Source organism: Miscanthus floridulus, chromosome 17 (genome assembly GCF_019320115.1).
Source record: "Miscanthus floridulus cultivar M001 chromosome 17, ASM1932011v1, whole genome shotgun sequence".
NCBI classification, from domain to species: domain Eukaryota; kingdom Viridiplantae; phylum Streptophyta; class Magnoliopsida; order Poales; family Poaceae; genus Miscanthus; species Miscanthus floridulus.
The window spans coordinates 9,143,695-9,214,711 of record NC_089596.1 but is presented as its reverse complement, the minus strand read 5'-3'; the positions used below and the strand labels follow the sequence as shown (position 1 = coordinate 9,214,711).

Sequence of the window (71,017 nt, the reverse complement as noted above, 5' to 3'; positions counted from 1 at the left end):
CAACACGGACAAGCTTGAGGAAGCTGGCACGCCGTATGTACGGCATGTAACCCTCGTCCCACTGGTGCGCCCCAGTGTGCGTGCGGGGCCTCAAAGGGGGCAAGGGCACCTCTGCGTCGGTGTCAGTTAAGAAGTGTGCTCGGTGGGGGTCGTCGTACTCCACCTCAAGAAGGGGTACAACTAGTGCTGCGTGGGAGGGACCATCCTGTTACAAATTGATAAACAAAGGGTTAGAGTATTCAAATTAACAATATTCAAATTAACATTATGTATGGTTGTAAAATTTGAACTACTTGTTATGCAATAGGAACACAATATGAAAGCACATGTATATATTCAAAGTAACATTAACAGACATATTAAACAACTTCACTAGAAAAATAAGCAACTTCTATGTATGGACCTGCTGCCCTCGTCTTCTATGCCTGCTAGCTTTGTAACCAGGTTCTTTGCAAATGGAGCAAAGATTCCTACCACAGCGCTCGTCCTCGCGGTGGCAGCGGGTGGACACATGATAGAGAGAAGAGCGTGCGGCAGTTGGGAGCGGTGTACAACACGACAGTGAGGGCGGTGGCGGGCGCAGCGGGCAGCAGCCGTGCGTGGTCAGAGGACGCGGCGGGCGGCCGGAGGGGGGGTGGCGCGCCGGCGTTCGCGGCGGGAGTGGCGCGCCGTCGTGCGTGGCGCGGCGGGCAGCGTGTGGCCACGGCAAGGCACGGCAGCTGGTAGGCTCGCGCGGGCGCGGCTCGGCCGCGTGCGGGCAGGCGGGCAGGCGCGGGCGTGTGTGCGGTGGGCAGGGCATGGCGCGGCGGGACTGGGCCGCGGGCCTTTAGCCGGCTCTGCCGTGCCCTGGGCGGTGCCGCGTCAATGCCACGCCATGATGCGTGGCGCGTCACCGCCGCGCCAAGATTGGTGGCGCGGCAGACCCTGCCACGTCACCGGTCAGCGCCTCGGTCGTCGCCACGTCATCCCTCTCGCCGCGCCACCATGCATGGCGCGACATAGGCGTTTCGCCGCGCCAGGGAAATAGGCGCGGGCAAAAATGTTAGTTTTGGAAAAAAAAAATTAAAACAGTGTTAGATTTAAAATTAGTTTATAAGAAGTGTTAAAAATAAAAAAAATGGCAAGAGCACATATAAGCATGCCATGGCCTGTGCACATGAAGCAGTATGATGGGTCAGATGCACCTGTTTCACTCCATGTAGCAAGCAAGAAGCGTGGTCCAACAGATAGATCGATCGATAGCGTGTTCCTTTCCGAAACAGAAACATGTCGATAATCCTCTGGTGGCCTGCAACTGCAATGCACACAGACATCCTAGAAGCCACAACCTCAGATGTGTGCCATGTTGAGCTAGCAGAGACAGGAACCACTAGCCTGTAACGTAAAGGACTCGAGACCACTGACAAACATAGCTCATCCATCCATCAGGGTCGCGGACTTGCGGTTGTTGGTTCCACGTACAGTGGTGTTCCTTCAGCTCAGCTCAGTTCAGTTCAAGCTTCAGAGTCCAGACCTGAGCGAGATGCACGCATGCGTTTCTTTCTCTGAATAGGTTGGCCGGTTGCCCGGTTCAGACTTGAGAGTCACAGAGACTGAGATTCCCTCCTCTCTGGCTCTCTCTCTGAACTTTGCGGCCAAACAACAAGCATCTGCATGCTCTCGATCTCTGCACCCGGCAATCCGGCATGCATGCTTGGAAGCAAAGTCTGGGATTCAGAGATAAACGGAAGCTTCAAGCCTTGGCATCATTCAGGAAACACTCATTGGTTGTGTGTTGCCGGTCGCCCACATTTCCCATTCCCCTTTTAGGCTTTTACCCACGACACCATGCCTTGGCTTTGCTTCCAAGCGATCGACTGACTCCGCAATGCACCACCTGACCTGCAGAATGATGAGTATATATAGACGTGCATTGTTTCGTCGATCTGCAAACAGCAACCTCGATCTCTGCCTCTCCTTCCTACTCCTGAGCAATGGCTCCGTCTTGTGTTCTTCCGGTTAACGTTGCTGCCGTGCTCCTGCTGTGCCTGTGCGGCGGCGCGTGGCTGCAGGCGGCGGAGGCGCGCCCCCACCAGATGGACAGCGACAGCGACGACTTCTTCTCCATCGTGGGGTACTCGCCGGAGGACCTGGTTCACCACGACCGCCTCATCAAGCTGTTCGAGGAGTGGGTGGCCAAGTACCGCAAGGCGTACGCGAGCTTCGAGGAGAAGCTGCACCGCTTCGAGGTGTTCAAGGACAACCTGCACCACATCGACGAGGCCAACAAGAAAGTCACCAGTTACTGGCTCGGCCTCAACGCCTTCGCCGACCTCACGCACGACGAGTTCAGGGCCACCTACCTAGGCCTGACGCCGCCGGCGAAGACGACGACGACCAGCGGTAATGGTCCTTTCAGGTACGGCGGCGTGTCCGACGACGAGGTGCCCACGTCGGTGGACTGGCGGAAGAAGGGCGCGGTGACGGACGTGAAGAACCAGGGGCAGTGCGGCAGCTGCTGGGCCTTCTCGACGGTGGCGGCGGTGGAAGGGATCAACCAGATCGTGACGGGCAACCTCACGTCGCTGTCGGAGCAGGAGCTGGTGGACTGCAGCACCGACGGCAACAACGGCTGCAACGGCGGCGTCATGGACTACGCCTTCTCGTACATCGCGTCCAGCGGCGGCCTCCGCACCGAGGAGGCGTACCCGTACCTCATGGAGGAAGGGGACTGCGACAACAAGGCACGCGACGGCGAGCAGGTGGTCACCATCTCCGGGTACGAGGACGTGCCGGCCAACGACGAGCAGGCCCTGGTTAAGGCCCTCGCGCACCAGCCCGTCAGCGTCGCCATTGAGGCGTCCGGCAGGCACTTCCAGTTCTACAGCGGGGTACGTAACCATTGCTCCATTATCCATCCAATCCGCCATTGTTGCAAATGCTGCAACTCGATCCATGGATGATCCATGATCCACGAATGCAGGGCGTGTTCGATGGCCCGTGCGGGGCGGAGCTGGACCATGGCGTGGCGGCGGTCGGGTACGGCAGCAGCAAGGGGCAGGACTACATCATCGTGAAGAACTCGTGGGGCAGCCACTGGGGGGAGAAGGGCTACATCCGGATGAAGAGGGGCACCGGCAAGCCGGAGGGTCTCTGCGGCATCAACAAGATGGCATCCTACCCAACCAAGGACCAGTAGTGATCTACTGATCGATCGATGACATGGCAATGCATGCCATGCCATGCCATGCATGGTGGATGGATCATATGTTCCCTTCCCTCTCATCTGACTGTTTCGATTTCGATTGTTTCCTCTTTTCCTGAATGTTTTTTATATTAAGTAATTTCTCGATCGACCATGGACCGATCGAGGAAGAACGACAAACATGCACTCAAGCACGAGCAATGTTTGTTTGTGTTTCGCTTCATTTGTTGCGTTGAAATGAAGGATGGAATAAAGTGGTTTTTGTCTTGCAGCGTAAATACATATGAAATTTATTACGGAGTATTTTCGTATGCCTTTTTCTAGTTTAAGTTTACATCTTACTTTTTGCATGTGAGTTTATATATGAGTGCACTAATATAGATGTACCAAGTTTTACTTTTTTTGAATTACTAGAACATGTTTTTTATTAATATAATTTGTATGTTTGCGCCTAAGACTGTCTCCAACAAGAGACACATATGGGCACCTAAACCCAAAATGGGTAATAGAGACCTAAAATCAGCCTCTAACAGACTACCTATACGGGAGACACATTTTGTGTTGTCTGATAGACACAACCCAAATATGAGCATCCTCTCTTCTGGAAACCCATTTGCAGAAATAATTCTCTTTTGAGTTATGTTGTTGAAGAAGATGTCGAATGTGTATTGAATTCTTTAACTGTAGTGCTACCCAAAGGTCAAATGGATCTTGTATTTTGAGTGTTATCGTTGGAGATAGTCTAAGATGTACTAGTTTACACTACTTTCTCAGGGGACCTGAGAGATCAAGAGAACCCCATGCTGGACGGACCATCCAGTAATCCCAATGTATTTTTATTAATTAATTAAGGAAGCTTCACTATAAATTTCTGGCCTTTTTGCATTAAGCCAACCTTTAGTATTGAATGGAAAAGCAAACAAGAAAGGAAAAGGTAGCCCCCAATTTGTAGCTAGCATATATAAGAACTACTCCCTCCATCCTTTGCAAAAAAAAAAAAAAAAAACTACTCCCTCCATCGCAATCTATAAATTGCCCTAACTTTTTTAGGTGTATAATTTTTTCTATGCATCTAAATATACAATATGCCAAAGCGACATATAATTTCAAACGGAGGGAGTAGTACTCTCCTTGAGAAATTATATGTAGAATAAAATTGGGTCATACTTTTCAAATTTTGATTGTTGATAACACTTATTTTTTTTTGTGTAGAAGTATAAAAACCATATGAGATTAGATTTGTCTTGTCGTCTTGAGCATCACTTTCATAATCACTCACACTCGATAGTTGATACATATACCACGGCCCTATTTATTTCCACCTATAAACTGACTCGCTCATAATCGTTGTACAATGGGGAATTTTCCCATTCCATATGAGATTAGATTTGTCTTGTCGTCTTGAGCATCACTTTCATAACACTTACTTGATAGTGCATACATATATATACCACGGCCCTTGCGAACACAATTAAGGTTGATACGTGCCCTTGTGGCTCGGTTGTGATGAGTGGTTGTCAACGAGATTAGCGTATTGGGTTGTGTTGATGCCGGATTGATCCCGGATCACACACCAGCTAGGGCTAGATCGCTCGGGTCGTCATGGACCGAAAAACGCAGCAGATAACCAACACACTTTCACGGTGAAGAGCGGCGAGGTTTACAAGCAAACCAGCAAAGGGTAACCAATCATGCTTGCATGACGAAGAACAGCTAGTTTCCGAGCAAACTAGCAAATAAGACGTCGAAGCTCTCGCTCAGAAGGGAGCCTGTCAGGACAAGGACATCGCCGGGTTGCCCTAGGTCAGCCGGCGAGCCTAGGGTGCCATCTTTATTTGTCGGATCAAGAGATGAATAACATGGGGTTGGAAAAGATAGGACAAAGAGAGGATTTATGTTATATTTTGACGATTATATAGTTGGAACACCTGTCGTCACCCTTATATTTATAGGGCGGCCGGACTTTCCAGTACAGGAATTAGAATAGCCAACCGGCAAGGCACCTGTAAATGCAAATACGTTTCTACCTTGCCGGCATGTATACGAAGTGGACACCGCCTAGCTGGCCACATGCATGCACGTTACATTTGAATCTCCTAAACTGCCTCTGAACCTTTCACGTACGTGTAGGCAATCAGGCAAGTGACGTGATGCACCTTGCTGTGTCGTCCCTTGCCAAATACTTGGATGTAATCTTTCCTGTATGACAAACGGAGCTTGATTTGTCATCTGAACTCATATAACGATTGGACTCAGATCCTTTTCCCGTTTCCTTCGGCGGCTGCGAGTTGTATTCAGATCCTTGAACTGTTTGCTTTGGCTGCTGCCCGAAATACGACACGTACACACGCAACAAAAACACCGCTTCACATCGGACTTCCAGCATGTATACGTGATGCTAGCCGATTCTCCGTTGCGGGTTCGATGGCTTAACATGGCTTACTGGACAGCCCGCACAAACCAAACCTCATCATGAATATTGCTGTTGAGTCCGAGCCAAATTTGAGTGCGAACAGGTTGAGTTGTTGAACTAACCATGACATGAGTTGGATTGTGCAACATGTCTCTTTGGCTTGTGGTGCGCGCAGGTGTGGAGCTCGGAGACGGTTGTTGGCGGCGAAGGTGAAGGTCAAGCGGGTCCGTGCCGATGGACTGGGAGCGATGAAGGACGTATGCCGCGGCTTGGACTAAGGGACCGAAGAAGCCGGGTGACCGACCGTGGGTGTCTGACACCTGGGGTCATTGACAAGTGCAAGTGTACAATATGGGAGATGGACCGTGTTGACCAAGTCAAGACGGCGGTCGAGCAAGTCAAACGGAGGCTTTGGAAGACTTGGTGGCCGGGCGGTCGAGGACGACAGTGACATGTGTCGAGCAGTTCGGTGGTTTGGGCCTAAAAACCACTGGAGGACGGTTTTTTGGTTTGTGCCTCAAAACCCGGTGCGGTTCCAGCGCGAATCGGAGACGGCACGTGGCGTCATCGCGAGGTTTGCGTTGAGATGAAGCTAAGTCAGGAAGGACGTGTGGCTATCGGATCAATGGACATCTGAGTTGGGCCATAATATACCTTGAGTTAGGTGGTTCGGGGCAATTGGGATTGTGTAATAGCCTCGATAAATAAGATGGAGCTGTCACAAATAGACCCCACCTCTTGAGCTTTATTTTCTTCTCCTTAGGTTTTCCCCCTCCCCTTAGCCTGTTGAGAGGTCCACAGATGAACTAGGTCTTTGTCTGTGTAATCCGAGATTGTGGACATGTGATTCTCGTGGGAATGAGGAGCAGCCTGTCCCATGTGAGCGGCCTGTCCTGCGTAGGCTCTTTATTTGACATGGAAGACTTCTAGATGATGATTAAGGCCTAAGTAAAAGCTGGGAGCGCACGGGTGACCTTTTTATCTATTTTTTTGGTGCGGTGATGACCTGCTCAGATATGCATGTACGTACTCAATGTGCCATAGAGACTCCAGTGTTCCATATATACAGACTCGAGGTGGCATGAAGTGGAATCCATTCATTGCAAGCAGCTGCAGTATGTACTCATCAATAGCCTCTTCGGTTAGGTGGTTCGCTTTAATTACTTAGGGGCAATTTGGGATTGTTTAATAGTCTCGATAAATAAGAGGGGGCTGCCCAAACAACCTCACCTCTTGAGCATTTCATTTCTTCTCCTTAGATTTCCCCCTTCCCTTAACCTGCTGAGAGGACCACAGATGAAAGCTCTTGTCTATGTAATCCGAGATTGTGAACATGTAATCCTCGTCCCCGCCCCCCCCCCCCCCCCCCCCCCCCCCCCCCCCCCCCCCCCCCCCCCCCCCCCCCCCCCCCACACACACACACACACACACACCCCAAATGAAAAATAGATCTGATTTATATATGCATGCGTGCACTCCGCATGTGAGCGACTGTGAGCCGCTCCCATGTGTGCGGCCTGTCCTGCGTAGGCTCTTTATATGACACAGAAGACTTCTAGATGGATGATTAAGGCCTAAGTAAAAGCTGGGAGCGCGCGGGTGGTCTTTTATCTATTTTTTGGCTGTGGTGATGACCTGCTCAGATATGCATGTACGTACTTAATGTGCCGTAGAGCCTCCAGTGTTCCATATATACAGACTCGAGATGGCATGAAGTGCAATCCATTCATTGCAAGCAGCTGCAGTATGTACTTATCAATAGCCTGTGGTCAGGCTTATGTATTTACCTTTGTATATATATATATATGATCGATTTCTGCGTGACAACTGAATGTGTTTCGTTTACGTAAACATGGGCACTTTTTAAGTATTTAATTATTATATCTCGATGATATTTGATTCATAGTTACTACTGCACTTCTTTCTTCAACCAAAAGAGTTTGGTTGCTCTATTTAAACCATGTAACCTATCTCTCTGTGGTAGAATAGGCTACGGCCGTTCGGCTGACATGAAATGCAGCTGGAAAAACACTGTTCACCCCGAAAACGCTGTTCACTCTCTCACAAATTCCTCCAGGTTCATTCAGATTCCTTCAAACATGGCCCTGTTCGTTTGGAGGAATCTGGAGGAATTTGTGAGAGAGTGAACAGTATTTTCAGGGTGAACAATGTTTTCAGCTGCATTTCATGTGTTTATCCATGTCTACTTTCATTTGATACTATTTGATCTCCATGTTACTTAATTAGGTGTTTCACAATATTTCACTTTTACCATAAATCATATTTATACAAGAAAATTTACTTATTAGTATCACTATCAGCATGCAGTTACTATTCCTCGGTACCCTTTTATTGGCAACAATGGTTACATCAACAACAACGAAGTGTCATGGCTGGATCAGATTCTGTTCTCACGTTGCAGTTTCCTATGACTACTATAGCAAAATATTATGTTTGTTCCTGTCTTTAGATTTAGACCAAGCATGCTCTTTAACTTATCCTGTTGATTCCTCATTTTTGTAAAACCTCTCAGATGACATGTAAGGCACGCTGCTATGGTGTAATAACTTACTATGGTGGAATCAAGGGACCTCAAACACTCCATATAGACTACGCCAAATCTTTTTTTTGCTTTGCCTTGTAATTTTTTTATGCCAAGACTGTTGTGTACCTACAACATGATTGTTATTGTAATTAATAACGTGGCACTTTCACTTTCAATTTCTTTAATCTCATTTATTGGGCACGAAACCTTTTTGGACAAGTCATTGTTGCACTGTTATATTTAATTTAGCGTCAGGGGATCCACTAGACATAACTTCCTCTGCTCTTCTGGTCCATCCATATCTTAAGACTTATCCTCTACTTTTTGGTCCATCGATCTCTAAGACTCGCGTGGCAGTATATGGAGTATGTAAGAAAGTGGCGGTATATAGAGTATGTAAGAAAAAAAATAGATCGAAGCACATATTAGAAACAGGTGAAGCGAAGCGCGCTGAACATCCTAGTTAAAATTGGTCGCCCTCTTAAAGAACAACTCTAGTCTACGCCACGTAAATACAGAGAGAGTACTTATAGAAAAATAAAAATTGGAGCCTTCATGAATAACAATCACTATGTAGAAAAGTATTTTTATGGGCGGTTGGTAACCCTCTGTAGGGGCGGTTTTGCCAGCCGCCCCTATGAAAGGGTGGCTACAAATCGCTGATTTGTAGGGGCGGTTGGTACTGTAGCCGCCCCTACAAATCGATTTATAGGGGCGGTTTGGGAACACCAGCCGCCCCTACAAATCGATTTGTAGGGGCGGCTACAGTACCAACCGCTCCTACAAATCATTTTCCCGCTAAAAAAATTTAAATTTACAATTCAAATTCGACCAGAACATTAAACGACGTAAGAATTTAAACATTGGTACAAGAGGAGAGGGGTGAGGTCAACAGGCAGCAACTTGCATGCTTTCAGTTTATAGGCAGGAGGAAGAGGAATGGTAGGTAAGTTGAAGAATTCTAATGATATACTTGTCACCCAAAGAATCTCAGCTCAAGTCTTCACAGTTGTGGGTTCCCAAATAATTGTTTTACTCCACTGTCATCATTGTAGAAGTAATAGTCCTGGCACACAAAAGATTATCAGTTAGTGGTTTATACTTTATATAGGAGCAACCACAGTATTCTAGCAATCAAAATTCTTGAAGAACCTATACATTTACCCATAGTGGACAAATACTATGAATAGAAACTTGAAAGTTAATGAATCTTTCCTTAGTAGGTTTATTGCCATTGTCACACTACTTTCTTCCCACATTCTGTCGGTAGAGCCCATATTACCTAAAAGCAAAGTCATATTCCAAAATAGCAAAGTTATATTCACTGTGAAAGCTATAGAATAGGAATCAAACAAGGAAGCCAATACATAGATAAAGTTCAAAATTTTAAAAAGAAGTAAATCAAAATACCCTGATATTGAAGTGAGTCCATGTAATAGATTACCTTGCTAGCAAGCCCTGCTCTACTACCTTTGCTGCTCTGCAGGTACTGAGGTACATATAGTAGTTTCTGAGAGACAATTTTGAACTTTACAGTATTAGTGTATACATGATTATGCATAATCATGTATACACTTTTTTCGCAAAAAAAAGTGTATACATGATTATGCAACTTGAAACTACCTCTAAGGGGAAAAACACACCTGTGTCCTCCTAAGGGCAAGCATGATTGTTCTTTGATGCAGGATACTGAATCATGTGTTTGAGCTTTGGTTGTCTGAAGTTCATGTCAATTAGAAGAAGAATAGTCCCATTTGATGAAAGGTCATGCTTCTGTCGTCAATACAACATAATAAGGACTAAAAAAGAATCCAAACCTGCATAACAAGGTCGAATTCTACAACATTTGCTCTATATCCATTGCTAGTCTTCTCATTTTTTTTCTGAAATCTTTTATTGACAGTCATCATCAATATGGCAAAGGCAATTTTACCCAACATATGGCAAAGGCAACTGATTCAAACATAGAGAATTCCCAAATAGTTATTCCAGTAGAGACTTACCGGCACTGATGACAGGTTTGGCCCCTCACTTGATCATAGATGGGCTTTCCATCCTTGCCATAGCCATCGACAAAGAGAGCCCAAGGAGTGTTGCATGTACCCAAGAGCTTGTCGTGCTCTTCAGTATATATTTCTTCCTTGGCTCCTCTCTCTATTACTGCTGTTTTGCCATCTTCAGAGTGTTTCTCTTTCTTTGGCTCAGTTTCACAATAGCTTACTGGTTCCACGTCCTTCAACCTTAAAAAACAAAAAAAGGTTTTAAGAAGATTACTGCTAAGATCCAATGAGATACGATTGCAGGACATCTACATCCAGTGTTTATTAAACCTATTTTATTTATTTAACATGTGGCAAACAAATTTGGAGCAGAAAACATAACTGACAATTTTGTACTGCCTCGTGGAAAGGCGTTAGGAGTTAACGCCATTAGGACAAGATTGCGCACATGTTATTGACATGACAGTATCGTTATGGGAAAAAAGAAAGGACAGCCACATCCATTCAGATCCATACACACTGAAACTACAATACAAGCACGAGATGAAATAGACAGCGATACTTATACTGAAACGTGTTGAGCTAAGGTGTAAAGGGGTGGAAAGAATAGTAAAACATTCCACAAACAGGAACTGCAGGTAGATCCGTTCAGATGACGAAAAATAAACGACTGTCAATCATTGCTATACTAGATTCATGAAGACACAGGACGCGCTGAATAAAAAGAACAGATGTTTGCACATAACACAGACTCGCGACCCCAGCGTTCCGGAGGCAAGAACCCGCAGGCATCCCAAGAAAGTAATAATCAGGACACGCATCCACCACCGCAAAGAAGATGATTCGGTCCATACCTGAGCGACCTCCGCGGGGGCGGCGGCGGCGCGGGCTTCACCCTGGCCGTGTCAACGGACCCTGGCTCCACGGCTTCCAGCGCCACCGCCCACTGCCCGAGGCGGCGGCAGACTGGCTGAGGGTGTGCGTGAGGTCGAGGATGCCGAGCCACTGCATCCGCTCCATGCGCAAGGGTGAACGCAGATGCGCGGGGTCTACGTCGGGGATTTGGGGATTAGGGTTTAGACGACTTGGGAGAAGACCGCCGATGGGGGAGAGGATGCGCTGGGCAGGGGCAGTCAGCAGGAGGGTATAGGCCGGCTTGGACTTGACGAGGAACGGAGTGGAGGCCGGCCCCAGGAACGGGACTTGGTCTGAGACGACCGAGGCCGGCCATGGCGACTCGCAGCCTCCGCAAGCCGGCGGCGATAGGAGATGGCCTGATCTACAACCATGAGGGGCGCACGAACGAGGAGCACCAGATCCTTCGCTGGATCTGTCCCGTGGGGGAGATGAGGAAGACGAGAGGGGAGGGGACGGGAGGTGGCTGCTGAGAGGAGTGGCTGAGGGGTGTCTGGGAGATCGAGGCGTCGGTTAGGGTTTGGGTGTTATTTTATAGATCGGAGGATTTGTAGGGGCAGCCGGTGATTGAGCCGCCCCTATAAATAGTAACACCGGGGGCGGCTAGTGAGTGAGCCGCCCCTACAAATCAGACTCATTTGTAGGGGCGGCTCGTATCACCAGCCGCCCCTGCTGTTCTATTTCTAGGGGCGGCTGGTCTCTGGGCTCCCGAGCACGCCACTGTAGGGGCGGCTCCATCACCAACTGCCCCTACAAAAAATTGTCCCGTTGCTACAAACCGTTTTTCACATAGTGAATTGTAATTAAAAAATAATGGTTTGCTAGATGTCACATGGATGTGTTCATCAAAAAATTAAAATTGGTAGCCCATGCAAGAGCTAAAGCATCATATACTAAAAATCATCAAAACTATTATATCATTTGCTAGAAATTAAATGGGTTTATAGACACCAACCTTTTGGTAGATGGACTCACCACAATTTGAATGCCTTCCTCAAGATCTAATTGAAAATTGAAATAGCTAGCATGAAAATCAATGAATCTAGCCATCAAAGCAATTGAACAAGCTACAAATTCAAAGGACTGGATGCTTGTTACTAACCTTAAAGCAAGAAGATCATACCCATCCTTAAAATCCAAGACATTCCATTAGCATTTTGGTGAAAAATGACCGTAACAATGGAGGGAGAGGTGGGCAAAGGCGCCTCCTTGGATGTTTCTTCTCAGGATGAGAGGGAGAAGGGGGTAGGAAGGAGAGGGTTTTGTACTTTACACATATCACTACCGGGTCACTAGGACCCCAATCATATTTTGGATTCTCAGCTGACGACCCAACAATGAAGGTTCATCACTACTAGCTCGTTAGAAACCGGCAGTGATGGTCCTACAGTGATTGCCAGTTCTGTAGTTGTGATATACTCCATCATAAAAAAATTGCAATTTTAGGGCACTAATAGGTCAAATCCCTCTCGAGTTTGACTACGTTTATAGAGAAAATAGTATCAATTATATGTCTCTAAATTAAATAGGTTAGTTATGAAATTATATTCTATAATTAAGCTAATGATATTTATTCGTTATCACAAATAAATATATATTGATATTTGTTTATACATGTTTAGACAAATTTGAGATGGAGTGACTTATGGAAAAGATAGTAGATTTATATTTTTTTGGGGACGAAAGGAATAGGCTTCGGTTTGTTATAATTCTGTGCAGTAGAAATAAAGTGAGGGTGTTATATAATAGCTAGTTTGACTATCAAGAATGTGTATGTAAAAATGTGGAGAACAAATTTAGAGAGGAAGGAAATGAGATGCTCTCTTTTCTCTTATCTTATTTCCAATACATAAGCCCTCCTATATATAGCCATACATGTGAGATGGAGTTACAAGAATTGATGCTAGGAGAGTTACACCATTGATGAAGTAGAAGGTTATAGCTTTGATGGTATAGAGGTTATGGACATCCACATTAATATTTCATAACACTCCCCCTTGGATGTCCATTAATAGGTGAATTGCATGCCTCGTTAAAAATCTTGCCAAGGAAAAATCCAGTGGAAAAAAAACATGACCAAGGAAAAAAGAGTACACACATATTCACTCCCCTTGATGACAACATCACTTGATGTCTTTCAACCATCACAATTCAATACCATGTGCCAATTTCTTGAATACTAAAGTAGGGAGTGCCTTTGTGAACAAGTCTGCTAGATTCTTGAACGAATTTGTTGGACTGTTATAATGCCATCCTTTTGAAGATCATAAGTGAAGAAAAACTTTGATGAGATGCGTTTCACTCTATCTCCTTTTATGTACCCATCTTTCAATTGAGTTATGCAAGCTGCATTGTCTTCATGTATAACCGTTGGTGCTTCCTTTTCTGAAAATAAATTGCATACCTTGCGAATATGATGTGTCATGTTTCTCAACCAAACACATTCTCTGCTAGCTTCATGGATAGCCAAAATTTATGCATGGTTAGATGAAGTTGCTACTATAGTTTGCTTCATTGAACGTCATGAAATAGATGCACCAGCACACATAAATACATATCCCATTTGTGAACGACCATTGTGTGGATCAGATAGATATCCTGCATCTATAAAATCAACTAATCCCTCCATGCATTTGTTAGAAAAATATAGACCCATGTCCTTCGTACCTTGCAAATAACAAAGTATATGTTTTATCCCATTCCAATGTCTTCTAGTAGGACAGGAGCTATATCTTGCTAAAAAATTAATAGCAAATGCAATATCAGGTCGTGTATGAGTAGATAGATATATTAGTGCTCCTATAGCACTTAGATATGGCACCTCAGGACCAAGAATTTCACTATCACATTTCGAAGGTCGAAAAGGATCTTTGGTTACATCAAGTGATCTAGCAACCATTGTGGTACTCAATGGATGCGCTTTATCCATGTAAAATTGCTTTAGTATTTTCTCTGTGTAAGTCGCTTGATGCAAAAGAACTCCATCTTTAAGATGTTCTATTTGCAAACCAAGGCAAAACTTTATTTTCCCCAGATCCTTCATTTCAAATTCTTTCTTCAAACAATCTTTCGCCTCAGTGATTTCTTAAGGAGTACCAATTAAGTTTAGATCATCAACATATACAGCTATGATCACAAATTTAGATCTAGATCTTTTTATGAATATACATGGATAAATAGAGTCATTCTTATACCCTTCTTTTATCAAATATTCACTAAGACGATTGTACCACATTCTCCCTAATTGTTTTAATCCATATAGAGATTTGTTCAATTTAATTGAGTATTGTTCTCGAGAACCTGCTCTGGGCAGTTTAAATCCATCTGGTAGTTTCATATATATGTCACTATCAAGTGACCCATATAAATATGATGTAACAACATCCATTAGACGCAAATCAAGATTTTCTTTCATTACCAGACTTATAATGTATCTAAAAGTTGTTGCATCCATCACGGGAGAGTATATTTCTTCATAATCAATTCTCGCTCTTTGGAAGAATCCTTGGGCAACCAATTGTGCCTTATATCTTGTGATTTCTCCTTTTTCATTTTGTTTTCTAACAAATACCCATTTATAACCAACGGGTTTGACACCATTTGGTATACAGGTTGCAGGTCCAAAAACTTCTCGTTTTCTAAGAGAATTCAATTCTACTTGAATTGCGTCATTTCATTTTGGCCAATATTTTCTTTCTTTGCATTCCTCGACTAAGTGAGGTTCTTGATCCTCATTTTTATCCATAACTTCTAGCACTAGATTATATGCGAACGCATCATCGATGATGACTTTGTCACGGTTCCAAATTTTTCCCGACATGACATAGTTTAATGAGATCTCATCTTCTTAAGAATTAGGTACCTTTGTCTCCTCTTGAGTCATGTCTTCATTTCCTTCAAGAGATTTTCCTGAATTATTATTTCCTTAATTTGACCATCTTGATTCTTTGCTCCCTTTCGTTTTCGAGGATTTTTATCTTTGGAACCCAATGGTATACCACGTTTTATAGTAGCCTTTGACTCATTAGCAGTAGATGGTTGTCCCTCTTGGACATTAATTTTTTTAGGAGCATTAGCAGCTGGAATATATGACTTAGTCACTCTTTTTAAGTCTGTAAATGCATTTGGCAAATTATTTGCTAAACTTTGTAAATGAATTATCCTTTGAACTTCTTGCTCACATTGTTTTGTACGAGGATCAAAATGCGATAACGATAATTTATTCCAGCTTATTTCTCTATTCAACTGTTTATTTTCTCCCCCTGTTGTTGGGAAATTTGATTCATCAAAATAACAATCAACAAATCTTGTTGTAAATATGTCTCCCGTTGATGGTTCAAGATACTTTATTATAGATGGGGATTCATACCCAATATATATTCCCAAGCTTCTTTGAGGTCCCATCTTTATGCATTTTGGTGGAGCAATTAGGACAAACATCGCACATCCAAAAATTCTTAGATGGGAAATATCTGGCTCTTTGCCAAAAACCAATTGTAGAGGGGAAAAACTATGATAACTTGTTGGCCTGATGTGAATTAATGTCTTTGCATGCAAAATAGCATGTCCCCATGCAGACATTGGGAGTTTTGACTTCATAAGTAACGGTCTCACTATTAATTGGAGACATTTAATAAATGACTATAAGACCATTCTGTGTATGAACATGTGCAACTAGATGTTCAACACTTATTCCAATCGACATATAATATTCATTGAAACTATTTGATTTAAATTCACCAGCATTATCCAAGCGTATAGTTTTGATAGGATTATCCAGAAACTGAGCTCTTAACTTGATTATTTGAGCCAACAGCCACGCAACGCTACATTGCAGGTTGATAGTAAGGAGACATGTGACCATCTAGTTGATGCATCAATTAAAACCATAAAATATCTAAATGGCCCACTTGGTGGATGAATTGGTCCACATTTATCTCCTTGTATGCGCTCCAGAAAAGTGAGGGACTGATGTCCAATTTTAGTCGGTGATGGCGGCACAATCAGTTTCCCTTGAGAGCATGTGAAGTATGGGAAGTCATTCGATTGGAGAATCTTTTCATTCTTTAGTTTGTGCCCGCATGAACTATTAATAACTTTTTGCATCATTACTGATCCGGGATGGCCTAGCCGGTCATGCCATATAATAAAATTGTTATGGTTGTTGAACTTCTGTTCCACCACCATATATGACTCATTCTTTTTGAGACTTGTGTAGTATAAAAAAATAAGGTAATTCTAGTAATTTCTCCAACACATACTTTTTCCTCGATGATATCTTTGTAATGTGTTGAGGTACTCCACATTACCCTCACACATTTTCTCTATATGATAGCCATTTCGGCGTATATCTTTAAAGCTCAACAAATTTCTTTGATACTTTGGGTAATAAAGTGCTTTGTTTATGTCTACCTTTGTCCCACAAGGTAGCATTATTGTGGCTCTTCCTGAGCCCTCTATCAATTTAGCACTTCTAGATATAGTATGAACAACTGCATCTTGTAATGTAAGATAGGAAAAATGCATTTTACTCTTCAAGATAGTATGTGTTGTTCCACTATCTACAATATATATATATTTTATTCACTTGCAAGCTCTTGAGACAATGGTTCATCCATTCTCTTCAAAATAAAACATACTAATAAACAGTACTATCTATTGAAAAACAATTATTATGTAGTGAAACATACGAAAATGAATACTAATTAAATACAAGCATAATGCAAATTTATTCATTACTTTATAAGATGAAACATGCTTCATTAATACTACTATTACATTGCATTTATTCATGCATGAAGAAGAATTAACGACGAGATCAATTATTCTTGGATGAAGAAATCAGAAACATCAAGATAAGTTGCGGTGTTGTGCTCATATTCTCCAATATCTGTCGCACTAAATATATTATCATCAAAAATATTATCACCACTACCACTTGCAAAGTTTGTCTCCATCTTTTTGTTCTTTTTCTCGGGTGATTCTTGATAGAGATCAACAAGATATTTTGGTGTGCGACAGTTGCGTGTCCAATGAGATCTTCCACCGCAACGATGGTATGCATTTTTTGTTTCATCAATTTCGCCTTTATCTTTATCCCCCTTTCTCGCCTCTTATGGGAATTTTTCGTGTTCTTAAATTGAACACCATAATTTCCTCTACCATGACCATGTCCATATCCACGACCACGTCCGTGTCCACGTCCGCGGCCACGACCACGCCCACGTTCACTCCCACTATTTTGATTATCATATCTAGCTGTATTTACTTCAGGGGGTGGATTTGAACCACTTGGACATGTCTCATGGTTTTTCATCAAAAGCTCATTGTTTTGTTCAGCCACAAGCAAACAAGAAATGAGTTTAGAATATTTCTTGAATCCTTTCTCACGGTATTGCTGCTGAAGCAGCACATTTGATGCATAGAATGTAGAGAATATTTTCTCTAGCATCTTGTCATCCGTTACTTTTTTTCCACACAACAGTAATAGTGATGTGATTCTAAACATGGCTGAATTGTATTCAAAAATACTTTTATAGTCATGCAACCTTAGGTGCAACCACTCATAACGAGCTTTAGAGAGGATCACTGTTTTCTGATGATCAAATCTTTCTTTTAGTTTGTTCCAAAGAACAAGGAGATCCTTATCAATAAGGTATTCAACATTTAGACCTTCATGGAGGTGGCGGAGAATTAAAATTAAAGCCTTAGCTTTATCTTGACTAGATGTATTATTTTTTCTTTGATCGCATCACCAAGCCCATTGGCATTCAGGTGAGTTTCAGCATCTAGCACCCATGACAAGTAATTCTTGCCCGAAATATCCAGAGCCGTGAAATCAAGCTCGGTGTAACACTCTAAATTTTGCATATTTTGAAATAGGAGAAAATTGGTTAATTATGCATTTTGTGGGAATTTGAATTTAGGAAAATAATAAATTTTATCAAATAAAAATCAAAAGTAGGTTCACAGTCATGTGTTTGCATCCATGCTGCTGCATGTTTTTTTGTATTGCTTGATTTGAAATCAGATTCCAAGTTGAATTGAATTTGCATTCGAAAGTGATTTTGAAATTTGTTTTGCAAAAATTGGAAACTGGATTCTCCCTCCTCCTTTCTCCTTTCGGCCCAGTTGGTCATCTGGTTTTTCCCTCGCTCGGGACGCATCCAGCAAGTCGGCCTGCCTCGCTCGCGGCTGTTTCTGCACCCGCTCCGCAAGGGCCATCAGCGTGCCGCACCGGCCCAGCGAGGCGCTGGCCCAGCTCCTCTCGCCCGTAGACCCGCGCGCCCTCCTCTCCAGCCGCTGACCGCCTGGGCCCAGCCGTCAGGTCTTCCCCTTCCTTTCGCCGTGGCCGGCTCGGACTCCGTCCCACGCCATTGTCGAGTCCACCTCCATCACGAGCCGCGGGAGCCGTGCCACCCAAGAACCCGGCCCAATAAATAGCGGCCGCGTCTCCTCCGCCTTTCTATCCCATCTGCCGCACCATTTTTCGCCCAAGCAAGACACAGCCGCGCTTCGCCCTAGCACCACCGCAACCGTCGCCATCCACCGAGCGTCGCGCCGCCATCGTTGCTTCCTTGTCCTCCGTTTCGGCTCCGGTGAGATCCCCACCCCCTCCTCTTTCCCCCGGGTTTCTCCGTTTGAAAAAATGAGCACTGTGGAGCCTCAACCGCGAGCTCCGGCGAGTCACTCATGGCGCCGCCGTGGTCAAGCCACCGTCGGCACTGTTCCGGCGCATCTTCTTTCTCTCTCTTCCGCCAAGTCCAATCTAGGCCGTTCAGATCTAATCCAATGGCCCAAAACCGAAGATACCCCTTCGCCACCGGTTTTACAAAAAACCCCTTACAATTATTTCAGATTCAACCCGCAGTCAAAGCGTGTTTTCAAGATTCTGTTTTTGCCTTTTAAAAGCGTATTTTGGTTCGGTAATATTGAAATACGTTTTCAGCTATTTACAGTTTTGCCATTCAACTTGTTTTAGCCATAAAATCTCCGTTTTAACTCCGATTTGATCTGTTCAAGTTGCGTTAGGTTCGTAATTGAGTAATCTACATGTTTATGTTACTGTAAAGTAGATTTCCAACTTTTAAAATTCGAGGTTAGATTTAATCTATTATTTTGCTGTAAGAAAACTAGTTTAATTCATAACTTTTCCGTTTTAGCTCCGATTTTTGTGATCTTCACGTCTGTGTGTTCGTAGCGAGACGTAGATTCGTTTTCCAAACTTTTCATCTTGATTCTTTGCTGTTGGTGTACTGTTCTAATCTATAGCTTTATTTACTTTGCATGATTGCTCCTGGATGTTTGTGTGTTGCTGTGGTTATCGAGTATAGACGGTGAGCAATTCGTTCGAGATCAAAGGTACAACTTTGACGAGCAGGACTAGCAGGAGTACTTTGCTCAAGGCAAATATAGTATGGGATCATCCTGGTTTCCTATTCACTTTAATGTGTATGTAAGAATGTGGAGAACAAATTTAGAGAGAAAGGAAATGAGATGTTCTCTTTGAGTCTGTTCTCTTATCTTATTTCCAATACATAAGCCCTCCTGTATATAGCCATACATGTGAGATGGAGTTACAAGAATTGATACTAGGAGAGTTACATCATTGATGAAGTAGAAGGTTATAACTTTGACAGTATAGGGGTTATGGACATCCACATTAATATTTCATAACAGAGGGGAGGCCCCATTCGCTTGGAGAAATTCTGGAGGAATTTGGATAAATCTAGAGGAATTTGTGAGAGAAAAACACTGTTTTGGATAAAAAAAACGGATCAAGCCGAATTTAAGGGCACGCGAATGGGACCTAAAGCTGGATCACGTGTAAACATGTGTGTAAAGATAGCTGAAGTTGTCAACTCTAAGTACCGATGGAATGGAGGTCAACTGTGGCAGCCGTGCAGTGCGAAATGTTAGTTGGTCGACCATGAGCAAGAATAAAGAAGCACACAAATCCGGGGGCGCACCGCGCATGGCAGCCACCAGCACTAGCAGCTTCATTCTTCTGTTTCGACGGCAAGTCAATCGCCGCCAAAATGTACTACTCCAACGTACATGTTGCCCAACCACCGTGCATCTACTACCGGTCCTCGCTCTAGAAGCTTCTTCTATATACTATTCAGCAGCATTTTGCACAACAAAGAAGACTGAAACTACACACTAGAGATGCATGCATGGAACATATATAACACCGTCTCTCTTTTAAGTTTGGTGGTGTATATATATATGTACAGTAAGAGCACACAGCATATATGACTTTTATGAGATGATTTTTTTTACCACATTCCACGAGCAACGTTAACGCACGTCTTTATAATAAAATGGCAGTGCGGCCACGTTATCTTCTATCGTATTTAGGGGGTGTTTGGTTTTTTAGTCGCTCCTAAAATTTATGTCACATCGAATATTTAGATACTAATAAAGAGCATTAAATATAGATTAATTATAAAATCAATTACATAGATGGAGGCTAATTTGCGAGACGATTTTTTAAGCCTAATCAATCTGTCATTAGCGCATGTTACTGTAGCACCACGTTGTCAAATCATAGACTAATTAGGCTTAAAATATTCGTCTCGCAAATTAGTCGTAAATTATGCAATTAATTTTGTAATTAGTCTATATTTAATACTCTATGCATGTATCAAAACATTCGATATGACAGAAATTTTAGTACCGCATAGAGAACCAAACAGGGCCTTATTCATTGTGTCGACCCAAGATCTGGATCTGAGAAAGGACGAGGATCCACATATGGGAAAATATTTTTTTTAATTCGGATTTTGAAATAAAAATAAAAAATGGCAAATCATATTGCTATGTCCACTCGGCCATGAATCCAGTCTTACACTTATAGCAATTTACTAGTACGTGCATTGCAAATGGAACGTGTATATATATATATATATATATATATATATATATATATATATATATATATATATATATATATATATATATATACCTTGCATAGTTTATTTTAATATGTTTCGGAATTAAACTATATATCGTGGTTGGACACACCTATTCTAACTTGTAGCATAGGTCATAACTCATAAATTTGGATCACGGACGAGACAATAAACCAAACTTAACTCTTTCTCTAATTTATCATGTAGTATTACTTTTAGTAAAATCGGTCATGACTTTTATGCTCAGAAAACTAGAGAAATAAATAAATAATTATCATTTTAATATTAAATCAAGGTATATTAACCCGTGGCGAATGTCAAGGCAGCTGCTTCCAACCAAGCACTATCAATCTTTAATGTCCGCTATAGTACATTACTTGTAGAATCCCAATGAAGTTAGACGTACTATCATGGACTCTGCTTACCAGTACAACGCACTCTTGAATTGATACGGTCCTACTCCCTCTATCTCTAAATAACTGTCGCCGTTGGTGTGTGTGCCGCAAGTTTGACTCAATTTATAAAAAATATGTACAATATTTGTATCTCTAAATAGATTTATTAAAAAACTAGATTAAAAGATCTTTCCAATAATACTAATTATATACCATAAATATTAATATTTTTAATATATATTTAGTCAAAGTTTTTTCTCAAGAAACAAAAACGACATATATTTAAGGATAAAGGAACGATAGCTAATTGTATTTGTAATGATTGATCGATGAGGATGAAAGCAAAACGGTCTGGCTGGATTCAAAGCTTTTGAACATATGGTTTCATAGAAAAATCGTAAAAAGAAGAGGAACCAAAATATGAACCCAATGTGACACGGGGTGTGTGTGTATAGGAACAGAAAAACAGAACAAAAAAAACCAAGGCCAGGCATGCTGCACTCGATCTCTGACAGTGGGTCCGGCGAGGGAGGGGGTTTGGTGTGTTGCGGGGGTTAGGTGGCGAGAGTCGGAGCAGACGAAATTGGGTAGTCGGATCGGAGTGAAGAGAAGAGAAGGCATCGGCGGATTTGTGGCTGGCGGAGGTGGACTCGATTGCGTTCCTGCCGCCGCGGTTTTAAAAGGAAATCCCCCTTCCGTCTCCCCCACCTGGCACAACCAACCACCTCGCTCGATTCGCCATCGACCTCGATCCAGCCAGCCGCCGCCGCAGCAGCAGCAGCAGCCATGTCCAAGGTCTTCACCCTCGAGGACGTCGCCAAGCACAACTCCAAGGAGGATTGCTGGCTCATCATCGGCGGCAAGGTATACATCTCCCTCTACCCTTCCCCTTTGCCCCTTCCCCTTCCCTATGGTGGATGGATGGTCGATGTCTCTTCTTGTCTTCCTCGCCCAGCCAACCATGGCTCCCTTGGTTGATCGGATCCCCCGAGTCCCGATCCAAAGATTAGATTTTGCGTCTCCTACTCACGCCGACTGGCTGCCCGCCGGCCGGCCCTGCTTAGTTATTTTGGTGCTATATAGGTAGTCTTGTTTTGTCCAAGATGGATTCTTGATTCTGCGTATGCAGGCGACGAGCCCGCAGATCCGGCGGAGGCCATCGCGGTTGGTTGGTCCGGCGCTTGTTTCCCGCGTAGACTCTTGCGCTAGCGCTAGTATCTGCTCTCGGGGCGGCCGATTCAGAGTCAGACAGCCCCCTAGTTTGTCAGCTGATGAATCGCGCTGCTCTGTGGGTGTTTCGTATCTGCAAGCAGACCCCCACGTTTAGTTGGTATATACTTGGCAATTGCCTGCGCCTTTGTACTTGTGATGTCATCTTTTATCCTCATGTCTCGTTGTAACGTGGAAATTCCTTTTATGAAAAGTGCCATAGTGCGGTCAGCACGTCATTTAATCTTGTTTCTTTTTTGCGACAGGTATTTCAGCATGCCCTGTGTCGCTCCATCTTGTTTGCTAGAGGCCATTGAAACATCAGTAACAGCTCCTTGATAGAAATGCATACTACCATTCTGGATGTTTTGCCTGCCCCCCAACAATTCAGTAGCCAGTAATGTTATCAGCGTCACATTAAATGTCCACGATTCTGCTAAGTGGGTTCGTAGACTTGCAGTACAATTAGTTCCGAAAGACATTATCTTCCCTCTTGAATGTATTAACCTTTGCAGATGTTTTGCCCCCAACAATTCAGTAGGTGATAATGTTGTCAACATCGGATTGTCCATAATTCTTCTAAGTGGGTTCACAGACTTGTATACGTTACTTTTGAAAGTCATTCTCTTCGCTCTAATATATTCTGCCCCTTCCAGAAGCTCATTGTAAATTGTGAATTCTGTTCATCAAGGTGCCACAGCTGTGTACTGCTAGGGAAAGCAAGTGCCTTAAACATTGTTGAACTAGCGAGTCTGCATTATTTTATCTTCACATTGATGTAAGCATGTAAATCGATGGAGTACAATTTTAATTCATGGAGTAGATTTTTTTTAAAGACTGCTAAAGTACAAGTTTAGTACCTCGGTTGCTGACCAATCATATAGAGCACATAGATGTTTCCTATTGCCTTTTTCCAAGATTGATGGTTTTCTTATCTTAGATGAGACATGCTACTTAACCTTAATGAAACTTGTTATGTCTTCTTAGCCTTCCTTGGAAACCTGAAGGTTTCTTTTGCATAACATTATTTCACATTGACATGTTGATCATTGCTGGTGGCATTGCACCAGCTATTTCATTAATGTTGCTACAATCTTATCCTTTTCTCTGTAAGAACCTCACCAGCTGTGTGCTTTGCTGTGGAATAGGTATATGATGTGACAAAGTTTTTGGAAGACCACCCAGGAGGTGATGATGTTTTGCTGTCCTCAACTGGTATGCCATCTTGTCTTTATGTACCAGCAGTACCACTAACCAGTGCCTGACCAAGGTTGTGAAAGATACGCTGTAACAACAATCCATTTCAACCTTATACAGGCAAGGATGCAACTGATGATTTCGAGGATGTCGGGCACAGCAACACTGCCCGTGCGATGATGGATGAGTATTTAGTGGGTGAAATCGATGCATCGACGATCCCTTCTAGGACGAAGTATGTCCCCCCCAAGCAACCGCACTACAACCAGGACAAGACCCCCGAGTTTGTTATCAAGATCCTCCAGTTTTTGGTTCCCCTGGCAATCCTGGGCTTGGCTGTTGCCATTAGGATGTACACCAAGTCGGAGTCTGCTTAGCTTTGTTGCCCTTGCCCCCCTCGGGATTGTAAGAGTCGAACTTGTCGAATAAGCTAGCAAGAGTTTTGTGAGGTTTTATTACATGTGTAACTTGTGATGAAATTCATCGAATGTTCTGAGCTGCTGTGGATTCTGTGGTCCTTGGGTGTCCATTTTGTGCTTAAAAGTGTGATCGAAGTGCATCGTACTTAACTAGATGTCCTTGTGTAACTAGATTCAGATATTTCAAAATTCTATAAGGTCGCTGATTGTTTCAAACCAGCAGCTATCAACTGTTTGCCTCTTGGTTTTGTTGAGTTGGCTGCTGTCAGTTACACAAGCCAATATTGTACTGTCATTTCTGATTATCTAAGTTTATTTATCTGACAATAATATGACTAGCGGGTTATAATAGTACTAGTTGCACTATATTTGCAAGCTACCCTTCTGATTTGTTAGGCAACACTTACTATCAGCATCTCGGAAGCAGGGCTAGTTAAGATGAACTCATTATCATGTGAAATAGTTTACAGAACTCCTCGTCAGCATGCATCTGAATGGCCCCGTTCGCTTGAGGAGTCTGGAGGAATTTGTGAGAGGAAAACACCATTCTGGATGTAAAAAGAAGCGGATCAAGTCGGGTTTAAGGGCACGTGAACGGGGCCAATTTAATATCCGTCAGAATCTAATATCCGAATGTAGTTCATGAAGGACAGCATGTTTTTTCCCCTAAAATAAAAATATGAAATCCTGCTGCATCCTTGTAGAATTGAATAACACCAATAAATGGAAATTTGATATCCAGATCGGCGATACACGCAAATTGCCAACTTTCAGATGTTTGTGTTTTCTAAGGACCAGAGTAGGGCTATACACTATCAATCGATAGATACATATTTCTTGTAAATTATCTACTGCAAGGTTTGAAATCATGTCTTCTTGATACGAGGCTCTATTTATGTACTATCACCTAATTAATAGGCACTAAAATGTTGTTTTAGTTGACACGATGACTGCTATAATATTGGTATGATCAACTGTGCATTTTGCTTAATTAAATCACTCCGAGCTCCTGTCCTTCCATTTTTTATATAAAAAGAGTAAAATCTTACTACAACTTCAAAATACTAACCCCACTGCCCGGTGAATAAAAAAATACTTGTGGATGATTTATAATCTACTCCTTCTGTCCTGTATTATATTATATTGTAGAGATTTTAGGACAGATTAAGAGAACACAAAAAATACACGTTTTCTTACTTAATTTCCTAATCAGACGCTATCATCAACGTAATTAATAGTGATCGGTTGATAAACGGGAAGTAACAATCTATATAATACCTACCAAATTTGTATGATTGTCTATAATGCAAAGCTCTGTTGTCGCCCCCCCTTAGAATCCCTTATATTTGAGGACAAATTTTGATGTTTGAGTACGCTATATTACAGGACGAAGGAAGTATCACCTAATATTAGACACTAAATTATTGTTTTAGCTGATGCGATGACCGACTGGAGTATCATCTTCAACCGCATGACCGGATCCAAGAGCTCCTGTTTCTTGTTGTTCTCAACACAAATATGGCAAAAAAAAAAAAAAAAAAAATCCTAGGGAGGACTTGGGGGCTCCAAGGGCTCGAGCCCCCCCTCCCCCACTACTTAGTGCCCCTTCCAATCTTCATGTTCTTCTCGAAGCCTCTTACCCTTCACCCTTGACAGGGTCACTTTTTTATTCGCAGTTATTATGTTTAGCCACCGATTGTTTTGGGGCTGTTTGTTGTGGCCTCCGTGTTGTCCTTCGCCACGGGGCATTTCACCCCCTTGTGAGGCTGTTTAGGTAGGTGAACCTTCAGCGGTGCATGCACGTAGTCGGAAAGTGGGTTCTCAGCCGCGTCGCTGACGGTGGCGCGATACGGTTGACAACTTGGCTGCCACTGTTACCGTTGCTGCTGCGTTGACGGCCTACGTCGACGTGGAGAACAACGTGACATAGTACCGCCGCCGCCGTACGCAGACCATTGGCTTCCGCGTGGCGCTGGCATGGCTGCCAACTGTGCTTGAGCTAGTGAAGGTCGCCGTGGAGGCATAGTGCACTCCAAGATTCACGCAGTAGCTTGAAGAGTGTGTTAAGGGAGTACGTAGGAAATGAAAAGTGAGTTGAGACTTGAGAGGACGCAGATGTATTAGCTTGGAAACTTTTTATATCGGGTTAATACTTGGCTACAGATCACTAAGGGGCCGTTTGGCGGATCCTCTCATTTTGAAGAAATTGGAATTAACTTAATGGATTAGGTAAATTGGTTTAGAATTTGACATTTTACGTTTTTTTTTCAAGTTCACATATAAGCCTATCTCAAATTTATAGGGTGGAGCTGGAAATTAATTCTACGGATCATTTCTACTCTCCAACTTATAGCACTCTCTTCAATTCATATAAGCATCTCCCATGTACGGCTAACAATAATATACAACTATATTCCATATACAACCATATTAGCTTAACTAATATATACCTAAATTATAATTATAAAAATGAATTCAATTCAAACAAGCTTAAGATTATTTCGTCTAGTTCATAACATTCATAAATGCTTCCATGCGCTTTATATTGGGTTGGTACACCATTACAAATCGCAAAATTAGTTGGTCTAACATCCATAAATACAGGCGTTGGAACTACTAGTCACTTAAAACGTAATCTCATGGAACTACATGACATTGCTCCCTCCGTTAATAGTAACCTGACTATTGTGTGCACGCAGGACCAAAATGACATGATTATGTTATACACAAGAACACGCTGGCAAATTTCTTTGCGCAACGATAGTTACATTCTACATAAGTTATAAAAAAAACTCGGCTTACGGTGGGCAGACAGCCCCCGCAACATTATGCTTAAGGAAGAAGACATTCTCACGCAGGTCGAGAAAACCCCTGAACCGCGTGTCCCACCCTTACATAGGGGCTAGATACCCTGTGAGTGAGCCGGTCCATTAACCTGTGCTTTGGGAAACTCGAAACAGGCGAGAGGATTTTTTTTAACTCCGACAGACGAACGAGCACACCCGTGGGGGCTCGAACCCTGCACGCGAGAGTGCTGACTGGACATCCTGACCAACCGGTACGAGGAGCCGTTGGCATTCTACATAAGTTATCATAATAACAAATTTGATAAGTCATCTGTGAGTAACAGAGCAGGCTTCTCTGCCCGCATGAGCACTATAGCAACTGATTTGTCTCATTTAAGACTCGAGACCTACTATAGACTACAACTGATTTGTCCGAGTAGAGAGTTGAGCTCAATCGCGCATGGGTAGGCAACAACGATGCCTCGTCTCCCGTGCTGTTCCGTCCCCCCGCACCGCCCCCACCAAGGGCAGATCTAGCGGGCTCGGAGGGGGGGGGGGGGGGGTGCTCCACTACCGCCGTTAGGCCCTTGGAGCCTCTCCTAGACTTTTATCCTAGATTTGCCACTAGAGTAGCCGAGGAGGATATTACAACACACAAGACAAGGGAAGAAGAATGAGACTATAGTGACTACACTTGAAGTCCACCAGCTTTATCTAAAAATAGGATGTTAGTGCTTGCTCCAATCTTACAATTAGAACGAGCAAGAGATTAATTTCTGATTAATGCTTTGCAAATTTGTACTACGGGTTCATTGACTCAAATGAGAAACTCTATCTTGAGATTATAATTGTGTGCTAGGAATGATTCATTTCACTTCAAAAGAGTCAAAGAACAGACTGGAAAATTAGCCACTTAGCCCAAAACAAAAAAGATCTAGAAAGATTTGTCACGAAACACCCTCCTCCCCCCAACCCTAATGTCGTTCATCATAATTTCGTGCATCAGAAAAATCATAGAACACTGCATCAAACTAGAGTTTCTCCTCCAATTCCAACATCTATTATTCGAGCCTAGCTAGATAGCCCAACAATGAACAAATGCAATAACTCACAAATCACAAACATCCAAGTAATTCATTAACAATCCAAATTATGGCCACTTTTGTCGTTGGCTTCGATGGAGCACCACGGAGCAGAGGCCGTGCCATAACTCCCGCTCTGCCTTTGGCCCCTTGGCTTCAGTGTGGTCGTCGTTGTAGTGAGGACGTGTGCCTCTGTCGTGATTAGAAGAACATTTAGCACACATCATATCTTCTATATAGCATTCGTGCTGGGTCGATTCATGTAGGTACAGAGTGAAACAAAATGCAAAATTTTATCAACACTCTGCATGGATGCTGCGGAAAAAGACAAACATAAGGTAATACGCACTGCAGAAACTTCTAGTAACAACCTAATCATCCCAAAGATATCCTTTGCACTTTGGAAATCAAATAGTTTTTAGAGTTAAATGCACCGGTGGTCTATTAACTTGTGAGTGAGTTTCAGTTAGATTCATCATCTTTGAAAGTGGATTTTTGGATCATAAACTTTTTATATCATATCACTTAGGTCCGTACACTCCACTTGGGCTTCTTATGCTCACGTGGCTTACTGACTGTTCATTTGCAGCAGCTCTTGTTTCGTGTATTTCGTCAAACAGGTTGTGGGCACAACCAGTGCCACTGCCTGTTCGAACCCATGGACGATCGGCTGCGTCGCGATGCTTAGGGCGAGAAAGAGCGTGGCCGCTGCGTTGCTCTACCTCATCCTGGACGGTCGTTGCTCAACCAGCAGGGCCGACTTCTTCGCATGCCTGTCGCCGCCGTGCCCTGCTGATGCGCACGCCGCCGCCAAAGGCCACCCTGCTGATGTGCGCTCCCGTCACTATGACCCTGCGACCGTCGCGAGCCTGCCCAGCTGACGCGTGTGCTCGACCTTGTCATCAATGTCCTTGCCACGACGGCGCCGGCTCCGGTGAGGTGCCCCGAGCACATGGCCTCGCACGCCCAGTCCGCGCGGGCGATGACCAGCGGCATGCCGAACTGGAGGTTGATGCTAGCGGCGGCCTTGGGCCTGGCGCTGCCGCACAGCACACCACAGCCCGTCGTGGAGAGCAAGGAGAGGATGAGGAAGCGGTCGGCATAGGAGCGCAGAAAGGATGGCGGCGCGTGCAGCTTAGGGCGGACCACGACGCGGAGGGACGCCGAGGAAGGGCGCACTCGCCGTGGCGCAGATGGAGATGCGCACTGTGCACAGCGCAGCAGCCGTGGGACAGGCCGCTCATGCTTAGCGTTGTGTATGTATATCCTTTGGGCGCGCGCAGCCTGCCGAGCTGCATGTCGCGGAACATCTCCCGCACCACAAACGACGAGGGCAGGAAGGGACGCAGCGTCTCCAGGACCACCGCGTGCGGCGTCCTCATCTTGGCGACCGCATCAAAGTCCAGCGTCACGTCGCCGTTACTGTGCCGCAGACGTCGAGCACCTCGGCGCATGCGCGGTCCTGCCACTCCGGGTGCGCGCGCGAGGAGCATTAGGCACCACGTCGCGGTGACTCCGCTCGTCTCATGGCCCGCTGTCGATGATGAAGACCAGGAAGTCGCTTCCCAGTGCCGGCGCCGGCCCCGCAGCCGCCTTGCGCTCGCTCGCCAGCTGCAGGACCTGATCTCGTGCGTGAGCTTCCAGTCTCTTGAAGCAGCCGGCCACGAAATCCTTGGCCTCCACCGACAGCCACGTGGGCGCCTCTGGCACGTCGTTCGTGTACCTGGTCAGCGTCGGACTCTCGCACTAGGGTGGATGCTCGTCGTCCTCCTAGCTCCTACGCACACGCGTTCGAGGCACACTGGCGTTCGAACAGGTAGTGGCGTTCGTCGTGCCCACAACCTGTTTGACGAAATGCTCTGGCCAAGAGCTGCTTCACATGGACAAGTCAGCCAGCCACGTGGTGAGAAACCCATGTGGAGGATATGGACCTAAGTGATACGACATAAAAGGTTTATAGATCAAAAAAATCCACTTTCAAAGTTAATGAACCTAACTGAAACTTAATGGACCACCGATACATTTAACTTTAGTTTTTATAATGCGGCTAGACCTGTTTGTTTAAGCTTTGTGGAACTCTATGGCCTTTTCAAAAACCAAAAAGCTCTCGGAAACCAAAAACCAAAAGTTCATCATTATAATGAGCTTTTGAACTTTTGGCTTATGGGATCTATTTGGCTTTTGAAAAGTTCAAAAACTTGTAGTCTAGAGTTGGCCAAAAGCTCAAACAAACCAGGCGTAAGCGGTAAGTAGATAATGCATGGCCGATCAGCTGTGAAAGTGGGCGATCATGCATGGCGCATCCCAAGATTCATGCGTAAGCTCGTCGCGTTGGGGCACAGGGGCGGACTGCGGCTGGAGTGTCGCCACGCCCGGCTGCCTAGATGCCTGGAGGCTGGCGTCGTCGGAGTAGTGCTATGCTAGTGTTGGCTATTGGGCCATTTCCTTAAATCTGTGAATATCATTTAAGTTTGACTAATTTTTTACAAAAAAAAACATTAAAAATCTGTTTGGATCCCATGAATTGAAACCAATATTTTGAAAGGGCTTTCCAATTTATTATTAGATTACTTTCCGATTCCTCTCAATTCATGGAACCCAAACATGGCCTAATCTTATTTATGATATTATATAAACACTAGTCAACCTATTATTAAATATATTTTCTACATTTCATTTAGTTTTTGTGATAGGTGTTAATACTCTTCTTTGTAAAGTTGGAATGATTTGACTTACAGTGAAACCACAAATATTTATATTTGTTTTGGGGCGAGAAGAAGACATTACCAGCAAGCTAGCAATCGTTAAGTCCTGCAAATTTGGACTCGTACTCGAGGTTTGTAGTGGCAGCATTTTTATTTCTCAATGCAAGCAAAAAGAAAACTTTTTGTCAGTCAAAAAATATAAAAGAAATGGTGATGACTTTATAAGAATTCAGGAAAAAAAATGAATTCACCAAAATTCGGATGCCTTTACGAATTATTCAGAAAAATGCTATCTAAATGGAAAATGAACAAGCATGAGAATTAATAAAAATAATATTACCAACAAAACAAGCTACAAATTCAAAAGAATGCTAGTTACCGATCTTAAAGCAAGGGGATCATGTCCATTCTTCAAAGACCAAGCAAAGCATTTTTGTGAAACATGACCACAAAAAATGGAAAGTGAGGCGGGAAAATACATACGCATCCTTGGATGGATGTGCTCGAGGTGGAACGGAGAAGGAAGAAGGGACCACTTTCCTGGCTTTCCAGTACCAATGCATGGATCTATCCTTTGGAATTGATCAATGAATTATGGAGGACAAGCGATCCCTGAAGTTGTGACAAATCTGATCTTGCCGTTGCCCAATCCATGCTGGCTTAAATTTGTTATTATGATAACTTATGCGGAATATGACTATCGTTGAGTAAAGAAATTTGCCGGTTTCTCTTATTAAATCCGGTAATGGGACCATCAGCATGTTCTTGCGTATAACATAATCATGTCATTTCAGTCCTGCATGCGCATGATAGTGAGATTACTATTAACGAGTACTGGTATGTAGTTCTGTCAGATTACGTTGCATAGACCTAGTTTCCAAGCATCTAATACATCTGGGTACTCTTAACTCACTTTTATTTCCAAGCTACATCTACGTACTCTTAACCCACTTTTCATTTCTATCCTACTACATCTACTACACAAAATCTTTTGGGAGGCGTTTTAAAATTGGCATCGGAGGCGGTGGAGCCGACTACCCACCTCGGTTATTCGTGGCTGGGCAGTCGGCCCCGCAATCGCCTTGGTTAATCATTAACTAAGACGGGCAGCATAAGGTGCTCGCCACAGTTTATATCGATTAACCGAGGCGGTTGTTGTCCTAACGCAACCGCCTCCATTAATATATTAACCAAGGCGGTCGCCTTAAAACATCCGCCTCGGTTAATCAAAATTAACCATGGTGGGCATCCGCCTCGATTAATCTATTAACGGAGGCGGGCACACTAAAAGGCCCATCTCCAAAAATGGTGGCCTAGCAGGCAGCCCATCTGGACCGATATCACGCTCATCATATTTTTTTTTCGAGAACATGCATAGCACGTGTTTCATTAAGAAGAAGATAGAAGTTTTACACGCCCAACATCACATCACGGCGAGGTGTCATGAGAGATGGGGTTGAACACGAACACAAGGCACTGTTAGACGGTGGAACGCACGTTGTTGTAAATAACTAAGAAACTAAATGTGTGACCGAAGAGCCTACGACATTGAGTGAACCCTTGCTCAAGACGCCTGCGTCGCCTCCCGCCTCCCACGAGCACCAGCCATGGGAAAGAGCTCCCACATTGCCTCGTGCTTGGACGACGACAACAGCTCTTGGAACGTCTCGTGGAACCAAGTGGCGATGGTCGCGTCAGGCGTCGCCGGCGCTGACCGTAGGGCACTCATCGATGGCTGCCATTTGCTGAGCATAACCCGCTTGGCCTGCTTCTCTAGGTTCGGGTCGCGGTAGACGGACTTGGCAGCAAGTCTGTCACTGCGGCATGACACCAGGTTTTTGACCCGCACGCACGAGACATGAAGGCGCGTCGACGACTAGATCAACGGCTTCTCGAGCGGCAGCTTTAGACCGACGATGAAGTCCTCGATAGAGGTGGGTTAGACTGAAGGCGAGGCTGCAACAGAAGTAGGAAGAGGGTCTGTCCCATGTACCAGCGTTGATGGGTCATCGTCGGTGGGCTGAGCGGGCTGCCCTTCATGGGCATCGCGGGAGGCCCCAATGGAGAGCTACTGAAGCTGCGCTTGCTCATTAGCCAGCAGCCCCGATGCCCAAGATGCCTGCGAAGGGCTATTTTGCCGCGCCATGTCTGACTCCAAGTCCGGAAGCAGTTGCTCCGAGTCTGCAAACTTTTGATGGGCTCAAATAGTAGCATCCAAGTCAGAGACACAAAGCATCGGATCCATCCATGGGAGCGGTGGTGGAGGCCACGACAGAATTTGAATTTCAAAGTCATGGGAGGCCTCGGGCGACTGGTACGACAAGACGACACCAGAAGTGACGAGGGCTAGTGATGTTGTGCCCCCTTCAGCAGTAGGCACTGCTTGTGTGACCTAAACGAAGAAGGACCGATACCCGATTGGGCCAGGCAGACAATCTCTCCAACAATGATAGGTGGTGCTTGCTGGAAAGTTGTGTCCCACCTAGGCTCAAGTTGTGCCTCCAGCGCGCTGCCGGCGTCCTGGTCGTTGCCGCCATTGTTGTCATCTTCGCCATGGTGGCCAAGACAGAGTCGGCGCGGGCGTGAGCCAAAGCGACCATGGTTGCCTCCAGCAGCACGATGCCAAGCACCGCGCCTTGGAGGCTCCTGTACCTGGTTCGAGGAGAGGTGCCAGGGCAAGTGACCGTGCTTGTAGTTTCACGCCCGGTGCTCTGTGCTATGGTAGAAAAGGTAGCGGGATGGGAAGGTGCATCCGGCGATGATGTGGTCCCCAGCCAGACAGTTGAAGCGGAGACCAATGAGTGAAGGTGACATCGATCGCTGGCGACGAGGGAGAGGTAGGGCATGGCGCCGCCCGCGCCGACGGCTTTGAACAAGCGTGAAGCTATCGGCGTCGACAGGCGTGGCCACTCGAGGAACATGTGGAGGATAGATGTGCGGTGGCGTCGGAGGTCACCTGGCGTTCGTCATGAACCTAGGGCCTAGCTCACGACAACGACGATGGCGGTCGCCAAGCACCGATGTCCTAGGCCGTAGGCCAAGGCACTGGTGCATGAGCACACACATGATGGGCTATGGGCCGTAATGGAGACGGGAATCCCGATCTTCCGTCAGGTGATGGTAACTATCGTTGTGGCAGAGAATGACACACCGATCCGGCTTCAGATCGAAAGATCGAACCCTGTAATCTTAGCACCACAGCTCCTCTGGTTATCAACTGAGTCACGGACCAGGTTGACCTTGCCAAGAAGGCTAATCCCTGCCTGTGCAACGAAGAACACAAGCAAGAACAAGAAAGAACGCAACCAAATTGCAGATGAATGATTAAACTCACGAAGTTGGGGTCTCACAAACCGATGAACGGCGAAACTGTTCTTGACAGATTAATCTAAGCAAAACCCAAAACCTAATGACGGCAGCGGCATATGATTATAAAGGTCTTAGGGTCATCGCCTACCCTGAACGCGCCCCCTAATGGGCCCAAACACGATACACGGTCCAACGGACCAAAAGAAGGTGTCGCAGCACCCTGACAGATTCTAGACACTGACTTATTTCGACGATTTCCATTGATTCCGAAGAGCTTTTGATGTGAAACCACTTGGATTGGCTTACTTATCAAATTATCTTTCCATCCATATGTGGATCATCGAAAACGGAATCTGGATGCGTCTTGGGTGACCAGTTTATGGCAGACCGGTCCTAGATTCCGAGGCAGACTCGAACTTGAATTGCTTTGGGCCTCCACCTCGGGGACTCGAACCGAATTAGCCTTGGGCCTCCTTCTTGACTTGGACACCCTTGCTGGCCTCCTTTCCCTCCATCCCATGTGCCAAACATAGTCATATGCATGGGTGTCATGTCCTCATCATCCTCCCCTTCTTGATGAAAAGTCGTTCTCGGCGTCGATTGTGCTTGAAACTGACCTTGCACAACATAAAGGAGAATGGGGTTGCGAGGACAAAGAAAACTGAAATAATTCTGAGAAGGAATGTGACCATGTTTCCAAGTTTCTAGTATGTCATCTCGCATAAAAATTTCAGCAAGCATGTAGACTCCATGATGCGAATGCACACGATGAATGTCAACACTATCCTGTAAAAGATTAGAACTAACCAAAGACAATGCAGGAATAGATGGTCGAGCAGACATAGGTAGCAACCAACAATGCTCCCCTTCTTGGAAGTGAACTTGTTTCTTTAAGGAACATGAGAAAATATTTGTATTATTATGGCTGCCCTCTAAACGATCATAATCTTGTACAACAAAAGGAGAATTCATATTATTATGACTGTATACTCGATGTATCATATATTGTCCCTTGTTGTTATATCTACCAATAACATGATATGTGTGTTTAGAAAACCATGGCAAATCAGCATATGCATAAAGTTTCTTCTCTAAAGAACTAAGATTACACGGAACATCAAATTCAATGTAACCCAAAGTATTTAAAGAAGACAATAATTTCAGCTCATCAACTTCACTAGCATTATGAATAACAAGTTTATTTTCAGCATAAGTTCTCATTTTCAGCACACATATAGCGTGATCATTCTTCAATGATTGCATGGGTATAACATAAATATCGTCATGCAAGTTATCTTCGTCACAAAAAACATCAAGCAAATCATCTTGTGACAAAGGTAAATCAAGCGAAGGCTCCACTAAAATTTGCTCTATCATAGCATGATTGGTGGAAAAATTTAGCACATCAAGAGAACTCTCACCTTCCGTGAGTTTAGCATCGTGGGCTTTACCTTTGCTCTCATGATCCGCAGGAGTAATAGTTGATTATTCTGAATTGTCACATGAGACTGTGAGCATCTTATTTTCTATCACGTCATCCTCGCTCTTTTGTACATTGTCCTGCAAAAGGTTAGGCATAGCAGGAGGAATAACAAGAGATTGATCTAGTTGATGCACCTCATCATTTGAATTAATTACAAGAGATGGGTTATCAAAGGTTTCTCGCATAAGATCTTTCATATCATTCCAAGTTTGAGGTTTATCAGAAGGATCTAAAGACTCCCACCAAGATAAAGCAGAATGTCGTAAAATACTAGTTGCATTGGTTACCTTCTTCCTTGGACACATAAAGCGAGTAGCAAACATGTTATCTATGGTAATTTCCCACTCTATGTACTCATCAGCACCTATACCATCATAAGTTGGTGGATACGAACAACCTGTCATTGTAAACACAAAAACAGGAACAAACAGTGAAAGTTATCCCTACCAAATGACTATGTGGTTGCAGTGGTGTCACTTTTCACAGCAAGTGGAAGCGTCTTACCAAGCTCTTACAAAGTTTTTACCAACGCAAGCAGTGGTGGTACAACCGGCGGCTGGTTCGTGATACCTGTGGGGCAATGGTACCGAGATTGCAAAGCCCTTTTTCTATACTGATCTGAAGAATTTGTGGAGCTTGGAAGGCTCACAAAGAGTAATATGTATATCTGGCACACAAGTCAGTAACAGAAAGTAATGCTGAATTATAGTCCAAAGTACTTGTTCTCATTGCTGGTCTAAAATATTCCAAGTACCAGGTGTGTGATAAAAGTATGGTGGATAACAAGGTCATAGGTGTGAGAAAAACAAGTATGGTGGATGGAGACAGCAACACAAATAAAGAACCAGACAAAACACGCTAACATAGCTCACTTTTGTCTTCTCTATGTGCTCCTCTAAATATTGTTCCTCTTTTGTCCCTCTATTTTTTTCTATTTTTTGTGCTGTCGTTGTTTTTTTGGAAATTTCAACTTTTTTATTTTATATTTTTTGATATTTTTCCTTTACTTAGGAGCACAAAAGAAGTAACCACAGAAAATATGAGCTCAAACAAGGAAAGACGTGGCCTGTGGAATTTTCAGAAAACTGGATCAAAATCGATAAAAACCTTGTGACCACGAAAAGAAGATCTTGTGACGACTTTTGGACCACAAAAAGAAGATCTTTTGACCACTTTTTGGACGGATCCGAAAATTTTTTGATCGATTTGCATATATGGAACGTCGAAAATGGAGTTCATATGCGAAAACTAGACCAGTTTTAAAAATTGGTTCCGAATTAGAGGACAAAACGGGAACAATGTGTGCAAAATTGATCACAACAGCCAAGATTTGATGGAAACGATGGGGAAAACACACGAACTGGACTCTAACACGACCTAACCAGCAACAAGACCTCGACTAGGACACAAACTCAACACGATGGACTCTGAAACTGAAATATGCAAAGGCTATAGCGCGGAAGGTTCTAGGATAGGAAAAATGAGTATGGCTCTAATACCACTTAATGGAGACGGGGATCCCGATCTTCCGTCAGGTGATGGTAACTATCGTTGTGGCGGAGAATGACACACCGATCCGGCTTCAGATCGAAAGATCGAACCCTGCAATCTTAGCACCACAACTCCTCTGGTTATCAACCGAGTCACGGACCTGGTTGACCTTGCCAAGAAGGCTAATCCCTGCATGCGCAACGAAGAACACAAGTAAGAACAAGAAAGAACACAACCAAATTGCAGATGAATAATTAAACTCATGAAGTTGGAGTCTCACAAACCGATGAACGGCGAAACTATTCTTGACAGATTAATCTAAGCAAAACCCAAAACCTAATGACGGTGGCGGCATATGATTATAAAGGTCTTAGGGTCATCGCCTACCCTGGACGTGCCCCCTAATGGGCCCAAACATGATACATGGTCCAACGGACCAAAAGAAGGTGTCGCAGCACCCTGGCAGATTCTGGACGCTGACTTGTTTCGATGATTCCCATTGATTCCGAAGAGCTTTTGACGTGAAACTACTTGGATTGGCTTACTTATCAAATTATCTTTCCATCCATATGTGGATCATCGAAAACAGAATCTGGATGTGTCTTGGGTGACCAGTTTAAGGCAGACTGGTCCTAGATTCCGAGGCAGACTCAAACTTGAGTTGCTTTGGGCCTCCACCTCGGGGACTCGAACCGAATTAGCCTTGGACCTCCTTCTTGACTTGGACACCCTTGCTGGCCTCCTTCCCCTCCATCCCATGTGCCAAACATGGTCATATGCATGTGTGTCATGTCCTCATCAGGCCGAGCCGCTAGTGCATGGGCACCCTAGCGATCGGGTATGGGGACGCCGTTGGAGGACCGTCGGCGTCCCTGGTTCTGGCTCGACGATGACGGCGCCGCCTCTTCTTGGTGATGACAACCGGACGTGAGGCAGAGCCCTCCCCCTCACACGGCGCTGCAGGCATGGGTGAGGCCGTCACCTCGATGGCCCGGTGAGCGGCTTCTAGGTACGGTGACTGTGCAGCAGAGGATACGCAGTCGAAATCGGAGTTGCGCGGAGTCCTGCAACCATCGCAGAGCCTTGGATCTGCCCGCAGACTGCTTCACTAGGAAGAAGGGTGTGGCGAGAGGCGACACGGAGGAGCTCCTACCTGTGGAGTCCACACGCATCCAGGGGGCGCCCATCTTGACTCCGGCGTCCGCATAGAGGGATGTGGTCGCGGCTGCGGGGCCTGACATCTGTGGCGCCGATGACGGGTAGGGAGTCCACGCAGCCATCGTTGGAGCCACTTCGTTGGTAACTTCTTGATCGTCGTCTCTACGGGAGTTAGGGTTTCATTCTCACCCCTCACACACACACACACACACTCCCTCTCAGCCCTCAAACAGCATGGCGCACCCGCTCTCCCTCCCTTAGACAGCGGTGCACCCGCTGTCCCTCCCTATCTCGGCACGACGCACCTGCTCTCCCTCCCTCCCCCGGCACGGCGCACCCCTCTCTCCCTCCATCTCCCGGCTTAGCGGCGATGAATTCCTCGCGCGCGGGCAAGGGGCTGGCGGAGGCCTCGCTCGTGGGCTCAGCACCAGTAGCGGCCTATTGCGCGGGCTCGTCCACGGCGGCGGCCTCTCCTCGTATGCGGGCCTGGTAGCGGTGGCTTCTCCTTCGAGCTCCTCCTTCGTGCAGAGAGCTCTTCCTTCGAGCAGGCAGCGGCGGCAATGGCGAGATCGAGGTCCTTCTGGCGTGAACTAAGTGGTGGTAGCGCGAGCTTGGTGGTGGTGGCGCGGGCTGAATCCCGTGGTGGTGCGTGGCGGAGGGCTCGATCTATCGCGGATTCGGTGGAAGGGCGCGGTGGCTGTTCGATCCGATGAGGTAGAGCCCTCCGGCGGTGGATCCGGCGTCATGGCATCCTCCCCAACATTGGTTGCTTCGGTTCGCGGTGGATCCGGCCTGGAGGTACCCGGATCCGACGAGGAGGAGCCCTCTGGCGACGGATCTAGCGGCGTGGCGAACTGCACTCCCCGGTGGCGGATCCGACGACGCGGCGCCGTGGTGCGGATCGATGGTGCGGCGGCGTGATGCTACTTGTAGCGGCCCAGATCTAGGCCTAGACCCGGTTTCCAGCCAGGTTTGGGCTTTTTTTTTGTTTTTTTATTTTCATTAACCGAAGCGGTTGGCCAACCGCCTCCGTTAAAGCCTGATTAACCGTGACCTTTTGACGGAGATGGTTGGCCTGCCCGCCTCGATTAATTGATTTTGCCCGTCTCTGTTAAGTTTTCTGTAGCAGTACTCTCAACTCATCCCTCTTCAAGCTATTGCGTTCGTGTATCTTGGAGCTCACTACGCCTCCACTGCGACCTTCACCAGCTCGGGCACATCTGGCAGCCACGCCGGCGCTGCGCCAAAGCCGATGGCACGGGTTCGACAGCGGCGGTACTGTGTCACCGTCTTCTCCAGTGGCGGAACCAAAAAAAAAAAAAAAAACTGGAGACATCACCTTCAACAACTTCTTCACTTGAAAATGCTTACTGCTGCAATGGCTGCAGTAGGGTGTTAATAAAAAAATTTTGGAGGGGCAAGGGGGATGAATGGCCCCCTGGTTCTGCCACTGGTCGGCTGAGTTATCAATCTCATCACCATTGCCACCGTTACCTCATCGCCATTGCCACCTGGACAGCCTCACAAGGGGGTGAAATGCCCCATGGTGAAGGCCAAAATGGAGGCCACAGCTATACCGCCCCAAAAAAGTCGAGCACTATACGTAACTGCGAATAGAAAAGTGACTCCCGTCAAGGGTGAAGGGTAAGCAACTTACGAAAAGGTTGGAGGTTCCCAGAAGAGTGTGAAGATTGGAGGAGGCATTGAAGAAGAGGAGTAACTGATGAGGAGAGTAGAATACACAAGACGAGGAGTACAGAAGAATGGGCGCGTAAGGTTGCATTTTGCAATGAGGCATGTACAAAAGACAGATCATACAATGGACTGTTTGTTTCTGTGTCTGCAAACTGTTTAATGCGTTGTATATAGTTAAGATCAATGAATACCATTTTGTACATCATTGCATTGCTATTTGATAGTGAATCAAACATAAATAAGATAATAAGATGAACATGATTACAATATTTCTTCTAAAACCATCAATATAAATCAAATATTGTATATAATTGCAACAATTTTAATCTAAGTTTCTTTGTTTCCATAGCGCTGCCATATGTGCTCGATTAGATCCTTCTTGAGTTGCCTATGTGTTGGCTGAGCTTTGATTGCGGAATTCCTCCGAAGCACCTCTGCAAAACATGGATTAGGGCTGTCGGCTGTCGCTTGTACGCACTTTAGGTGGGAGCACTATAATTGCACTTGGATTCACACTCAAATCCAAGGAAACTCTAACCAATTCCTTCTCACATTCCACTATCATATTATGAAGGATTACACTGGCTTTCATATTCAGTAAAAGCGAGTGAATCTGAAAGTTCAGAGAAAGTCAGGGATTTTGAGTTGCAGTTTGAGAGTTGGGATACATCAAATTAGTATAGGAGAAGGCCTACAAATTGCAATAAATAATCAGAGTGGTGATAACAGGCAAGAAGGTTTAGTAGCTGCCATGCGAAGGTTTGGATAGGGAAGAAATAGCGGCTGCAGTATAGTTTGCAACATGCAAATCGAGCCGTGGGATCATGGGGTGTACAGTAGCAGGTCTGAAAGTAGTACTAATGCAGAGATACTGTGTTGCAGCAGAGACGAGAAATAGACTGAAGATTACAACAAATACATTGAGTAAAGATGAGAGCAGACAATTTCAGTGGCTGACATGCAAGTTCAAACAGAGAAGTGGCAGACTGCTATAAAGGTAGCAGGTGTCTGAAATATTGAATCAGAGGGATGTCCGGCATTTGTGGTATTACACCGTCAGCATTTGGTTGATTCGGTAAAAGAATAGAAAGCAGTAGAGTGATGATTCAGTAGAAGTGCAAGCATACATGAGTTACTTCTTCAATGACTAGAGATTTGTGGCATATAGAGTAGCTTAGCTCGTATCCACTGAAACTTCGGAGAAAAGTAGGCGAAGTTCCCTGAAGGGCAAACTTGTTCAGGTGCGTGGGGAGCAGACTTGTTCAGTCCTGAGAATTACAGTGCGTGCCATTCAGCGATATCAATACTTTGGGATGCTGAAACAGTGTATGATTGATCAATTTCATTTTGATGTAAAATGTTAAGTGGGAGTCCCAGCAAGGAGGTATTTGGTTACCTCTGGAAAACTGTACAAGTTTCAGCAATGATGATTAGTTTAGAAGAGGCAAAAGTGTTGGAGCGAAATTTGCTTTGTGCTGTTCGGCGGTAGCTATGCACTGGAAGATTAGAAGAATGCAGTGCCGAGAGAGCTGTGGCCGTTCAATGACCATTCTATAAAGGACAGGGCTGACCCCGTCACATTGAAATTCAGAAAGAATGAGCTGTGGCGTGTTCAATGACCATTCCATAAAGGACAGGTCACTTGAGATCCAGTAAAATGTAAAAACACATAAGTCTGAATGGTACCGGAAGAATAGCAGTGTATGGATACAGATGGTGTCCAGCCGTGTACATTTCCTTTCCAGTAGATATATACTCCGTATACCTCAAAGATTCAGAACAGTCTGTCAGCGTGTGCTGTGTAATAAGCATGCAAGACGTAATATATGCAGTAAAGATGTTAGCATGTTCTCTGAAGTGTTAAGTTGTAGTGAGTACAAGTCCTGTGTAATCCTCAGAATGTTGGAAGTACTAAAAAATTAGCAGATGACTAGTGGACTATTGTGAGTTTGGTTCTGTCATCTTTGTGATGAATGAACTCCCTAGCACTTAGTGTATCTGACACACATGCAATCCCTGCATCTTTCTTTCGCATCACCGGAGCTAGATAAGCTATTCGCATCACGTAGGCGGTAGGCCCCTGCTGTCCCATGTGGAGATCCTTATCCTGTATAATTAGCGAGTGGTCAGCTTCCCATAGTGAGTACTAATTTGATCATTGTCGGGATGTGCCTCACAAATTTTGGCTATTCAAGTGAATACAATCTCCGCATATACTCGCAATCGTGTGTCAGTAATCGTCAAACATTAATTGTCGATAAGGCAGATGTCATGGATCAAATCGTTGAAGGCTTCAGCTTCATTGCGCCTGAAGTTGTCGTTATTTTTCTCACAAGCATATCGAATCATATTAAAATCTCCACAAATGTGCCAAGGAATGTTGTCGTCTGGGGTGATTTCTTTGATCTCATCAAGGAAAGCGGGGCAGAGTTCAGGAATGGAGGGGGCGTAAACGTTGGTCATGCGGAGACGAAGGTCAGAAGATCTTTCAGACAGCAAGACAGACAGGGAATTCGTGGAGGTGAAAGAGTCGGTGCATGCAGCTGAAGTGAGAGTCGTTCCAGGCAGTGATCAGGCCACCCGAAGTGCCGTCAGCAGGGAGGACGCGGTAGGTGTTGAGTTTTTTCGGCATGAAAGAGAAGAGCTTGGAGTTATCCAAATTTGAGATTTTAGTTTCCTGAAGAAGAACAAGGTGGGGAGAGGAAGATAGAAGTTCAGCAAGGACATCACTGCATTTCTCGTGATCGCCAAGGCCTCGGACATTCCAGAAATTAAACAAAGACTGAAAATCCTACCCATAGGAAACAGCAAGCACACCATATATTAGAAAGTTCATACTACAAAGCTTGGAGCTCTTACAAACCAAAGAAGGCAAACTAACAGGGGCTCGATCGACGAACCAACTGGTACTGGACCTGATCAGCTCCCAACTGCTATTGAATGACAAGCCAAACACAAGCCAGGCATGGACGCTGGTGGGTGGTGTGGTGGTGGTGGCGGCGGCGTGTGTGTGTGTGGGGACCCACAATTTCCCGGACAAGATGCTTGTTTAGTTCCGTGGGAAACCATTTGGTGGAATGGGTTGAAATCTAACAACTTAGTCGAGTTGGATTGGTTTGGATTCAATAGTACACACTACTACAGCCAAGCTCAGCACGGGTGGTTTCAGAGCCATTTCTACTGGAGTCTGAACCCACCGCCAGTGTGAAAGGCCAGTGGAAAATGAAAATAGTACATGCAGTTACTTAAGATGCGCCGGTGTTAACATTTTTTCACTGGCGGTTGATTTATGTTAACCGTCCATGTTAACTCCTTTTCACAGTCGGTTGCTTTAAGTAAACCGTTAGTGTAAAAACTTTCACACAGGCGGTTCACATAAACCCGCCGTCTCTGGAATATGTTTTCCAGAGGCGGTTTATTTGGAAAAGCACCGATTGTTTCAAAAATTCAAATTTTGGTGCCATATATTCCCGCCAGTGAATTATTGTACAAATTGAAATGAATCCAAATAGAAATCACAGAAAATTATATTTGCATGCATGAAAAAAGCAATATTTATTGTAGTCTACCATAGTCATCACAAAGGGTGGCTTGGTTTGGTTTCTAAAGTCTGCTGGCGCTTAATTGGATAGGTGTGGGTATGGGTTGGTTCGTTTTCATGCTCATCTGCGTTTAATTTCCTTTCTCGACTCTATACGTAGTACGAGTACTTCCATGGCAAACAACCTTACAAAGGAAACACAATGATGTGTACTCCCTCCATACTAAAAAATGAAGTCGTTTTGGACAGCGATACGGTCTTCAAAGCATAACTTTGACTACTTATTTTTATAAAGATATTTATCAAAATGTGATATATGTAATTTTTTGTGAAAGTATTTTTCAAGACAAATCTATACATATGGTTTTCACATTTCCAAACTCAACAACTTAAAAGTTATTCATGATTTATATTCCCAATGTTTGACCCAAGCCTTATCCAAAACGACTTTATTTTTTAGTATGGAGGGAGTACAAGATATGGAAACCAACACTTATGTTCCGGTCTCCCTAGCAGGCAGGCCTTCTTAACCTTTACTTTTGCACTTCTCATATATTTCGGGTGCCTAAACTTATGATCTGTTATTTGTCTTTGTATTCTAACATGATTTTTTTTTGTCTAGAAACAATTGTAACTTGTTAATTATCTTTGTGCCAACACAGATTTGATTTTGTCGGGTTTATGATTTTGTCGAGTATTTTATTCTTAGAACAAAAAATATTGCAGATTATGTCTACATAAGTTTCAACGAACTAAACCTGCAATTTTTGTATAAAATCTATGCAATAACCGTCCCATGACAAGTCAGTTTTGCGTGAAGGAAATTACGAAGAAATTAGCTCCAGTTGCTAGGGAAGATGCTATGACTGTAATATTTTATATATAGGAGGGAGAAAAAAAAATCATATGTAAATTTCTAACACAGGAAACACAATGGTTGAACCATTTTCACCATATATATCTTGTCTAGAGCATTGTGAAATAACAAAAAGCAAAGCCCATACTGATTAATTTTAAAAGAAAGATGTGCAAAGAGTGCAAGACTCCCCGAGTCGTCGAAAGCAGGTAACCAAACAATGAATTAATTAAGTTGCAGGACTGCCGTGTCCAGAAAGTGAGCCCATGCCAACCACCCTAGCTCTCTTTGCATGCTTTTTGAAATAACCAGGATATATCCTAGCCCCTGATTAAATTGGAAAAGGATCACATGATAGCCACCTAGATTTGTCCAATATAGAATGACCAAATATACAACTGTTGAGGTCAAGGTTCTGTTGCGCACGCATCTATACCTTTGGCCTTCCTTTTCTTGCTAAACATTAATTGGAAAGGTTGTGCTACTACCCTTCAGCACCGCTGACCATGCATCATATCGCGGCAGTAAAAGTAGTTAATATGGAAACGGGAAGTGCTCACCGATTATGCAGTAGTGATCATTGTCAACAGAGGGAGATTGACCAGGCGTCAGTTTCGGATGACCCGACATGGATGAGGATCTGGAGACTTTGTGTGCCTCCTAAGGCTCGTGTTTTTTGGTGGCGGGTGGTGAATGGATATCTACCTACAAGAGGAGTTCTTCATCACCGACACATTGAACCGACAGCAAATGGTGAGGTATGTGGAGCGGAGGTTGAGTCCATCAAGCATGCTTTGCTTGACTGTATGGTGGCAAAAGCCTTCTGGGCGCAAGTGAGAATGATGACTGGAGTCAAGGTGCCACAGCTACACCCCGTCACTTGGGCTAGAGACCTAGTTGATCTCGATGTGTTCCCAGCAAAGAGCGCAGCAGTTGTCATATGCGGGATGTGGTCTCTGTGGATGTCTAGGAACAAAAAACGACATGTTGAAAGAGATGTGCTGGTGATGTTTGCAGTTCAGTGGGCTATTGACACTGCCTTTGATTTGTGGCAGATACTCCATCCGGCCAAGCCTGCTGCAGCCATGGCAAACACTCAGCGATCCTAGCAAAAGCCGCCTTCTGGATGATTTAAATGTAATGTGGGATGCATCCTTCCACGCCTGGAACCGGAACGCGGCCTCTGGTGTGGTACTCCGAGATGAAAATGGAAGATCGTGTGGAGGGAAGGCAGCCTGGTTTGATCATTGCCTAAACGCGCTCATGACGGAAGCGATGGCATGCAGGGATGGCCTGGCATTTGCGCGGACGCGGGGGTGCGGAAGCTGCAGCTAGAGATGGACTGCCAAGTCCTCGTAAATATATGGACGAACCGCACAAGCCAAAAATCTGAGATTAATCCCATTTTGCAACAGATGGAAGATCTCAGCCGGAGCTTCGAACCTTTTGATTTGGTTTTCATTAGTCGGAAATGTAATAGATTAGCTCATGAGTGTGCGCGTCTAGTTTCCCGTGATAACCTGTTGGAGGGGTGGCTTATAACCCCACCCGGTCTTAGGGATATCTTAGACGATGATTGTAATCTTGTTCATGATATATGAAGCTCTGGTTTTCCCTAAAAAAAAGAAGGGAGGAAGGATTATATTAAAAACTCGACATAGTACATCCCCATATTAGTTATGAAAAAATCTGATATAAAAAATATACAATATTCTATTATGTTCTTCCATCTTCTTCCCTAATAGCATCCTGGAATGCCTGAGCCAAAGTGCACTCCTTATGCTGCCTTTTATCGACCAGCCATAAAACATTGGACATGCCGCAACATCCGATTCGGAACCAGTCAAAAACACATCTGAGTTGATGAAAGAATATCGACAATTATATCGTTGGGAGTAGCATATGATGGAGATTCATCACTTTCAAACCTTGATTTCCTCTCTACGACCAACGACGCTGTGTTTGTTAGGGGCGCCCAGAAGCTCCCCTCTCCTTGCAGATAATGGCCATAACTTTGCCCCCTGTCGATCAAATTGACGCCTCCAACGATGATCTCGTCGTGACAATTATCGAAGTAAACACGATTCCGACCGGAAATCATCTGATTTCGTTAAAAGATTTTATTTCGACTAAACCCTAAGCAACTAGAAAAAAATGCAGGAAATTAAAGAGACGGGTCCCCCCTCCCCTTCTTATCCCCGGTAGACGCACCGGCGAGGAAGAAGGCGAGGGGCCCTAGGCGTAGGTGCGGCGGTGGCGGTGGCAAGGAGCAGGAGTTGCGGCAGGCGTCGTGGTGGCGGAGACAAATGGATTTTTTACTACAGTTGTGTTTCTTCTTCACATCGATGATGGTATGAACTATGAAGTTCGTTTGAGACCATGCAAGCAGTACTATAGATTTATAGGACGCAAGAAGCAGTAAACCAAAGAGGGGAGTGGGGGGGGGGGGGGGGGGGGATTGAAGCTTAAGGCAACAAATAAAGAGTCTTGTGTTGTCATGCACCAGGCAGTTCAGAGCTTCAGTTGCTCATGCTTGTTTCCTCTCTCGCTTGTGCGAGCACTTGAACATCGTGGCAAAACAACCTCATTAGAAAGGAAACACAATGATGCACGAGGTGGAGATATTTTCCAAACAAATGGAATGAAATGGTTCCATTCCACCTGATTTACGTACATGAGGTCATCTATCTCGGAGATAGATCGAGTCCAAATACATCATGAAAAACAGACCCAAAACAAATATGGAAATCCAGTCTCCAACACAGCACGGGGCACGGGTGACCGGTGCTAGGCGCGGGTGGAGTTCGCCACCGTGGCCGGCAGGCCAGAATAACCACCAGAGCCAGATACAGATAGCGCTTGCATGGCCATGCACATCAACTCGATCGCTGCTGCTGCCAAACAGGCGTTGGTGCACAGACACGCAACCTTGGAGGTCCAGACGGCCACTTTTCGCTCAAAGTGGGAGAACAACCTCCATCCGATGCCAAAGATGACAGACATGGCAGTGGTGACTATGAAAGCACGAGTGCAGACGCTGAGATCGCCACCGCCACAGAAGCTCGGTAACGAGATGGCCAGGAAAGCTGTGAAGGTAACCTTGGTCATCTCCAGCGATGCTGGTGGTTGATGCTGTCCGTCGTCGTCGTCGCCAACACAGGACAGCACATGGTACCAAGGCCACGGCGAATCCATCCTGTATGTTGTTGTGGAGTACGAATATGAGGATCATGGTCACCACCGTGATGAAGCAGATTGCTAGCACAGCCCACAAGATGTATATAACCTTGAGCCCTACAAGACCACCGCGGCGATCCGCATCCTGACGATCCATGGGAGCTAGGGACCGTCGCCACGAGCATGACAGCGCTAGCGAACACGCAGCAGATGAAGGTGGCAATGACGGTCTTAGTGTCTTACCAAGGCTTGCGGTAATAACAGGGTCTTTGGTCTGGTCCTCCAGCGCCAAGCCTTCTAGGCCCAGGAAGAGGAGAGAAGTCACCGCGGCGGACATGTCCAGTGACATCTCCAGATTCTTGTTCCACCAGCACCCGTTGACAGCTTCCCAGTCCTCCACTCTTCTTTGACGTCTAACTCTTACCACAGACCAGATGCCCGAGGTTAAGACGCCAACACACGATAAGATCAAGAAGGTCAGCAATGGTGCCCCCAAGTTCATGGTGATGAGCAGGAAGATCATGTAGGCGAGCAACATCTGCAAGATGGCACTAACATGGACTAGCGACTTCGTGCAGCCAAGAATGCAGAACTTTAAGGGTTGAAGAGCGCCGTTGACGTCGTAGTCTCCAAGCCCCAATATGCTTCTGAGCCCGCTTCCAATACGGAGTGAAAGGAAGGCCAGTGGACACAGGAATAAACTGATGGCCGTGAGTGGGGGGATACCATGCCGGACGGCAGCATTTCCCACCCTGCTGACGTTCACTTTCTTCGTTGCAACGGCCAGAAGCACTGGGCACGCCATGGTCAGAGAGCACTCCGTGAAACCTCCAACCCGATCCTTGAGGGCATCCTAAAATTTAATCCATACGTGGACAAAACAAAACGGTGATTCTTTAATCCATATTGATTAGGAAATTAAATAAACTCTACTTAACCTGTCTTAAAATCTCTAGAATGCACTATTTATATAATATAGGACATGAGGAGTATATTTACAGCTCAACAAAATACAGAGCCTATATATGCTGTCGCTTATATTTATTGATTATTCATAACCTAGGATTTCCTTTGCTGCACTGGATATTTAGTACTATATATGTCACCAATCATTATTACAAAACTATATACTCCGAGCCTCTGCGAATATTCAGTGATAGATTGGAATGGCATACCATATCTAGATACCACGGACAATCGACGATTTCGTTGATGCAGGCAAATACTCTCGTCCCAGCAGCACTGCTACCTCAAGATTCTATAGGAAGCTAGGTTTCGTCAAGATACCAACGGCCGGGTTACTAGCTAGCTAGTACACCAGCACTGCCGTCGCAGCTAACAGGGCGTGCAGTATATATGCCGGCCTGCCAACACAAGAAAGGAATACAACATGGAAAGCAACAAGAAAGGCTCAACTTAAATTACTCTCTTAACATATATATACTTGCAACTTGCTCTCGGAATCTTCAGTGCTAGCTGCTGTTGCTTGTCCTGGAGCAGAGTTGTTAACGCGGAGGGGATGGCTCGGGAAGCGTGGAGACCACGACCACAGCTGACCAGACGTACGCGTCGTTCTATCCAAAGTTTCCGAAATACTTACCACACATAGATAGAAATATAAGGTGTCTCGAAGGTTCCAATTTTATTCTAAATGTTACTGGCGTCTACAATTTTTTTAAGGACGATTCTAACCTGCTTTGGGAACACCGTAGCTTACAAAACACCCCTATAAAATACATTTTTAGGTACAGTTATGTTAAGTAAACCGTCCTTGAAAACATATCTATTTTCAGGGGTTGTCGGCTTAAGTGAACCGTATCTGAAAATATGATTTTCGGCGATAGATGCTTATGTCAACCGCCCGTGAAAATGAATGATTTTTAGGGGCAGTTGACCCTAGAAATCAATTTTTAAGGGTGCTTCACTTAATCAACCGCCCTAATTTAAAAATAAAAATAGTTGCAGCACAAATAAATTCATAACCTTTTCAAATATACTCCAATGAAGACAAAACTTATATCAAAATTGTAGACCATGGCGAGAGCAACAAACCTTTTAGTTGATTAATTTTTTGGATTTTTAATTCAAAATTTTAAATCACAATAGATGGAGACAAACTCTATATAAAAGTTGTAGTGTTTGATGAGATCTAACACTTTGTAGTTAATTTTTTCCCCATTTAAGATCAATTACGAGTTGAAATAACGAGTACAATATTCGTACATGTTATTACAAAAAGATAGCATCATATATGTAGTCACAAGTCACAATGTGGGTGTGGTGGTGGGAGGTGGTACTTGGGAAGCGAAAAGTTGTGATGCACTTGTGCCAATTGAACTTAAAATTGTATCTTGTGTCAGTTCTGTATGCCTCCGGCCACACTAATTTTTTTCCTTATTTTGTATGATTTCTAATTTTTTTCAAAAAGTTTGAAATTTTTTAGGGATGATGGAGTTAACAAAATCAACCCGGAAAATCAATTTTTGGGCATAGTTTTAAAACCGCCGCTCAAAATGACTTATTTTTTTTTATAATACATGTTATAGTAACCATTTTGATAACCAGCTCTAAAAATCGTCTTTGACTCTATGTAAAAATCATTTGCGTGATAGTTGTATTCTAGATTTCTTAGCCCTATCCATGCGTTTGCCTGCCTTTCAAACCCCATCCGTATGTGTATTTTAGACACCATCTTGTGTAATGACTCCTTTAAACAATGTGTTGCTAAAAAATTAAACAAGTTGACAACCAACGTGACGAGATCTTAATATAGGGGTATCTTAAACTCCCAAGGTAAAAGGTTCCCGACTAAAGGACCCCCGACCGATCCCTCCAGAATCGTCCGTGGGCTCAGAGGCTACACCCCTCAGGTGCGCTTGCACGCACCTTCCGGCCAAGGACTGGGCCAAGCCCGAGCACGCCCTCTGCCTCTGCTCGAGGCTCCGGGGCTCACTCGAGCCTCAGGCGCCCGATCGACAGGATTCTGAACCCGATCCTTGGCCCCAACCTCTAGGGCTAGCCAAAGGCCCGGGCTAGAAGCAGGCGCCTCGAGCACCCAAGGCTCGGGGGCTCCATAGCATATATAGCACAACAGGTGTGGCACTGCCAACTACTCCTCTGACAGGGTCACGCATGAAGCGTGACACAAGGGGACAAAATCCCTCCGCCGGCTTCAGGGGCTCGGGGGCTCCTAGACCCGCTCGTCAGCCCCTCAAGCCGAACGCCTTCGCCACCAAGGAAGCCTCCAGAAGGTGCGCCTGGTGGAGGCAAGTCCAAGCTGACAAGGCCTGACAGTCAGAATGTCAGAACAGAGCAGCCGGACGACACCTAGGGCTTCTTCGGCTCCACAACAACACCAAGGTCCATCCATGCTGCTGCAAGACCCTCCTGGACTTCAGCACACATAGACCATAGACTAGACTCTCCAAGTCGCCATGTACCTGACCTACCTTGATTTATAAGGGAAGTTGGATCCTACAGAGGGGACGAATAGAACAGATCGTTCCTGTCCTCACCACAGAACAACTCGAGCTCTGCATCGAGAGCAGAGCCATCCTAAGAGGAGTACCAAGAGCTCCTCCACCCTTTTCATCGGTCTTCCTCCTCTCCGACAAGGAGGAGACCTCACAGCCGATGAGCAAAGGATCAGCACCGAGCGATCCCCTGCCAAATCTCTCTCTTACACTTTATTGTAACCCCCCTGATTTGGGTGCTCTTAAATACAAAGATCCTCAAACTGCTGGACATAGGGCCCCGATATGCGTGACTTGCATGACTATTACATAGTCCAAGCACTTGAGACGGGGCAGGCGGGTTTCGAATATATTATCCGCCCGCCGCATGTTTTCCATTATCCTAATGAAGAGAAGCACTTTGCCGGTTGGGTCACTTGTTTCAGCTATTCTAGAGATGCGATCTCGATACACAAATGTTGATGCCGTGGACTATGTAAGTACCCTACTCGCATGATATTATAATTAACTACTCTCTCGATACACAAATAGTTAATGACTGCACATTCCCCATTAATTATGCAGGTGTGTAGCAAAACATTGCTTCAAAACAAAGTACACTCATATGTCTTTCCTGGACCCTGAGCTAGTCAACGAGAGAACATGTGGAGGCATGCATGGAAATAAAAGTGGAAGATCTGACGAAGACACTGACTGCCATTTTCGAAAATTTCAAGATGAGTAACAAAACCAAAATACTTCTAGCCTACAACTGCGAGTATGTGTTCTCTACTCTTACTTTTATGCTTGTTTTTGTAGTTACGATTATTCGTTAACTAGGGTTTTGTGATTGCAGCAACCATTTTGCCTTCATTGTTATTGATATTAAAAGAAATCGTATCAAGGTGTGGGACTCAGAAGAAAAAGCCACTTTCTTTGCTCGATCCCCTAGTCGAAGTGCTTAATGCGTAAGCGAACCTAATAACATATTATTTTCTAATCGCACATAACATATTCTAATGTTGCCCCTTTTTCACACTTTATAATGTGGCATAATATCCAGGCAAGAATGGTCGGTGGGACGAATGTCCGATTCCAGGTTGGACCAATGCAATTGGAGACCCTAGACCAACCAGCAGGAAACAATGAATGCGGGTTCTACGTAATGTGGGCAATGCTTCGCTACCTCGGCGTAAAATCGGAGGTGGCAAATCATTTGGTGTGTATAATCCCCATTTTATTTATATCTGTTAATTCAACAAAACGATCTACTTATTTCTCTAACATTTTTGCCTTTCAAAATCAGTTTTTTTGAATTACAGCGCAAGAAATTTAAATACAATAGTCTATAAGAAATGGAGGTCATAGCACTGTCATCGGAGCTAGCATCTTTCATCGTATCGGAGTGCTTGGAAAAAAAAAGAACATTCTCCATTGCATAGTCCGTGAAGTACAAGGCGCAGTACGGGCCAGAGCGGCTCGCTAGACTATTGTAATTTCTTTTTTATTTCAAGGGATCGAGAGCATCATAAGTACATTTGAACTGTAACCGTAACATTTGTAATGTTTTATGTTGATGGACCTGTCGTCTACGTAGCGAATATAAAGCGAAACCTGATTCCAAAAAAAATTATATAAAACAATAAAATGCGAAAAAGAGATCACTGTCGGTTTGCATATCAAGACGGTAGTGATGTCTTGAGCAACATTGCCGGTTTAAAGCTCAAGCCGACAGTGTTGGCTTGAGCATCACCGCCGGCTCGAGCCACAAGGCGGTAGTGTTGGCTTGAGCATCACTGTCAGCTTGAGCCACAACCCGACATTGTTGCCTTGAGCATTACTGTCGGTTCGAGCCACAAGCCGACAGTGTTGGCTTGAGCATCACTGTCGGCTTGTGCCACAAGCTAGCAGTGTTTGCATGAGCATCACTGTTGGCTCGTGCCACAAGCCGACAGTGTGATCTCAACTCACACTGTTGGCTCGTGCCACAAGCCGACAGTGTGATCTCAACTCACACTATCGGTAGTGCCAGGAACCGACAGTCTTGCCTGCACATCACTGACGGTTCTGAGTACCGGCAGTGATGTGAACCCCACATCACTGCGGTATGCCACTGCCAGTTCAAAATCCGGCAGTGAAGGAGGATTTTGAACCAATAGTGATGTCCTGATCTGGGGTAGTGGATGTATGTAGTTATTGTGGGGGCTTTGCTTGGCCTCCTACCCTCACTAAAGGATACTGTGGAGTAGACCGAGGGTGTCCCACAGGAGAAGAAAATCGAAGGATGGACAAAGTAGAACAGGATAGGATCGTAATAAATTCAAGAGTAAATAGCCATTAGTTCGTCCCCTATCATCCTAGTGTCCACTGGGTATTTATAGGTCATACCAGGGGCACAGTAAAATTGCAGTCATCCCTAAGCGGACCAGGGACAATCTTACATGGCCATAAGAGTGTTAAGGACATTCCGTCCTTCACTCTCAAATACTCCTCTGATGCCGTAAGGTTCTCTGTCTCTGGAGACCACCGTCTTTCGTCCTCTATTCATGGCGGGGGGATGTGGCTCCACGAGGGTTCCTTCTTGCCCGGCTGGCCTTGCGAGCAATGCGTAATCTGCAAAAGCACAGGATCAAAGTTACCCTCTCTGGGAGCATCAGTGAGGCCACCCCCTCGCTGATGCTACTCCGTGGGCCGCGACGGGCGAGGCCACACCACATGCTTCTTTAGGTGCGGGGGAAGAGAGCGGGCAAGGGTCCGGACGGGGTATGACGGGGTGGCGCGCCAAAGGCGTCCCCAACAGTTATATGTCTAAAAGTAATAGTTTTGATAGATAGCCTAGTAACAACCAAGCCACCACCTAAAATTTGTCAATTTTGTTCTGTGTATATGACATGGAAAGTGTTTTTATGTCAAACAAAATGTAAAGAATGAAATATAAACTCTTATGAACATGCAAGCAAACAATCCATGGATTATAGCTTCGTTTGTTATTTAATACTGAACTAATCAGCTTGTTAGGGCAACTTATGGTGGATGTCGTTCATATGGGTTCAAGTCGTCGACTTGACATGAGTTCTTGTATTTTCTGGATATACTTAATAACACAAGGAACATCTCCTATATAACCCAACATTTATAAGTTGAGATTTCTCCTATTCGAGAAGGTTCTCGTTTGTGTGTCTGAGCTTATATATATATGTTACAACAAGCCATTGTAGTCTTCAGACTAGACAGCTAATAACAAGCGTGCACGCAGGAGGATGAGGTAATCCAACATTATTCATATAAAATAGATGTAATAATTTATTTGTTACACCAGCACATAGTGCTAAATGGGGATCGCAAATGGTTCAGCCAACAACAACGAATCGACGGTATCCTTTAAGTTATGGCAGTTTGTGAAATTTTCCCCTTTGTTGTACATGAATTCCATCGTCCTCGTCAAGTTGAATATCCTCTCCAGTATTTGCTTTGGATAGGCATTATTGTCTGTGTTAAGCCACTCGCTGTTAAAATCTTTCCATGATTCCTCTTTGAGTACGTGTATCTGCCCACGTGCAACTTCGATCGAGACATTGTGCTCCTTCATGTAGCTATCGATTGTCGAAGCAACATGAGGGATCAGCCGCTCTCGCTGCATGAAGTTAAATATTCAAGATATTAGTAAGAGAAAGGCAAACTCATGCCAAGCATTACCCTAGGACCATAAAAAATGATTTTTAGAGGCGTAATCTGTTTACAGCAGTACTGCACGGTTAGAAATTACTGCTGCCGGTGCAGTGAGCCAGAGTGGACCGTCGCAAAAACTATCATGGAAAATTGCTCTCCAGAGCCGGTCAATATAGCAGAGCCCTGGTCAATTAATGTAAGCAATAGCGAGTAACCATTAGCACTTAATTTTCACCGATGGTTTTTTTATGACAACCACGGTGGAAATATGGGCATTTTCACTAGTGGTAGGCTTATCTTAGCCACCATTGTAGATGCACTTTCAGTAGTAATCTGCTTAAGCACCCTTAATTGGAAATGCCGCACTATATGTTCTTCCCCGTGCTATAGCATTCTATTTAGGGAGCTTTTGGAGGCATAAAAGGTGGTAAAATATATGGAGATGTTGCTATGTCATATTAGAGTTTGCTGCTAATTTTTTGGCTTACTTAGGGCAGTTCCAATGGAACATTAATGGTGGTTTCTATTTTTATTAAACGAGATGCCAGATGACCACCTAAGAGGCTAACATGGTAAGCTAATTAACGAGGAAAGAGAATGAAAACAGAGGAAATCGTTTCTTCACATAGAAACGGCCTCTTCGCTTCGACCCATGCACGGAGCAACGATGAAATCGCCCGGTTTCTATCCAGGGCGGCACGCGTGCGCTCGCCCGCGCCCGCACCGGCCGCGCCCTCGTCGGCCCCGCTCGCCCGCTCTCGGTCCGCGACGGCTTCGTGGACCTCGCCGAGTTCGTCGCCTTCCATTGCAGCAACGGGGAGGAGGAGGGCAGGGAGGACGCCACCGAGGCCAAGCTGCGGGAGGCGTTCCGCATCTACAATGCCGACCGCAACGGGCTGAACTCCGCGCGGGAGCTCCGCCGCGTCCTGCGCCAGCTCGGCCGAGCTGCAGGCTGCGCTCACCGTATGCGCTGGCCGTATGTGCTGGATAATTAAAGCACAGCCTGTATAATTAAAGCTTACTTTACGACTTACTCCGTATAGAAACACCTTTTGTAGTAATGTATTTAGCTTGTCAGAAAATTCCCTCTGTGTGGCTTCATTGTAAAGCAATGTTATGTGAAAAATAATATCAAACTCAAATTCCAAACTGAAAAATGGGAATTATGATCCCGCGTTAGGCTTTAAATTAAGATTGATATATATATATATATATATATATATATATATATATATATATATATAAAACCAAGTAATGGGATATTACCTCATATGACTCGAGGTCATCTACTAGTCTGAGAATCACGGAAAGTGCTTGCACCATTCTAGGTACACTGGAAACCCAATCAAAGCATTCCTCTGTTGCTATATCATGCATCCCAACCAAGGAAGCACATGACAAAAAGGGACATCCGCCGGTCATCATCGAAACCTTCAGATGTTCTTCAACAGACTTTGGAATGTATCCTTCTTGAAGCATTTTTACCTCCTTGTTGTAGCTTCTTACTATGTCTTTTGCCTATAAATAGAAGATAGTTTTTTTTAGTGAAACAGGAGGGGTTTCCCCCTACTGGATTTTATTAAACAACGAACTAAAAGGTTTACAAAGACGAAGAAAGAAACAAAAAAAGATCATACAAATTACACATAAGCTTCTGAATATATGAAATTTTTCACATATCAAAAAGCTAAATCGAGTATGTGTTTATAAACATGTTTGTGATAATAGCATAGCATCAAGTTAGCATGCAAAGCTACTAGCTAAATACTATATACACCTAATGATTTCCCGGATAATCATTCAGAGATTGAGACCCAAAAGGCTGAAACATCTAGATAAGTAAGCCAACTTACAGAGTATCTTAGATATGGCATTCGATATTTCTCCTCCTGGCGGAGCATATTTTCAATGGTTTCGTAGCTATTGAATATTTTCTCCAAAGCAAATTTCATGCACTCTGGAAGGTCACGAGCCCCCTTTGAATCCCAGCTGGAAATAATAGTTCACGAAAATTTGTGAGTTCTACATGATCACAATGATATAAAAATATTACTACATACATAGTTATAATAAAATGTTAGTACATACATGCAGAAACTTTTCTATGCAATTCTACTATGTAATTATTTATTATACACTCACTACTACAAAAACAAATTTGTGACACTGGACTTTGCACCGGTACACATAACATTAGTACTGGCCGTTCTAAACCTATTTTCATTCGTGTTTTTACCAACCGTCAGTGTGAAAGGCCAGCGAAAATCACGAATTTCACAGGCGTCTTCTAGAGAACCCCCACTATAAATATTTACACCGGCGGTTTCCTTGTAAATCGATTTACACTAGCTATTTTCTTAAGAAAACCGTCACTATAAATGATTTTTTTATTATTGCAAATGGGCTAAAAAATAGCAAATTATCCGAGGAGGCTCGCACGATGCAGCCACAACGGTTATCCAAGAAACCTAGGAATTGAACTCAGCACCTCAAACCTCCCGTGTTACACCCCATACCACTTGTGACTAAATAGCAGAAATATTCCCTTAGTATTCAGTCCGGCAAATTTTAAAATGGTGATTTAAAGCCCTAAATGGATTCAAATGAAAAGGTTTCAACTACAAAGTTTTAGATCTCCTCGAGATCTACAACTTTTCTTTTGATCGTTTTCCTATCCGAGGTCATTTGTGAAATTCAAGAAAAATATGAATTTTAAAGTAGTTAATCTTAAAACATAATTATTTTAAATGAAAACGTTATCAACTAGAAAGTTGTAGAACTTTTTGAGTCCTACAACTTTTGTGTAGAACATTTCTCCACCCGAGATTATTTGGAAAACTCAAAAACTTAATTTCGAATTATTTGTAGTGATGCTAGCTAGGTTAAGAAAACCACTAGTATAAAAGCATTTTTACTAGCTATTTTCTTGAGGCTACCGTTGGTCGAAATCATGTATTTTTATTGGTGATAGACTTAAGAAAACAGGCAGTAAAAATAAGTTTACACTGGCGGTTCATGGCCTGGACCCATTGTTTCATTTCTAGTGGTGCCTATACATTATGAACCATCAATAAAAAAAATAGCAACCATATATCAGCGAAAATCAATTGTGTACTAGTGTTGTTCACAGAGGTGGTCCTCTTGTTGTACGGTCAATAGAAATCATCTAGGGTACAAAATGGCCATGGCCTACCTTTGCAAATCGATTTTCAAAGGTAAGGTCTCTTAAAAAATCTACTTTATAAATGTGGCTATTTCCAGAGGTGCATCTTCTACCTTTGTAAATAGTTGTCACACATTTTCATATGATGTCAGATGATAAGGACAAACATATATATACTCCCTCCGTCCTAAAATAAGTGTCGTTCTCGCTTCCTGAGGAGTCAAATGCTTTTATCTCTGACAAAAGATATACTAGAAAATATTAATATTTATAGTACATAATTAGTATTATTAGATAGATTATTGAATTTATTTTCATAATAAATTTATTTGGAGATATATGTTGCTAATATTTTCTTCAAACCTAATCAAACTAGAGAAAACCTGACCGCCATGAATGCCATAGCGACACTTATTTTAGAACGGAGGGAGTATCAAAATTGTAGGTTCAACGTGATCTTTAATTTTGTAGCTCACAACTTCTATATTTTAAAACTCATATTTTAATTCAAATTATGATTTTTTTCCAAACAATCCTTGATATTTATATGGTCTGTATCAAAGTTTTAGCTCTCGGGGGGTCTTTAGTTGGCAAGTTTTTATTTGAGATATTTTATGGCACTATATATCCATTTTAAATTATCAAATTTTGAAATTCAAAACTTTTAACCACCTCGGATGCTGACATGCGGTCTATACCAACGTTGTAGCTCTTGCCACGATCTATAAATTTGTAGTTTGCATTTTTTTTAGTTTTAGATAGTTGACAGGGCCCAAATATTTGGTTCAACTTCTCAATTTTATGTGTGAACTAAGCCGAAGATGAACTGAAAAAAATAACACATTACTATTATTTATAGTATGGTCGCATCAAGGAAATAATATATACTCTATTTTTCTAACATCATATATAAAGAACTTTGACCCCCTTTTTCTAATCGAACACATACATATAAATTATAGCTAGAAAAAGTAGCATAGATTTTTCTTTATTCTTCCATGTATATTTTCTACTGTAAAGATAGACACAATTTCTGTGAACCTAAGATAAAGATACTTTTAAGTAGGGAAGCAATACAAACCTTTCCATGCACTTGGTAAATAATTCACATTCTTCGGGAGTTGCATAAGAATAAAAAATATCATCCACAATGGTCGCAATTGCTATATTCATTGTCAATATTATTCGGGCTCGTGAATAACATGGTTCGTAGTATACCCCTAATATCCACAAATAGCACTCCACGATTCTATCTCGAGCAAATGGAAGCCTCGATTCAATATCCATATCCTTCCACCACCTATAAATTTATTAGAGGTACTATTATCAGTAATATAATGGAATTAGTTTGCAATATGAAATATAATTAGATGATAAATTCGTAATGAAAAGAGTTACTTGACCTTGTAATGATATCCAGCTCTTGTCGGTGATGGAGCTGCATAATATTTGAGTTCAACTTTGCAAGTTGCAACACCGTCTCATGCAACGTGGCATCTTTCTCATACGCAGAGATGTAATACTTTGACTCGTAAATTCTAACTCTTCTAGGAAGAGGGATCTCAAGTGAAGATTTTATTTCACGTGCCAATGATGACTCTTCCATGTAAGGTATCATTCTTTCTAAACGTGTTTGGCTGAATAGTACAGCTTCCTCGAGTATTACCTCTCCATGGGTCCTCATATGCGAAGCATTGTAAAGGTTCAGTAGGTCTTTAGGACCGTCCACTAGAAAACCTCCTTCTTCGTCTTTGAACCTCACAAACACATCTGAAATATGGTGCAGATTTTTTCAGCTTGAATTTCGATAAGTTGAAGAAAGTACCGCCTCCATTTCAAATTATAAGATGTTTTGATTTTTCTAGATACATGCTTTCCAAATTATAAGACATGACGTATAGCAAAAGTTACGTGTCTAGAAAAGCTAAAATATCTTATAATCAGCGACGAAGCCAGGAATCGACGAAGCCAGGGCTGGCTTCCTCTTCTTCTTCTTCCAGCCCCTCCTTGCCTTCTTCTTCCTCCTCATGGCGGTAGCCCGGCGGGCTCCATGTAAATCATGGCCGTAGGGGGGGGCTGGAGCACGGGTAGCCCCCCGCTGGCTTCGTCGCTGCTTATAATACTAATTTGGAATGAACGGAGCACAATATATATATCCTTTATTCTAAGACTTGGTAATGCAGTGATTAGTTGCGGTGTATGTTCGTGTGTCGCTACCTGGCGAGACCGTGTATCGATGTTTTCGAAGTAGACAAAACCACAGTGCTACAGTCCCAAGATCATAGCCGCTGACATCAGCAGTCTCAATCTGTGCTAGTGCCGCACTGATCTCTTCTTCGAACAGATGATCCAAGCATAGACGCTCCAATGCATCGATGAGTTGCAGCCTACTAGCAGCAGTCGCAGTAGATGAACTCGCTATCATTTCGGCCACTTCTTCCTTGAGTTTATCCTCTCGTTCTGTCATCTGCCGAAAATAGTACAATTCAAATATAATTTTCATTATTCCATTAGAAGAAAAACCTAAGAATATATCACAAATATAATTACAGGTATCCGATGAGAAAAGAAAGTACTATATCTGTAAATAGCCAGATACCTGTTGTTGCGATGAAGCTGCTGGGTTGGAGTAGCCGAGGAAGGTATCTCCCCATATGGATGGGTGGAAAATGCCAGTGTTCTGCTTCAGGCGGTTGTCACCTTTGTTGTCAGGGTCATCTTGATGGCGTGTTCTTGTGGCGGAACATTGCAACCTGCTGGGCCGCCGCCATGAAATGCCGCCTGGCCATTGCCTGATGAGCGGCGGCGGCGATGCCACAGCAGCAGAAATGTAGTTGCAGGTCCTCATGATGCTGCTTCCAGCCTTCCACTCTTGTGGTTTCAAGGAGAACTGCTGGCTAAGTATATATATAGAGAGAAATTACTGCTGCTGTGAATCTCTCCAGAGTATATTTTTCTTACTTGCACTCAACTACATAGATAGGTAACCTCGTCTCAGGTCGCGCTCACTTCCGTGTTGCAATCGTCGCCTTGTAATTTATGCATGCCTATCAATTTGGTAGCTAGCACTACAGGAACTGCTGGCTTTCCCGAGTGCCAGTTGCACTCGGGGAAGGCCCAGTTGCACTCGGGGAAGCCTTCCCCAAGTGTAACACTCGGGAAAGAGCCTCCGGCTAATCCTCTCACGGGAAAGTCGCCTTCCCCGAGTGTCAAAAATCGTGCACTCGGGGAAGGCTTTGCCGAGTGCCGTGTTGGCACTCGGGGAAGACTTGACGCCGTTGGCCGAAGGCCGACGTCGTTTTTTTTTTATTTTCTTCCCCGAGTGCAACACTCGGGAAAGATTTTTGAATTTTTTTTAAATACTCTTCCCCGAGTGCCACAGCTCAGGCACTCGGGGAAGAAATTTGTTTTTTTTTTTAAAAATCCCTCTTTCCCGAGTGCCACAGCACAGGCACTCGGGGAAGCCACCTCTAAAATTCTTTTTTTTTGTTTTTTGCTTTTTCATGTAAACAACAAAGCATATATATATATCACAAACCACAAATCAACACCAATATGTCACAAACCACATTTATATATCACAAACGATCAAATTTGTCCAAAATCCACAATATATTACAAACCACACATTCAAAAGTACACACTATTCCAAGTTCACAAGTTCAATACATAAAAACGACTCCGAAGGCGGCTCACGGCGACTGTGAGGGGTGGGACGCCCCAGCGTGCGATCCCGGCGACGGTCCAGGTGGGGATGGCCCGACGTGCGATGCCGGCGACCCTTCGACATGGTTCGACGCCGCCCCCGATTGATGCTGCAAAAAAGAGAGGAGATTGCACGTGAGTGACAAGATAAAAATGTAAGGAGTTTAAAGAAAAGTTAAAAATTTCGGCAGCACCTCCCCTGCATGGGGAGGTTTCCAAAACCTGCAAGAAAAACGTCGGCACGAAGGCCGACAACCACATTTCCGGCACGAAGGCCGACACATCAACAAATCCGGCACGAAGGCCATCACTAGGTTTGACACTAAGCATGAGCAAAGAAAGTAAAACATCCGTACTCATACTCAGCGTAGTAGACTCTAGACGATGTGGTGGTGGTGGTATGATCAGGCAACAAGAAATAAATTGAAGTGAAATAAGCACAAAACATCAAAATGCTCTGGTTAACTGAAGAAAAAACATACCCACTGATATGCATTCAGCATTGCCCATAGCACTACAGATGGAATTCCCTAGCCTGCTAAACAACTATTACGTGTCTTCAGGTCACATGTGGTACTGGAAGGAGGAATGAAAACTCAAAATAAATGCTCACCCCATGTTTCTCCATCAATGAAGCAGGGTGGAAAAAATCAGGAGATTGATCATAAAGAACTGTCGCCCTGGAATTGCAGACTAGAGAATGTGAACAGCAGTCCTTCATATATATGGAGAAAACTATGTTTAAGTTTGATCAGTCTACCTGATTCCCCAATTTTGAGCAAGCTCATGCTGCATTGCTTTTGTAACACAAAAGGCACCATCAGCCATCTGCCCAAAGTGCTTCTCAAACCTATAGAATACAGAACAAGTTACTATATTAACAGATATTTTCAAGTAAAGGAACACAATTCTGGAACACCAAGTTATATATGTTATGTTAATCTTAAGAAGATAAACGATCAGGGTAAAATGGATTACCAGAAATATATTTTGACTATAATGTGACTTCTTCCATGTCAATCAAGCGATACATGCTACCTTGGATTCTCTCCCTCCTTTCTATGATTTCTATATTTACACAGAGTTGTTGATTTTCAGGTATATGCTAATTCATAGGCAGTACTTTATTCCTATATATGTACTCTCTCTTTCCTTGATTAATCTCTCTCACTAATGAAATTATCATATGACTATCTTTATTTTTTTTCAGAAAAATATACCTCTGATGAATGTAAAAAATAATAATGTATGGAGGTCTATTTGGATTACTGTATGCTCAAAATTATCTTTACTAAATAAGAGATTTGTGATGTCTGGAACTCTACAAGATCTTTGCACTCAAAGAAAAGAAATGTGTTGTATAATTTGTATCAATGATTTAGACATCTCTGCTCCTCAAACTTCTTGGCATTAGTTGCCGTGTCATTCATGGCTATCTCTTTCCCCTCCTGTATTGCATGCTTGGTGTTCTGAACATCGGATAGGTAACTGTAAGGACTATTCCTTCCTTCACGTCACTCCAAAATCTTTCCATGGCCAATAGATAATTTTTTGCTACTGCGGAAGCAATCAACTGCGCGCAGCAAGCTGGAGAGACGGTTCGAGTGCAGCCCTGCCCAATTTAACCGAAACACTGCTAAAACGAGATGGTGGATTTAGGAGGAGCGGACCTGGTTATCGAGCGAGAGGGAGTGGTACTGCATCCGTGGGCTGCGACCGATGTCGCCCAGTACCACGACTGCCGCGCGCTTCCTCCTCTCCGTCGCCTCCGCCATCGCCGTCGCCGTCAGCCTACGGACAGGGATGGAACCGGTGAAGGACATGGGTGTACACATGCACAGCCGATTAAGTTAGGTTTTGGGTGCTCGGTTTAGCACATCAGGAAGACAAGGGAAATGGTGCGAGTGGGAAAACCTGGCGGACGCTCGTCGTGGGCGAAGGGTCCAACGAAGACCTCCGGCTCCTGACGCAGGGCGGCGGCGGCGGCGGCGTAGCCCAGTCGTCGCAGGCAGAGAGAGAGAGAGAGCGCGCCGGCAGGGCCTGCGGGGGCTGCGGGGGCGCGCCGGCAGGGCCTGCGGGGGCGCGCGGCCCGGGGGGCAAGCTGCGGCGGCGGCGGGGGCTGCGGGGGCGCGGTGGCGCTGGGCCAGCGAGCGGCAGCGGCGGCGGGTGTGGGTGTGGGGTGGCCGGTTAGGTTTAGATAAGGCCTGCTGGGCATTTTTTTTAAGTCTTCCCCGAGTGCCCTGTCCTGGCACTTGGGAAAGGGCCTCTTCCCCGAGTGGCAGGAAAGGCACTCGGGGAAAAATTTTTGTTTTTTTTGTTTTTTGTGCATAATTTTTTTTGTGAGGCCTTCCCACATTATTTAAAACTCCCTATTCAAATTTGGGACAATTTTGATTTTTTTTGTTATATTTCGTTAGTTTTTTTCGTTTCGTTGAATTTTTTTGCATACTTCAAATTTGAACTGCAGGTGCATGAAATAATGGAATTTGGTGATTCAAAAAATTATATTAATGATATTTGGTGTATGTTGAGGCCTTATCCAGGAACTCGCATGAAATGTCGAGCATCTTGTTGACGTAACATGACGAACAACTTGCGAGAAAAGTGTTTTTAAATTATATAAAATCCGAACAAAGTCCGAAAATCACGAAACTTGTCTGGGCGTCGTGTTATCGCATGTAGAGGCTATGAGAAAAAATCGAGAAGGTTTCGAGTAAGTTGCGACGTCGGACGCTTAAAACCCAGACATCTCCGCATTTGATCACTTGTAGAGACATGCGGAGATGTCTGGGTTTAGGCATCCGACGTCGCAACTTCGTCGAAACCTTCTCGATTTTTTATCATAGCCTCTACATGCGATAACACGACGCCCAGACAAGTTTCGTGATTTTCGGAGTTCGTTCGAATTTTATATAATTTAAATACACTTTTCCCGCAAGTTGTTCGTCATGTTACGTCAACAAGATGCTCTACATTTCATGCGAGTTCCTGGATAATGCATCAACATACACCAAATATCATTAATATAATTTTTTGAATCACCAAATTCTATTATTTCATGCACCTGCAGTTCAAATTCGAAGTATGTAAAAAAATTCAACGAAACGAAAAAAACTAACGAAATATAACAAAAAAAAGTCAAAATTGTCCCAAATTTAAACAGACAGTTTCAAATAATGTGGGAAGGCCTCACAAAAAAATGAGGTAAAAAAACAAAAAAAACAAAAAATCTTCCCCGAGTGCCTTCCCTGACACTCGGGGAAGATGCCCTTTCCCGAGTGCCAGGACAGGGCACTCGGGGAAGGCAGCCTCTTCCCCGAGTGTCCTGTTTTGACACTCGGGAAATGGCCTCTTCCCCGAGTGCCTTCCCTGGCACTCGGGGAAGAATTTTTGTTTTTTTAAGTTTTAACGGCGTGGGCGGGGTGAACCGTCAAGTAACATGTTTCTTTGCCGAGTGCCGATCTTCCCCGAGTGTTGCACTCGGGGAAGAGGGCCTTTGCCGAGTGCTGATCTTTACCGAGTGCCAGGATCTCTACGGCACTCGGGAAAGCCTCTCTTCCCCGAGTGCAACACTCGGGGAAGATTCTCTTTCCCGAGTGCCCGATTTTTGGCACTCGGGGAAGCCAGCGACACTCGAGGAATTTTGTCTCTCCCGTAGTGTAGGCCCTGTGAGCTCCGGGCAGCTCTGGCTCCTCCGTGCACAGTAGTGAGGAGTAGTTATCTCTCTCCTCTCAAAATAAACTAGGAGCTGGTGGAGCCATTATTGTTAGCGTCATTGAATCTAGCTCCTCCATTCGTTGTAGCAAGGAGCCAAAGCTGTTAGCGTCATTGAATCTAGCTCCTCCATTATTGTTAGCGTCATTGAATCTATTTGTCACATTATTAATTTGATGGACTATGAGGAACCATAGTGCATCTTGGTGAGTCATCTGACTCGACTCAGTTTTCTAGGGTAAATTTCAAAAGGATGTTAGGCTATGAAAAATTCTAGAAACATTGTAACACCCTAGTCCATTAGTAGTGAGTAGTTGTTAGCCCATGTGGCCCATGTGTAGTTGTGGCTGGTGGATTTAGTATCAGCTTGGAAGTTTAGGATTGAGAGGGTTAGCTTATAACACTGTTGCTCTAAATATATGATCTCCGAGTTAACCCTTTTACATGAAGCGTGGACGAAAGTATAAGAGAGGTGCTACGTACATTACTACACAAAAGATTTTACGAGGCGTTTTGAAATTGGGCTCGGAGGCGGGCGTGCTTTTATTAACCATGAATAAAGCATACAAGAGAAGAAGGACCAACTAAGAAAGATGGTGGTGCATAGTAGGTGGGACTCATTGAAGGATGTGAAATCAAAGAAGAGAAAAAATGCCACAACAACTATATTGAATCCAAACTTTTGGAAGGATGTGAAGTTGACATTGGCTGTTTTTGAGCCATTGTTCAAAGTTCTCCGTTTGGTTGATGGAGATGTGAAACCGTCCATGGGTTTTGTATATGGAGAACTATTAAAGGCAAAGAGACAGGTCAAAGAGGCCCTTGGCAATAATGAGTCCCGTTTCAAGGATGTTATTGCTGTTGTTGACAAGAAAATGGCTGGAAGACTTGATTCTCCATTGCATTTGACAGCTTATTTGCTGAATCCACACTACAGTTATGCTGACCCTTCAATCTTTGATGCTCCCAAAATGACAGAAGGATTTATCAGTTGTGTGGAGACTTTTTATTATCATGATGAAGACATGCAAGACCGAGCTGCCAACATTGAACTCCAGAAGTATCAGAATAGAGAAGGACCATTTAGCAAGAAGCTAGCAAGGACTTTTGAAAATTTTAATTATAATCCAGGTAAAAGTTGTTTGCTGATTTTACATGGTTGTTTGTTGTGTTCATCTATCAACAAATATGTTGTGCCTACTAACTAATAGAGAGGTTTTTTATTTCAGCATCATGGTGGCGGCTTTATGGAACTGAAACACCAGCTCTACAGAAGATGGCTCCCAAGATCCTATCTTTAACAGCAAGTTCTTCTGGTTGTGAAAGAACTTGGAATGGGTTTGATGGGGTTAGTACCTATCTGTTATCAAAATTTCAGCAGCATTACAATTAAATTGCAGAACTAAAAGTGCTCTTATTTTTAATTTATAGGTGCACACTAAGAAGAGAAATAGGCTTACTACATACCGCCTCAACAAGTTGGTCTACATTCAATTCAACAACAGGCTGATTAATAAGAGAGCAAAGATCAAGTCAAAGAAAATTACTGATGTTCTCTTGTCTAGTGATACAACTGAAGCTCAAGGTTTCTTCCAAGAGAATGGAGATGATTGTGCATTAGTTGTCTTTAGAGATGAGGAAGATGAGGAAGAACTCATGGAAGGTACAGGGATACCTTGGTCTGTGCTTGGAGATGCAGTGGGAGCAGAAGAACAACTAGAGCTGCATAGAAGTGAAAGGGTGAGAAAGCTCTATGAAGAAGAGTTTGAGTTCGAAGAAGAGTTTGATGAAGATGAGGATGACTATGTGATGGATGAACCCTACTGAAGAAGTGTGAGACAGCTTCATGTCATGTTTTAGCTTTTATTATGCATCCATGTATCTTTAACTTATGAACTTAGAACTCCTGCTGCGTGCTTGTGTTTTGTGTTGTGAGAACTGAGAATCATCAATCATGTGATGTAATGTACTGCTAGTCTACTATCCATTTTATATTCTATGTTGCTGCCTGCTATCCCTTCATGTTTGTGATTTCAAAAGGCTATCCTATGCTGCTGAAATGCTGATAATGGATGGAAGAAGGCTCAGACCTCAGATAAGTACCTAACTTGCTATTTCCTATTTTTTTTATCACTTGTATTGATGCCCAATTGCATCTAAAAGTGTTGTCCACTTCTATTGCAGCAGTGCTGGCATGCTGCAGGAAATTCAGTGATCAGTAGTGTATCAACTACAACTAAGAACAAAGGACCCAAGGTATGTCTACTGGTCCTTCCCTATTTTTTATATAAATTATTCATGATTTGTGCTATAAGCCTATAATTGTATATATTATATATTGATATATAAATATAAATTGGTAAAACGCCTAGAAAAACGCCTAGCATCGCCTAGGCTAGCCTAAGCTAGACTAGTCGCTAGGCTAAGGGTCATCGCCTAGATTTCGCCTAGCGCCTAGCAAAACTTTGGAATAAAGCATTCGGGCCTGCATCATCCACCCGTTAATTAATAATGATTAAAGCCGCTAGACAATTCAGTATAGCAGTACTATAAGACAATTCGCAGGCGGGCGTGCTTTTATTAACCAGGAATAAAGCATTCGGGCCTGCATCATCCACCCGTTAATTAATGATGATTAAAGCCGCTAGACAATTCAGTATAGCAGTACTATAAGACAATTCGCAGGGAGTCGCCATGCACATCTAATTTTCTTTTTCCGCCGGTCGTTGATCGTTGCCTCATCGGTGTCTGCTCTTGTCGCAGGAGCACAAAAAGTCTAGGCGTTGTTGTCAACAAAGATATTCCATGTGGAAAAGATGGTTTCTTCGAAACAACCTGCACGTTGTGACGTTCTGCAGTGCGACAGTGCGACAGCGACCATTCAAAAGAGTAAAGACCCTCTGCAAAGCTCGATCTCCAGACTGACTCCTGCACAAAACAGCCATCACCAGCTGACTGTGTGCACCTGAATTCTTAACAAAACATGCATGAGCTTCCTGGAGCAACAAGGTTCATGCAGCTGATGACAGAAGAAAAACGAAGATCACAAACTTAGGCCCCCTTTGGATTGCCGGAATAAATTCCTTCAAAGCTCGCTCGTCAGCATGGACGTCTCTGCAAATTCCTCGGTGGGATCGTCTCTGCAATTGTTTTTGCAGCCAAGAGCTGTTGTTGCTGGGTCACTGCATGCACGGTTAACTGTTTGTTTTCCGCCGTTAGGCAAGTGCATTGGTATGGTTTCATCATAAGTACTCTCATGCAGTGCCACATAATTATGAGAGGATTTAAGAGGTAACAAGTATAATGGAATCTCTTTTAAGTTGTCTCGTAGTAATCTTAGAGTCCTTAATTTGTGGATACAACAATGGAATGTTTGTGAGTTGTATGATAACAACTACTTGTACAATGAATGGTGTGTAGGTTGTCTCATAGTCCTAGATTTTAGCTCATAAGGTGGTTGTTTCGTGAAACAACGACCTCTTTCTCTCACCTCTCTCTTTCCTCCACATCAGCAAAAATCATACGTGACACTGTATGGCACGGACTATGAGTCTGCTGACGTGTAGCAATGTACCTGCCCTTTATCCCCTTTACCAAACTCCTTATCTGGTGGGCGTGATTGCAACTTGTAAAGTCAGGACAAAACATGTTCTTGTGATCTTGTCCTGGAGCAGGAGTAGTTCTGAGACAGAATACTACTAGCTAGATGCTTCAACTATCACTCTGAGTGCATGTACAGACCACAAAGTGATCCTCACACTGGCCATGAGGGAGGAGCAGATGAATAAATTCCCAGATGAAAAGCTTGGGCAATTACTAGGTCAGGTGCCAATAAGACATTTCCTGCAAGTGTGCGTGCCTGTCCAGCAAGTAACGGAAGCAAGGATGTCAGCCAACAAAAAGAGGAGAACATATTTGATATTTCTGCTCTGTAGAGATAAACAAGCAACATGCTTCTACTACAAGCAGTTGTGGGTACCTTAGGATGGCCCCTGACAGTGACTTGAGTCAGAGAAAACATCATTTGTATCGCCACTTCACCAGCAAAGTCGCATGTTGCAATGCAGAGGGCAGAAAAAAAAATATTAACTTACCAAGTGGGCAACCTAAGGCAACCACCTCGCAAAATCGATTTACCGAGGCGGACAACCTAAGGCGACCGCCTCAGTTAAATTTTATAACCGAGGCGGTTTTCCTAACGCAACCACCTCGATTAATACATTAACCGAGGCGGTCAGATTTTAAGTCCCGCCTCGGTAAATAGTGGCCCAGATCCTAGCCCGGAGAAAGCTCATATCCATTATTCTACTAGGTTTATATATAAGCAAGACTTAGGGTTAGTAACTCACTCTTCCCAAGCCTCTCTCCCAGCCGCAGACAGCCGCGCCCCCTCCTCTACGGCGCGCAGAAAGCCACGACCCTTCCCCTCCCTCTCCACTCACCGAGCCTCCGTCTCCCTCTCCCTCTCTATCTCCACTCCGGCCTCCCTCTCCCACTCCACTCCGGCGGCGACGCGGCGCGAGGTGCGCGGCCCCTCCTCCGGCGAGGGTGCATCGCGACGCCTCCTTCGACGAGGACGCGGCGCGGGGTGCGCGGCCCCTCCTCCGGCGAGGGCGCGGCGCAGCGCCTCCTGCAGGCTCCCAAATCTGACGAGGACGACGGTGGCTGCTCGCCACCACCAGCACCTCTCCGTCTTCCGGTGCCAGCAGCAGCACCTCTCCATCCCCCGGTGCCTAGATCCTACGAGGAGGCCGGCCACCGCGCCCGGATCTAGCCAGCAGGAGGTGCTCTAGCCCGGAGGCGGTGGCGGTGGCGCGCTCCAGCCCTCCATCTCCGTCGAGCAGTGGTCCCGGTGGCAGAGCTTCGACGAGGAGAAGAGGTCCTGGAGGAGCAACGGCGCCTCAGCTCTCTCTCCCTCTCCTCCGGCGACCCTACGATGAGGAGCAGCGGCCCTGTTGAGCAGGTGCTCAGATCCGGCGAGCAGGTGCGTGGATCCGGTGGCCAGTGCTCAAATACGACGACCGGATGCCCTGATCTAGCGGCCAGTGCGCGGATCCGGCGAGCGGTGGCAGCGGTGCATGGATGGGCTAGGCAGGCCCGTGGATGGGCTCGCTGGGCTTACCCATGGGTTTTCCTTTTTTTTGTTTTTTTAATTCGATTTACCAAGGCGGGCAAGGCAACCGCCTTGGTTAAGGCCACGATTAACTGTGACCTTTTGACCGAGGTGGTTGCAAAAACCGCGTCGGTTAAGCATTTTTGCCCGCCACGGTAAAGTTTTGTGTAGTAGTGGTGTATGCGGGTTGGGTCGTAAGAAGATTTTGGACGCAGTGTGTCACAAACATAAATACATAATTTTATTGACAAACATATATAGTATGGTAGGATATGGAAACTATGATAGAGGGTGTTACAAACATAAATACCTAATTTCATAAATACATAATTTCATTGACAAACCATAGTATGGTAGTGTCGGTGTTTCAAGTAAACACCAACTAGTAAATTTATATTTGTTGCGCGTTAGGCCCGGATGGTGTGCTAAAAGACACAAAGTTTATACTGATTTGGGCAGAATGTCCCTACGTCCAGTTTGCTGCTTCTCGTGTTATTAGCATTGAAAAAGGTTCGTAGTAGGGGTATAAACGATCGAGAGAGGGATAGGTCACAAGTCTCTTATGGAAATGTCGAAAGGGCGCTGAGAGCTTGGTTGCTGCTCAGCTGTGTGTTATGTAGTGCGTGGTGTGTAGGATTGATCCATCCCCTTAGTGGGGTGCCTTGCCTTCCCTTTTATAGATCAAGGGGGAGCAGGGATTACAGATGGGAGAAAGAAGAAAAACCAG

General features: G+C 44.3%; 5 protein-coding genes across 10 annotated transcripts; 3 read left to right on the top strand and 2 right to left on the bottom strand.

Moving 5' to 3' along the window:
- Positions 1-1,944: 1,944 nt before the first annotated feature.
- Positions 1,945-3,478, top strand: LOC136517625 (cysteine protease XCP1-like). The gene is made up of 2 exons (XM_066511249.1): positions 1,945-2,870; positions 2,963-3,478. Exons 1-2 carry the CDS (start codon positions 1,974-1,976, stop codon positions 3,176-3,178), a joined length of 1,113 nt encoding a protein of 370 aa, XP_066367346.1. The 5' UTR covers positions 1,945-1,973; the 3' UTR covers positions 3,179-3,478.
- An 18,482-nt stretch (positions 3,479-21,960) lies between these two features.
- LOC136516583 (cytochrome b5) lies at positions 21,961-24,417 on the top strand. Its single transcript, XM_066510014.1, has 3 exons — positions 21,961-22,230; positions 23,724-23,790; positions 23,893-24,417. Exons 1-3 carry the CDS (start codon positions 22,153-22,155, stop codon positions 24,147-24,149), a joined length of 402 nt encoding a protein of 133 aa, XP_066366111.1. The 5' UTR covers positions 21,961-22,152; the 3' UTR covers positions 24,150-24,417.
- A 29,837-nt stretch (positions 24,418-54,254) lies between these two features.
- Positions 54,255-60,606, bottom strand: LOC136518681 (alpha-terpineol synthase, chloroplastic-like). The gene is made up of 7 exons (XM_066512362.1): positions 60,358-60,606; positions 59,976-60,225; positions 59,162-59,528; positions 58,840-59,058; positions 56,449-56,584; positions 55,862-56,113; positions 54,255-54,560 (listed from the first exon to the last, which is right to left on the bottom strand). The coding sequence occupies exons 1-7, from the start codon at positions 60,604-60,606 to the stop codon at positions 54,255-54,257; spliced, it is 1,779 nt and encodes a 592-aa protein (XP_066368459.1).
- Positions 60,607-61,322: 716 nt separating this feature from the next.
- On the bottom strand, positions 61,323-63,578 carry LOC136518603 (UDP-glycosyltransferase TURAN-like). Of its 6 annotated transcripts, none has more exons than XR_010774567.1 (6): positions 63,378-63,578; positions 63,134-63,254; positions 62,224-62,313; positions 62,077-62,143; positions 61,946-61,998; positions 61,323-61,573 (listed from the first exon to the last, which is right to left on the bottom strand). XR_010774567.1 is itself a non-coding variant. In XM_066512272.1 (6 exons), the coding sequence occupies exons 3-6, from the start codon at positions 62,289-62,291 to the stop codon at positions 61,413-61,415; spliced, it is 360 nt and encodes a 119-aa protein (XP_066368369.1). In that variant the 5' UTR covers positions 62,292-62,313; positions 63,134-63,254; positions 63,378-63,578; the 3' UTR covers positions 61,323-61,412. The 6 variants fall into 6 exon arrangements, 3 of the variants coding, with proteins under 3 accessions (XP_066368369.1, XP_066368371.1, XP_066368370.1); XM_066512272.1 differs by having other exon boundaries at positions 61,946-62,009; XR_010774568.1 differs by lacking the exon at positions 61,946-61,998 and having other exon boundaries at positions 61,323-61,539; positions 63,378-63,577.
- Positions 63,579-65,770: 2,192 nt separating this feature from the next.
- Positions 65,771-67,004, top strand: LOC136515176 (uncharacterized). Its single transcript, XM_066508846.1, has 3 exons — positions 65,771-66,308; positions 66,407-66,525; positions 66,609-67,004. Exons 1-3 carry the CDS (start codon positions 65,771-65,773, stop codon positions 67,002-67,004), a joined length of 1,053 nt encoding a protein of 350 aa, XP_066364943.1.
- Positions 67,005-71,017: the final 4,013 nt, after the last annotated feature.

Bases quoted from the DNA above. Each gene is read 5' to 3' on its own strand.
- LOC136517625 (XM_066511249.1), top strand. From the start codon at position 1,974: ATGGCTCCGTCTTGTGTTCTTCCGGTTAACGTTGCTGCCGTGCTCCTG. The intron at 2,871-2,962 runs GTACGTAACCAT...CCACGAATGCAG, and splicing joins ACTTCCAGTTCTACAGCGGG to GGCGTGTTCGATGGCCCGTG.
- LOC136516583 (XM_066510014.1), top strand. From the start codon at position 22,153: ATGTCCAAGGTCTTCACCCTCGAGGACGTCGCCAAGCACAACTCCAAG. The intron at 22,231-23,723 runs GTATACATCTCC...GCTGTGGAATAG, and splicing joins GGCTCATCATCGGCGGCAAG to GTATATGATGTGACAAAGTT. The intron at 23,791-23,892 runs GTATGCCATCTT...AACCTTATACAG, and splicing joins TGTTTTGCTGTCCTCAACTG to GCAAGGATGCAACTGATGAT.
- LOC136518681 (XM_066512362.1), bottom strand. From the start codon at position 60,606: ATGAGGACCTGCAACTACATTTCTGCTGCTGTGGCATCGCCGCCGCCG. The intron at 60,226-60,357 runs GTATCTGGCTAT...TATTTTCGGCAG, and splicing joins CAGCTTCATCGCAACAACAG to ATGACAGAACGAGAGGATAA. The intron at 56,114-56,448 runs GTAAGTTGGCTT...TTCTATTTATAG, and splicing joins TGCCATATCTAAGATACTCT to GCAAAAGACATAGTAAGAAG.
- LOC136518603 (XM_066512272.1), bottom strand. From the start codon at position 62,291: ATGGCTGATGGTGCCTTTTGTGTTACAAAAGCAATGCAGCATGAGCTT. The intron at 62,144-62,223 runs GTAGACTGATCA...CTGCAATTCCAG, and splicing joins GCTCAAAATTGGGGAATCAG to GGCGACAGTTCTTTATGATC. The intron at 61,574-61,945 runs GTATGTTTTTTC...TCTTTTTTGCAG, and splicing joins TGCTGAATGCATATCAGTGG to CATCAATCGGGGGCGGCGTC.
- LOC136515176 (XM_066508846.1), top strand. From the start codon at position 65,771: ATGGTGGTGCATAGTAGGTGGGACTCATTGAAGGATGTGAAATCAAAG. The intron at 66,309-66,406 runs GTAAAAGTTGTT...TTTTTATTTCAG, and splicing joins AAATTTTAATTATAATCCAG to CATCATGGTGGCGGCTTTAT. The intron at 66,526-66,608 runs GTTAGTACCTAT...TTTAATTTATAG, and splicing joins CTTGGAATGGGTTTGATGGG to GTGCACACTAAGAAGAGAAA.